We start from the raw sequence: 72089 nt of genomic DNA, 5'->3' as shown, positions 1-72089 counted from the left end.
GTTCTTTGCATCTCTATGTTATGTTCTGTGTTGCCCCCAGGCGTCATTCGATACGTCCATCTCATGATTCTTCCCCGTTGTGGTAAGCTCTATCGCTATCCACAAAGATACTAAATTATTTTATGCATAGCTCTAGAGACCTACATTGACACATTAACTCATGCACCAAAGAAACTGGTATAGGCATGCCTATTCAAATTGAAGATACAGGGTGTTTCAAAAATGACCGGTATATTTGAAACGGCAATAAAAACTAAACGGGCAGCGATAGAAATACATCGTTTGTTGCAATATGCTTGGGATAACAGTACATTTTCAGGCAGACAAACTTTCGAAATCACAGTAGTTACAATTTTCAACAACAGATGGCGCTGCGGTCTGGGAAACTCTGTAGTACGATATTTTCCACATATCCACCATGCGTAGCAATAATATGGCGTAGTCTCTGAATGAAATTACCCGAAACCTTTGACAACGTGTCTGGCGGAATGGCTTCACATGCAGCTGAGATGTACTGCTTCAGCTGTTCAATTGTTTCTGGATTCTGGCGGTACACCTGGTCTTTCAAGTGTCCCCACAGAAAGAAGTCACAGGGGTTCATGTCTGGCGAATAGGGAGGCCAATCCACGCCGCCTCCGCCTCCTGTATGTTTCGGATAGCCCAAAGCAATCACACGATCATCTAAATATTCATTCAGGAAATTAAAGACGTCGGCCGTGCGATGTGGCCAGGCACCATCTTGCATAAACCACGAGGTGTTCGCAGTGTCGTCTAAGGCAGTTTGTACCGCCACAAATTCACGAAGAATGTCCAGATAGCGTGATGCAGTAATCGTTTCGGATCTGAAAAATGGGCCAATGATTCCTTTGGAAGAAATGGCGGCCCAGACCAGTACTTTTTGAGGATGCAGGGACGATGGGACTGCAACATGGGGCTTTTCGGTTCCCCATATGCGCCAGTTCTGTTTATTGACGAAGCCGTCCAGGTAAAAATAAGCTTCGTCAGTAAACCAAATGCTGCCCACATGCATATCGCCGTCATCAATCCTGTGCACTATATCGTTAGCGAATGTCTCTCGTGCAGCAATGGTAGCGGCGCTGAGGGGTTGCCGTGTTTGAATTTTGTATGGATAGAGGTGTAAACTCTGGCGCATGAGACGATACGTGGACGTTGGCGTCATTTGGACCGCAGCTGCAACACGGCGAACGGAAACCCGAGGCCGCTGTTGGATCACCTGCTGCACTAGCTGCGCGTTGCCCTCTGTGGTTGCCGTACACGGTCGCCCTACCTTTCCTGTGTTCTAGGCGGTGGAATTCCAACACCAGGAAAATCCTCTGTTCTAAGGAATAAACCATGTTGTCTACAGCACACTTGCACGTTGTGAACAGCACACGCTTACAGCAGAAAGACAACGTACAGAATGGCGCACCCACAGACTGCATTGTCTTCTATATTTTTCACATCACTTGCAGCGCCATCTGTTGTTGAAAATTGTAACTACTGTAATTTCGAAAGTTTGTCTGCCTGAAAATGTACTGTTGTCCCAAGCATATTGCAAAAAACGGTGTATTTCTATCGCTGCTCGTTTAGGTTTTATTGCCGTTTCAAATATACCGGTCATTTTTGAAACACCCTGTATGTAAACAGGTAGAATACGGCACTGCGGTCGGCAACGCCTGTATAAGACAACAAGTGTCTGAAGCAGTTGCTACATCGGTTACTATTGCTACAATTGCAAGTTATCAAGATTTAAGAGAGCTTGAGCGCCGTATTATAGTCGTCGCACGAGCGATGGCACACAGCATCTACGAGGTAGCGATGAAATGGGAATTTTCCCGTACGACCATCTAACGAGTGTTCCGTGAATATCAAGAATACGGTAAAACATCAAATCTCCGACTGCACTGCTTCCTGTAAAAGATCCTGCAAGAACTGGACCAACGACGACTGAAGAGAATCGTTGAACGTGACGGAAGTGCAAACCTGCTGCAAATTTCTGCAGATTTTAATTCTGGTTCATCAACAAGTGCCAGCGTGCGAACCATTTAACGAAACATCATCGATAAGGACTTTCGGTGCCGAAGGCCCACTCGTGTGCTCTTGATGACTGCATGCCACAAAGCTTTAAGCCTCTCCTGGGCCCATCAACACCGACATTGGACTGTTGATGACAGGAAATATGTTGCCTGGTCAGTAGAGTCTCGTTTCAAATTTTATCGATTGGATGGACTTGTACGATATGGGAAGAATCTCATCAGCCCATGGACCCTGCATGCCAGCAGGGGACTGTTCAAGCTAGTGGAGCCTCTGTAATAGTGCGGCGCGTGTGCAGATGGAGTGATATGGTACCGCTGATACGTCTAGATATGACTTTCACAGGTGACACTTACGTAAGCATCCTGTCTGATCCCCTGCATCCATTCATGTTCACAGTGCGACACCCCCCACGTCCAGAATTGCTACAGAGTGGTTCCAGAAAGACTCTTCTTAGCTACACTTGAACTGGCCACCAACGTCCCCAGACATGAACATTATTGAGTATATCTGGGATGCCTTGCGACGTGCTATCCTGAAGATACCTCCACCCCCTCGTACTCTTCCGGATTTATGGGCAGCCCTCCAGAATTTATGGTGTCAGCTCTCTCCAGCACTACTTCAGACATTAGTCGAGTCGATGTCACGTCGTGTAGCGGCACTTCTGGGTGCTCTCGGTTGCCTTACACGATATTACGCAGGTGTACCAGTTGCTTTGGCTCTTCTTTCGATAAAGACTATCTGTGGAATCAATAAGATGTAGAGACGAAGTAGTTGCCAATTGTATTGAGTAAGTGCACCAGCTAAGCTCAGATAGCGCAGTTGGTTGCGCACTGCATGCAAAAAGCAGTTCGAGTCCTGGTCAGATACGTACACAATTTTCGTCGTTTTAACTACAGTTTATGTTCTTTTGATTCCAACATCGGTATGATCTTCATCTATAAGAGGATATTTCATTTATCAATATTTTTTCTTTTTCCTTTTATTTTATTTTATAAAGTCATAATCAAGCAGAGTATAGCGATTTTTTTCTGAGAATCAGTTTTCTAATTCGGTGTCGTTATTCCCAAACACAGAACAAATAAAATACGTGCCCCGTTCAAAAGCAGTACTGTATTGTACATATTAGTGTCTACAACGTAAATTAAACCTGCAGTGTAGACACACAAGAGGGAAAAAGAGATTAATATTTCAGCTCCTGTCACTCACTTGTGAGAGTATTTCCGTTTTTGGAAATACAGTGGAATAAAGTTTTCTTACACCCTTTTTTGGTACAATGAAAATTCTGTTTACTGTTACAAGGAAAAGGGAACCACACAAGACTGGGACTGAAAACCCCAGAGTTCTTTCCCGGATGACTGAACGATAACAGCATTCAGTCCTGATAAAGTTAATCTGGGAGAAATGTGCTGTTCTTGAAATAGCTTGCCGAGAACTGCGTAGCAGAACGTGGTTCCTTTGGCGCAGATGCTGAAACAAGCGTAGCCATTAATTGTGGTGCTTCTGAAAGCTTTTGTTGTGATTTTAATGGGTAATTCAGGTGTAGAACAGGACAGAAAATCAAAACTCCTCGTTTGGCCCACATTCTATCCATGCAACCCAGAGATACTGTAAACCTGGACGATCGATGAAGTATACGTTAATGCAATTGAAGAATAATTAGGTATGATCCTATCGAACTCGTATAGTAAGGTACATATGTGATTTGACTTGCGGAACTCGGCTGGAAAGTCGTTTACGAACGAGAAGTCAAGAAGACAATTTTCTGCATTGAAACACAGGAAATTAGAAGAATGGACACTGTAAATGTCGTGTTACCCTTGATTTACTCAGTAGAAGGAGGAAGTTGTTTAAGTCCTTTCGACATTTCATGAATCTCTAAAAATGGAGTCTATTATACTTTAGATATAAATTGAAGGAATTAAAGACGGCATAATTACACAAAGTCTGCCAGATTTAGTGTATTAAACTTTATGTATTCGTTAGATTTCTGTATTATCTAGAATAACAGTGAATTTGGCCAAAGCAGAGACATAGTTCGTAAGGGAAATAAATCAGTTTCACTTCCTTTCCGTATAGTCTCGTGCGAAATATGTACAGGAAGGCATCCCAACGGTGTGCAGTCATCGTGTACGCTGTAATTCACAGGTATCTTTTCTGTCACAATAACTCAATCCATAGAACTCAACGATTTCAAACGATGTATGATTGAAGCAGGTAACTACTATGAACATCCCATCGAACTGATTTACTAAGAATTTGTGACCACAAAGTCTACGAGAAGCGATGTTGTTTTACACAAGAAACGTGAGGTGCGCTAAAGATAGTCATCTGCTCTTTGTTAATAAATTTGCTGATTTTGAAGGCCCATTCATGATATATAGGAAAACGTCGGGTAAGCTGACGCGATTCAGTTGTACAACGATTTTTTTGGTCCTTAATTTGAAATCAGTTCATTTACGGAAATATTATTACCTCATTTATCTCCTTTAGATTCAAGGTTTCTTTAGGAAGACCATTTTTTTCTCAGAGATAGTATCACTCGTCAACTTACTCTACAGTGAGGGTAGGATGACTTTGCTGTATGAGTAAGATACTGGAATAGAAGTTTTATTTAAAAAACAAAGACATTTTATTTGAATTCTATCTGTTTATCACAAAAGTCACATATGACATTTCTCCTTGCTTTTCTGTAATTTAAGCCCGTACACTGAGCATGCGTCCACCCTTGGCATCGAGAACACCGATTCAATGAATTTTGGTAAGTAGGAGACGAGGTAGTTCTTGGCTACCTCAGTTGGTAGAGCACTGGCTGGCGAAAGGAAAAAGCTCCTGGCTCGAGTCTCGGTCCGGCACTCAGCTTTAATCTGCCAAGAAGTTTCACTGATACCACCGCATTTCGGTCTTTCCAACTCCACCACAAAGTATGCAGTCTCTTTCACCGAAATCAGCAGAATAACTGTCGCCTTACTCACATTCGATGGATGAGTTTGAAGATGAGTTGCAGAAGTCTGATCTAGGATTCTTTCTTCGTTTTCCGAAACCCCCGCCGAAGGCAAGTTTACATTTAGGGCCTTTGGTCAGGTTTTGCCTTTGCGTTCGCATTTCCTTTTAATTTTTTTGATCTGTCTTCATTTTTCATTCTTGTCTCTACTTCCCATTGTCCTCTTTTTATTCTTGAGCTATTTTCATGGGTGTGCTGCAGTTGCAGCTTGAGGTAATACACGTTAAGCAGAAGTAGCTGTGAATTTAGAGGTAGGTAAGGCCACTGATAATGCACCAAGTTCTGTTGGGTAATCGGAAAAATTAGAAGTACGTGTAGGGCTAGATGAAGGCTCTAGTAGAGGTTCTGCTTGGGGTAACGGAGGTCGAACAGAGATGTTGTTGATTTAGGTGAGGGCACTGGTAGTGCATCAAATTGTGCACTTGTGTCTGCTGATTTTACAGGTAGAATGGACGGAATTTCGTTGATGGCGTTGTGCATTCTTGGTGGTGGCATGAAGTCTTCATCACTAAATATTTGTTAATTTAATAGGCCAACTATTATGTCTATAAAACCCTTGATCATATTATTTAAAGATGCAGCTTTTTAAAGGCAATGTTGTACGATCTTGTAATGACTTGTTTTGTTATCGCTTGGCCTGGATGATTAGCAAGATAGTCAGTACAAGCTTTGCTACAGGCAGTCTTCAGAAGTCCGTAAAATGGCACACCCGAATGTTGCAACCTGTGGCTTGTGTGGCGTGGGGAAACCCAGAAGAGTTGTGAAGTTGTTTCTGCAGAAATTAACGGCTTCCAAACCGAGATGTGAACCGTGATTATCCGCAAACAAAAGGATTGGATTTCTTCTTGATAGTTTTGCAGTATTTGACAGGATTTCCATTTTTTACTTGCTGCAGTGCCTCTTTCCCTGATTCCCTGCTTCATTTCTGTCGATCTGTCTTCATCGTATACACTTTCCCAATGTTTATTGCGTAGACTAAAATCAAATTGGCACGACTATACAATAACAAAGGAATTAGGAGCATGGTAACAGAACGAGGAGGGTCAGAGGATGAATTCGACGTCTCATAGTGCTTTTAAAATTAGTTGTGACTTTTGATGGAAGGGGACGAGACGCCATTGCCCAGGCAACACCGATGATGAGTCGGCTATCTCTACACGCCGCCAGCGGTTGGCTGGTAAAGCGCCCCTGCTGCCACACCATGAGTAAGTACCATGTGGTGACACGCATTAGACGCATTAAGGTTTGTCAGCTCTCTTTATGAAGTCGTTTTTTCTGACGTTGAAATGTTATGTAGTTACCAGTATTGTGAACAAGTGTTATGTGTTGACGTTGCATTAATAACAATAGTGCGGTACATTTGACTACGAGATTTGTAATAAAAGTGTCGTCACTGTGTGCGGATTTGGAGGGCCATTTGGTCAGCACACCGCTCTCCCGGTCGTATGTCAGTTTCCGAGGCCGGAGCCGCTACTTCTCAATCAAGCAGCTCCTCAGGGTGAGTGCGACCCGCTTGCCAACAGCGCTCGGCAGACCGGATGGTCACCCATCCAAGTGCTAGCCCAGCCCGACAGCCCATGTGATCTGACGTGAACCGGTGCTACCACTGCGGCAAGGCCGTTGGCAAAACTCCACGCTACCACGACGACGAAATGGCTAACGGTAAAGGGCATAGTTTAATCAGGATTCCTCCGATCCGACTGAGGGTATATGGGTGTAGGTGAAAAGTAATGTGGCAAAAACAGCAAGAAATTTACGCTCACTGAGGTTGAAATGCTGATAAAAGAAGGCACTTCAAATGTTATACGATAGGACTGGTCTTGAGTTATCAAAAATGGCTCTGAGCACTATGGGACTTAACTTCCGAGGTCATCAGTCCCCTAGAACTTAGAACTACGTAAACCTAACTAACCTAAGGACAGCAGACACATTCATGCTCGAGGCAGGATTCGAACCTGCGACCGTAGCAGCAGCGCGGTTCCTGAATGAAGCGTCTAGAACCGCTCGGCCACAGCGGCCGGCTGCAGACTTGAACATGCAAAAAGTCTTACAGGGTAATTTCATTAAACCATTATTAAATCGTCATTAAATCTATGAGAGTTAACAGAAATGAACTACCATAAAAGTATTACTTACATGAAACTTTCTTAAACCGCTACAAATATTGTTATAGAAACGGCGACCGGTTCCAAGTCTCTGTTCTCAATAAAACAAAATGATCAAACGAGTCTAATTCAACAGACGTGCCTGCAGAGTACGCTAAGGAAGTAATGTCATTTAAAGTTGTCGGAGCAATTCAAAATTCATCTTAGACGTCTCGTCAACTTCGCCGACCTTTCCTTGCATAGATAATCTCCGCAGCAACTCAGCAGAGCTCCATAATGTAGACAACAGCATCTTCCAGAAACACCCCCACGGATCTTTTGATATTATCTGTTAGATAGATTAGATGTTATATAGATTATGAACAGGATGTCCACACATTACCTCTAAGGCTAAAGACTTAAATAACTTTAAAATTGTACTATATACTAACAAATTGTTTTCAACATGTGATGAAATTACTCATAATTACTTCCAGGTGACGCAGTTTTGACACAGAACTGAGCTTGAAAATCTGATAAAATGTGGACTCTACAGAAAAAAGCTCAGCGCTTAACCTGGTTCATACAAACGACGTCCGATACCCAGGTGTAACGAAACTTTCGAACACGGTATGAAAGGCAACCCCATCCCAACCAACTATTCGGACTTGACATACGTCTTTTATAGAAAGATTTGTTTCAGACGTCAACGTGGACAAGATACGGGAGGCGTTTACAAGGAGTCTGACAAAATCAGTGCTTTCGGTGGCCAGAGAGTTGGAAATGAAACGATCAACAGTGCACAATGCCCTAAGAAGTTACGGTTATATATCTCTACAAGGTGCAGCTGCTTCAGGCGTTAAGGGGGGTAGGACGTCAGACGGGCCGACTTGGAGCAGGAGAGTCACCACAGGACATTTTAATTTCTACTGTCTATACTTTTACAAATAAATTCATAAAACTTTGTCACTCTGACCAGGAAGGATTGAGGACTCACACTCATCGCAGTGGAAGTTCAAAAACGTAGCAAAATACCTTTTTTTACATGTGAAATTTCATCGTTTTTTCACTTATTACTGGCTGAATTTGTTGCTATAGGTACACTTTTCTTCCTACGTACGAGAGAGTCTTCGCTGAAGTTTTCATAGCATACAAACAGTAGTTACAGGTGTATGATGCTCTATAATTTTCCTAATCTATTAAAAAACAATGGAAAAACTGAGATAATTAACTATAAAACTTGAATTTTTTCTAAACATGAAGTTTAAAATGTAACAGTTCATTCATTTTTCATAAATTAAATAACTTCTAGAGTTTCATACACCTGTAACTATGATTTGTATGCTGTGCAAAAGTCATTGAAGAATCTCTTACTTCGGAAGAAAAGTGTACCTATAGCAACAAATGCAGCCAGTAGTAAGTGAAGAAATGTTGAAATGTCACATGTAAAAAAAAGTGTTTTGTTACGTTTTCGAGCTTTCACTGCTATGAGTATGAAACCTGAATCCTTCCTGGTCATGCTGTTAAAGTTTTGTGAATTTATTTGTAAAAGTATAGACAGTGGAAATTAAAATGTCCTGTGGTGCCTCTCCTGCTCCAAGTCGGCCCGTTTGACGTCCTACCCCCTTAAAGCCTACTGACGAACTTCGAAGCGAACGGTTTACAGTGGGTGTACTAGGCAAGACTGACGCAAACAACATCTTTTTGGAAAAGATTTGTTTCTCCGATGACGCAACGTTTCATGTACTCAGCAAAGGGAGTCGTCATGACGTTCGTATATGGGGCTCGCAGCATCGTCATGTTACACATGAAATGGATATAGACAGCCCAAGGTCAATGTTTGGTGCTGTCTGACGCATAGTTGCATCATTCGTCCGTTCTTTTTCATCGAGTCTGTCGTCAACGTTGATGTTTACCTAGACATTCTACAGGGGTTTGCTGTATCACAATTGAAACACCTGCAACCCTATGCCGTATTCCAACACTATGGGGCACTAACCTGCTGGTCCCTAAATGTCCGGATAGATTTATTGGACGGGATGGTCCAATTCGATGGCCAGCACGATCCTCTGACCCCATTCCACTATTCTTCTTCCTGTGGGGTTTTGTAAAGGATCTGGTGTACCGAACCAAGGTTGGAGACCCACAGGATTTGAAGGTATGGGTTCGCGTTGCATATGACCGGGTCGCATTTTGAATCGTACTCGGAGACAAATTGAATTCCGACTAGACGTTATCCGAGACATTAAGGGTGCATAAATTGATGTATATGAATGAGGTAAGCAAACTTCATGAGTTATCTTACCACATATTGAACACTATTTGTTAATATCTAGTATAGTTTTAAAGGTATTAAAGTCTTAAATTTTAAAGTACGCGTATACTGGAAAGAGTAACGGTCGTCCATCGAGGCCCTTCCAAAATTACTACCACGTCTCTCTATTTTGTCCCGTTAAGAGCGACGTGTCTTTCTCACCCCTGGAAACCTTACTCCGTAGATACATGTCTGTCACGTAATAAACAATACTACTAACTTTGTGAAGTGATACTCACCATCTTCCACCCTCAGAAATAAATGTTCGGTGTTAATTGATCTTGATATCTATTATATGTTTTCTGTCGTACGTGACAAGCAAATTTATTTTCCTGCATTTTTCTTCACTGTTTTTAACACCTGCAGTCATTGGTGCTACAATGATCTTGTGATTAATGATTCCCATTCCTATAGGTATTGTATCGTTCTGGTCTGATAATTATTAGTAAATGTAAGACGTGGTACTCACAGCTGACTATCTACTTACTCCGGTTCCATAGGAGACGTTTAGAATAATTTCACACGAATCCCTCGCCCAGGATTTATAGATGAGAGATCCTACCCTTATTCTTCCATGCACGGTTTTATTTACGTTATATACGTTTATTGGTATAACGGGTCAATGGCATATAGTTCCAGTGCTTCAAATAGCATGGATAGTTGGACGTTGTCATACGCTTTCTCGAGGTCGATGAACGCTAAATGTGTTTCCAAATTTCTTTCAGATATTTTTTCTATCAACTGTGTTTGGGAGAATATATCTTTGTTACATGATCTGCCTGCTCTTAACTCACTCTGCCTACCGATGTCTACAATTTCTGCTTCGGCTCCCTTTCTCAGAATCCGACTACATAGCCTTCCTTCCGTGCTTGTTACACTGATGCCACTGTAATTGTTACAGTCGTGCCAATTTTCTGTTTTGTAAATGGAACGCATGACAAATATATTAAAATCCTCTGATAACTCGTCACCATTCGTTATCAGTTTATTAAAGAAACATGCCAACACTTCGCAAGAATTGCTCTGTATATACTTCACTAAACCAATAAGAATGTCTGCCGGTCCAGACGATTTGTTATGTTTCATCTAATTGAAAGTCTTTTTTACTTAATTTTGAGTAATTGTTTCCAATTTCAAATTATCTGCATTTTTCAGATGATGTACTACCTATTTGCACTCATTTCTATTCTCACTCAAGAGCTTCTTGTAATCCTCCTCCCACTTCTGAACACTAATTATTGCGATATTAGCTTTTTATCGTCTGTCTGATCTTAGGCGTTTTGTAGCTTTCCAGGCATCTCTTACTTTAGTACCTTCCATATAACAATTGATTTTCTCACATTTTTCCCCACATCGCCTGCTTTGCTCATAAAGTTTGTTTTTTAACCTCCCTGTTGCAGCTTGCATAGCATTTTCCATCCCCCTCGTCCTGTCTTAACCAGTTGTAGTATAGCTGTTCCTTTTTTAAAAAAAAAAATTGTGGAAAGTTTCTATGGAACCAAACTGCTGAGGTCATCAGTCCTTAGGCTTACACACTTAGGCTTACACACTTAAACTAACTTACGCTAAGGACAACACACACGCCCATGCCCGAGGTAGGACTCGAACCTCCGACGGGGTGCAGCCGACCGAAACGTGGCAAGTCGGCTCACCTCAGATCGCACGGCTACCCCGCGCGGAAGTTGTTTCTTCTCTTTCATCAGTTCCTCAACATATTTTTCCCACCAATCTGGATTCATATTCTTAGAACTATTCTTTACTTCCAAGGCCTCTCGTGGTGTGAATTCACTCTTTCATCTGACTGTTTAGTGTTGCTGCCGTCGATGCATTGACGCCCCTAATATTATTTAATTTGCGGGCCGATCTCGTGTTGCATAGGAATTTCATAATTATATCTTGGTGCTTCAGCGATTTTTGTGTTCTCTTTTATTCTCACGGTAAGCATAATTTCCTTTGGTAAGTGAGTCAAATTCTGGGTCCTTTCCATGGTTGCTGCTGGAGTTAATTAACACCATATTACCATTTTTTCTGATCTGCAAGGAAACTATTTTGTCATTAAAGTGACTGCTCTGCTCTCGCTGCTGTAGCACCCAACTCACCCTCGTGGCCTTGGAGGGTATCCTCTAAAAAAGAAAACAGAGACATGTGCACGCCACACCTACTCTGTATCGAAGTAGCTGTCTCTCCGTACTGCACGCCTGATCTATTGTGGGGATATCTACACTTTTCCATCCGATAGTGGGTGTCAGGAAATCCACATCCAAGGTCGTCGCACATTCGACTCTGCTTGTAGGTCTTCACTTTTCACTTTTTGTTCGGATGCTAGATGATTAGAAGGATCCCTTAAAGAACTTCCTATATCCTATCAAATACGACACTTCTCAGTTTGAGAAATGTTCGTGTCGTGTGGCAGACACTGTGCGTAACTGTGTGACAGAATTTCTCCCTCTAGAACGATAGAAACTGACCCAGCTGAACATCCTCAAGATATTTCAAACTGGTACATCCGTAATCGAAGTTTTCCACCACCAGTATCCGTTAATTTAAGAACACAGGTAATATGGGTGAACGTTCTCTGCGACACTGGTAAAATTTATTCCACGTCGAGTTTTGGCACCAGGAGATATTAAATAAGAACCTCAGTAAACGATTCACTTCAATCCGCTTTGCTACTGAGAAAAGTCTAACCGTCTAGGAAGGTTTAGTGGGTGGTTGAGGGAGGGATGGGAGATATTAAAAACAGCCGTTTGTCTCATCATTCTGGTAAACAGCCAGTTGTAGACAAAGAATATCATGGCTGACATACGCGCATCCACTTCCGCTACGGTTTCCCGACCCAACACACGCTTCCTGCTACTGCCGATAACGCAAACTCAAGCAGCGCGAAACAGTATCTGGAGAAAAGAGTGTACTGCGTACCTCTATTCACACTTTCATATGTCTTTCTGTTGTTATGTAAATCAATAAAGCAACAAATTAATAGCTGAAGAAAGACAAACACGATGATGTGTAGCACGACATATACCTCTCTCTACCTCATATCCTATCGTCTTTGCGGTCTTTGGACTCTTTCCTCCTCGCAAAGATTAAAAACAAAAATTAACTTTATTGTGTAGCACACAAAAAAGAAGTTATTATCAGCGTAACTCTAATTTAAAAAACTGTGAATTTCCTTTTTTTTTAAGGTTATGCAGTAAGCTACAAGTGAAAACATGTTCCATTGTAGGCTACATATTAATGTTCTTTATTTAATGTATGTGATTAGCTAATTTAGATTTTGCGTTATTTTCAATCTACTGAAATTAAGATCTTCTTCTGACTCATGATAAACGGATATGAAAAACTAAACTTGCGTTCAGAATTTTAAAATATTGTTTTGTATATTTTACATTTCGGGATTTTTTTAAATTCGTGCGGCCTTGTAGACTTTGGTTCAAGCCTTTCATTGTTACTGATATTCAGTTTTATTTTTCAACGCCATCTTTTCTCGGTATTTTAGACTTAAACTGAAAGGACCCCTAATGTTTTACAAGGATGTATTATATTATGACAACATAGTATACATTTGTGTCATGAAGTACATGGTGGAACCAGTGTTGTTTTCCCACACTTCTTATTGCTGGCGCCCTTTGTTTGCTGTCTGCTTTATGTTTTATATCGTCTGACAGATGAAAAATGTTTTACAGAATATTGTAGCCATATACTTTAAAGAAACAATGTTTGTTTCTTGATACCTTCTATTTTAAATAAATAGTTGTTGGATGTTGCCTTAATTGACGTCTTGTTTCCCTCAAGTTGTGTGTGTTAGCTCATACTTCCACTCAATGCTTGTTATGGATTAATTTTTACAAGCGGTTTCCTAACTATTCTACTTGGTTACCATTAGTTGTTCCTTGAAGTAAGTTTCTGCGTTACCATGTAACTTGCACTACATGACTTGAGAGGAACGTTGTGGCATCTTTGTGTGTTCAATAGCGTATTCTACAATGGCTATTGATTATGTATAGTTGCAGACATTCTCTTTCTTTCTATCCTTCTGTTTCACATAATTTGGTACTTACAATCTCAGTTGAACATTTTTTGGAGAAATACAAGGGAAACATATAGCGCATATTTTTTTGTTATAGAATGTCTTCTGTAAGAAAATATTGCTTATTCTGCGTGGATAATATAATTTTAGATTTATTATAATTTCAGGCTTGGAATCATTGTGAAATTATCATATGTTTCAATATATAACAAACTTGTTTCTCAAATAAAATGTGGTGCACATACTTTTATTGTAACTAATAACTAACAAATATGTTGGATCATGCTGACATGAATTATAATGTGTAGGTTTTTTAACCTTAAAATACTTCACGAAATTCAATATATATATAAAGTCCGGTGAGCCACTAAATAATGGAATGTATCTCTTTGAATGAAATTTTAAGTTACTTTATAAATTACTTCCAATGTACTAAACAAAAGTTTTAAAACGTTTGTTTATATGTCCATTCGTTGCTGATTACTTAGTAAGAAAGGCAGTAGGGATAATTCAATAAATTACAGGCCCATGTCATTTAAGTCGATATGCAGCAAGATTTTGGGAGCATATATTGTGTTCGGACATTATGAGTTACCTCGAAAAGAATGGGTCACTGACATACAGCCAACACGGATTCAGAAGACATCGTACTCGTGCAACACAACTATCTCTTTAATGACACGCTGTGATGAGTGGTACTGACAAGAGATTTCAAATTGATTCCGTATTTCTAGATATCCAGAAGGCTTTTGACACTGTACGTCACAAGAAGCTTTTGTTCATATTCCAGGATTATGGAATATCGTACTAGTTATGTGACTGGATTTGTACTTTCTTGTCAGAGAGGTCACTGTTCGTAGTAATTGACGGAAACACTCCGAGTAAAACAGAAGTGATATCTGACATTCCCTAAGGTAGTGTTGTAGACCCTCTACTATTCCTTACCTATATAAATGATTTAGGAGGCAATCTGAGCAGCCGTCCTAGGCTGCTTGAAGATGATGCTGTCAATTATCGTGTAGGAAAGTCATCGGAAGATCAAAATAAATTGCAAAATGGTTTAGAAAAGATATCTGTATGGTACGAAAATTGGCAATTGATCCTAAATAATGAAAGGTGTGAGGTCATCCACATGAGTGCTTATAGGAATCCGTTAAACTTCGGTTACACAATAGATCAGTCAAATCTAAAGGCCATAAATTCAACTAATTACCTAGGAATTAAAATACAGACAACTTAAATCGGAAAGAACACATAGAAAATGTTTTGGGGAAGGCGAATCAAAGACTGTGTTTAACTGGCAGAGTACTTACATGATCCTACAGATCTATTAAAAAGGCTGTCTACATTACGCTTGTCCTCTTTTGGAGTACTGCGGCACGGTGTGGGATCGTTGCCTGTTATGATTAACGAAGTACATCGAGAAAGTTCAAAGAAGAGCAGCACGTTCTGTATTATAGAGAAATAGGGAAAGAGTGTTACTGGCATGACACAGGATTTGGGGTGGAAATTATTAAAACAAAGGCGTTTTTCGTTGCTGCGGAATCTTCTCACGAAATTTATGTCACCAGCTTTCTTCTCCGTATGCGAAAACATTTTATTGACGCCGACATGCATAGGGAGAAACGATCGTTATTAGAAAAATAAGGGAAATCAGAGCTCGCACGGAAAGATATAGCTGTCACTCGCTGTTCGAGATTGGGATAATAGAGAATAATTGTGAATGTGGTTCGATGAACCTCTGCCAGGCACTTAAGTGTGATTTGCAGAGTATCGATGTAGATGTAGATGTAGAAGTGTACAGTACATGACATAAATCTGCTACATCAGCAAATAATGTAATGTACATCTTCCACATTGCTATCGACAATTTTGTTGTTACGGCATAAAGTCATCGCCGGCATACCAGTCAGGAACGACAGAGAAGAGAAGGCTGTGGGAAGAAGTCAGTGAATCGCATGCTGACGGACCTCCCTCCAGGATGAAATTTGGAAATTTGTGTTAAGGTCTTATGACACCAAACTGCTGAAGTCATCAATCCGTAAGCTTGCACACTACTTAATCTGTCTTAAACTAACTTACACCAAGGACGATACACACGCCCATGCCCGAGGGAGGACTCGAACCTCCGACGGGGGAGCCGCGCGGACCGTGACAAGACGTCCTAGACGGCGCAGCTACCCTCGCGCGGCTTCGAGGATGACAACGCGACAGCAGCAGCCCCTAGATGGCGACATAAACGCCGCGTCCGACTGGCTGCAGCCTCTTCGATAGCAGCTTCAACATTAGCCACATTGTTAGCCGACGCATCATTGCCTCTCCATTAGAAATCTCTACGTAGCTCAGTTAGAGATCAAAAAATGTTCCAATGTGTGTGAAATCTTATGGGACTTAACTGATAAGGTCATCAGTCCCTAGGCTTTCACCCCACTTAACCCAAATTATCCTAAGGACAAACACACACACACCCATGCGCGAGGGAGGACACGAACCTCCACCGGGACCAGCCGCACAGTCCATGACTGCAGCGCCCCAGACCACTCGGCTAATCCCGCGCGGCAGTTAGAGATCAGCAGTCACTACAGTTCAGTTGACAGACATTTGTTAGTAGCTGTCGCTAGGACCAGAAGTGTCACTTGTATTTGTTTATTCTGAAGAAGACTGATTATTTTGTACGTCGCCCTTTGCTTGCGGCACATCTGTGTAATTCCACTTGTGGATACTCATGCATAAAAGACTACAAGAATTCTCGGATCAAAGTTAAGTATTTGTATTTGTCTTATTCTAACAAAACTAATTAATACGAATTGTTTGATTGTTTGTCTCGAGAACCAAATATGCAGGAATAGATACAATATTTGCTATTTTAGCTATAAGTGTATCTTTGATAATATCATAAAAGCTGTTTGTAGTTTTCAGGTTACATTACTCACAGTTACAACTAATATTGTGTGGCATGTGATGGTGTAGTATCATGATCTGTATTCTGTACGCAAGTATTGATGATTTATGGCTTGTGGCTAGATACGTGTAAGATAAATCCGATAGTTACATGATGTAGAAAGTGATGTGCATAAGTTGATGTAAGTACAGCTATCACATTATATTGTGGTTACGTTAATGCAATATGTGTAATGTTTTATATCTGCACAGCATACAATGTTATTCTCTTCCATGTTGGTATATTTCAATTTCAGATGTTTGAAAACGACTCAGAGTAGAAATTAACTAATCGCACAAATTAATAAAAGACATTAGCAAACAACCTAGAAAGGACAATGTTTTCATTTGTAAAATATTTCGAAGCTGTGGACCAAGGCAGAAACAAAATTTATATTGTAAGCGTTTTGGTGTCAGTAAATGCGGTGGTGTATTATCTATGTGTCACTGCTCTATTACACAAAAATTTGCTGTCTGGCAATCGACTTTTGTTACAAACATCCACCGATGGGTAAACTGAACCTCAGGAATTTGGATCTGGTGAAACATAAGCACCTTATTTCTCCATTTTTCGATATTTAATTTCTAGTTCAGAACACCCGTCATTGAGCAGGGTGCAATTTGGCTAAGAAATCTTTGCAGATACTCATTTCAGATAGCAACTTGCCAGTTGCAACTGAAGAAGCAAAATCTTGATTTAAACACTGACACGTGGGAATCAAACCTAGGGAACAATCAGAACCATAGTCTTGGCTAGCAAACGCTGTACAAAATTGCACGGGTTCGTGCGGACGCCATGCCCATACAAATGTACTTTTGAGATAAGTGTTAGGGTTAAGCGTTCCGTTACCACTGATGTTGTTGAATGCAAAATGTTATCTGCACGTGTAAATAACAATAGAATAAATAAAGGATGTACCAGCAGGGTTTAGCATTGTTGCCAAGTTCTTGAATGCATTCAACCTCCCACCAATGAATTCCCAAATCGTTTCTTTGTCGTATACAGTAACTCTCCACCCAATGACTGACCAGTTAAAACCGACACCGGTATTTTAATTCTAAATAAACGGTATTTTTCGGCATTTGTTTGGTCTCGGTCATAGGGAGCGTTTTTTATTTTCGCTAATAAACGAGTAAAAAAGCGAAATATCAATTTGACATTGAAGTGCTACTAAAATTTTTCGTTTGCAAATAACCTTTTTTTAAATAATTTTTATATGTAAAATTTGCATTGGTTTAAAATACTGCATTATGTAGTACATGGGAAAAGTGATCCGTGCTATTTGAATAACAATGCTGACAGAAACGGGCAACAAACGCATGACGTAAGAATTGGTACAGCATTGTTGTGACAGTAATGCCCGTGCTGTCGTGTGTCGTGGCTTAAGGAGCACGTGCACGTGCACGTACAGTGTGCAAGACTTGCCCCCACCTGGTCTACACGGTAGTTTCTCTTTGTAGTCGTCGGACATCCGTTGTATTGTAGATGGGCACAAACCCCAGCCTGGAAGTGACGTAGCAGTGAAGAACAATGCTTCATTTGCTTTGAAAGATTAAAGATCTGTCTGACATTTCTATGAAGTAGTAAAAGAGGAAAGAATTTAAGGGAACAGTAACAAATTAAAAAGTGGGCTATAGTTCATTCATAGTATACAATAAAAGTAGCAAGTATCTGACCTGCTTCTGTGCCTACAAAATGTGGCTTTGTCTGATTGTAGCTCCTGAAAACGGACAAAATAACACGAAAAATAGTCTTCAGTATTAACCCTTTGACACTGATTATTCGGAGTGCCCAAATACTGGTATGATCCCCGACTGCTACAAGATTTTTGAGCATAGTTTCAAAAAGTTGAGATCAGTAGGGGAATACTGGTGACTTTTTGAAGTATTCGAGCAGTTTCGACTTTTCGACAAAACAGCGAACACTGAACGGAATAACTTTTCTTTTATTTGGCTATTTAATTTAATATTTTGATTCTAAACGTCTTGAAATTTGAGTGAGCGAAAATTTTACAGTCTGTGCTCCATTTCTACGTTTATTAATAGAAATAATAGGCATAAGAAAAAGAAAATCGCTTATTTCAGAAACCGCTTATTTTGAACGGCTTTCTCATTTTAAAGAGCCGTGGGAAAAAAAAAACTGATGTAAATGAGAACCAGTTGCTTCAGTGATTACTACTGCCCATACCCGAGGGCAAGGAGGGGCAGTGCAATTCTATCCCCCCCCCCCCCTTCCGCTCTTATGATGACGGGTAATTTTCCTTTCAAGGAAATGGTTTCAAATCGGTATTACGTAGGTTTTTAACGGGGTCGGAATTGGAATATTTTCATGGCCACTTACAAGTCGGCATTCGTCTTCCAAAATATTAAAAATACTCCAAACTCCCAATTCTCCCCCCTTCTTTCCGTCCTACAAACTATGGTATGTGCGCCTTTGAGGACTTAAAGACATATGGGACGCGAGAATTGCTCTTTCATGTCTTTTCACCAGCACGTTTACAGACACTTCGGCGCAGATCTGACCGCTACAGTCAAAAGAGGGACTGTGCATCTTCATGTTTTCGCGACGCAGTGATTATTCCATGAAATTTACGGCGTGCAGGCGCATAAATTTCACGTCTCCCGATCTTTCGGCTGTATATCGTCCATCCATCTTCAGAGTAAGGCGAGTGACTAACGCACCAGCACCCGCGGAACGCGCAACTATGCTTGCGGCCACGGATGCACATGGCGCCATAGACGTCGATAGGAGGCAGAGAGCTACAACATAAGCATGAAATTAGATGTAGGGCTGCACGGTCGATACAAAGGCTGAAATCGATGTATCACCCGGGCTGCACCGTTACAACGTCTTTGTTAGTTTATACTAGAAAGTGCCGCTTTCCGTGATTTGTCCAATAGATGGTGGGTCTAGCTTGACAAATTATGGAATCCGGCACTTCCTGTAATAAACTCACAAAGACGTCGCAACAACGCAGCACGCAGTGCTACATTGATTTCACCATGTGGATCGACCGGGCAGCCATAGATCTTATTTCATGCATATGTTGTTGCTCCTTGTTTGCTGATCAACGTCTCTGTAGTCTTGTGTATCTAAAGCCGCATGCGCTCTGGCGCGGTCCGCAGGTTTAAAAGGGCGGAATAAGTGTTGAAGCGTCAGTCACCCGGCTTACGAGAGAGATAGCTGCGCGGTACACAGCCGAAATATGAGAAGAAGGAGAAGTGAAATTTACACGGCTGCATCACATCCTGGAACAAAAGAGAGACTCATCGCCCAGCATCACAGAATTCTATTCAATGTCCCAGTCCATCCTGCCGTGAGATCGCGATGTCTGTTGTTGCCTGTAGTATTGTATCAGTGGTTAGAGACACACTGCAACTTCAGAGCTCTATCCAGACTCTAAAAATGACTTCCCGGCGGTTTGTGGTGATACTTTGCCTATAACCTCTGTCCAGATTCTTGCTGTTGTCATTCGTGTAAACGTCAGAGCGACGCGCACAATCCCACAATCCACGCGAAATGTATTCGCAGTTGCGAAAACTAACAACTGTCAGCTGTCTAAAGGAATGACGACAGTGAAAATCTTTGACGGAGCGGGACTCGAGCTCGTATTTCCCGCTTAAGGGGCTCCGGAACGTCCTATACTTGCAATGTTAAAATAACGCTTATAAATTACATCTTTCCTCACAAAGTATTTGAGGTAGGAAGTTGAACTTTTTACAGATTATTTATTGGAATATGGGCTACAACTTAACACAGGGATTTTACAAAATTTTTGTTCAGTTATTAAAGATGATTTTTTTTCAATTGTAATGAAAATTCACAACATTTTTTGCAATTTTTTATTTATATATTCAAAAATATACAGTTTTTTGGAAAAAGGCTGTGTTAAATTATGCAGAAGGTACTGTGTAACATTTACTGAAAGTTAGAAAAAAAATGTTTGGAAGATCCTTAGAAAACATGTAATTAGTATGAGAAAATAAAAGTTTTGGTAATCGAGCGACAAAGATTGGATTAACTTTTTAGTGCATTCCAGGTCCATAGGATGGATTGTCTTCATCCTCTGCAAACTCCTCCTCCAGCTTCCTCTTGTTCCTCCTCCTGTTTACTCTTGCTTGTATTTCTAGACTCTTTACAGCCCTGTCTGCAGCCCGAAGGTGTTCCTTGTCTAAAGCAAGCATCGCTCGTTGTTGTGTTCGTAGATTTTGCTACCATTTTCTTCAGTTGCAGTTACTGCAACACTGTTCCAAAAGGTGGTCATGTATGAACACTTATCACATTTCAGTTGTATTTCACTAGCAAGTCCTACGTGCTTTATTATGGAGAGTTCCAGACCAACTTCACTACAATGAATACATTTTACACAGTTTGAAAAAATTCCTTTGAGAACCGACATATCAAATATTTCATTCACATCCGATTCGCCCATAAAACATTCATAGTTTCCACTCATTGAACCAAGCTTCTTCTGTGAAGTATTTTCTTTCCCACTTTGACTGCTATGGGCAGGTGTACTTGAGAGGTTAGGTTCACTCACTTGGTTATCGTCTTTATTGTTTACAGTAATAACACATACCTTTGGCTTTCCAACATTTCTCCTTTTCTTAAAAGCCTTCAGAGGATTTCTAATAACTTTACTTTTACTCATTATTACACTTCAACAAAACAGAGACTCAAGAAACAGAATTAATTACGAATATTTTCGAGATAACGACAGAGTAAATAAACATGAAACAATCGACAATCACACCAGCGATATATATTGAACCATCACAGGTTAGCCACAACACATACTTTATCTCACATCACTAAAATGTACCTGATGAACACGGACGTTAATAATAACACCATTTGACAGCAGTTTAACAGCGCCACAGTGGGTCACGCCCATGTAGAACACATTTCAAAAAAAATTTAAAAATTGTTGTAGTCTTCGGAATTGAATAAATTATATATCTATTAAAAGGTAATAGTCTGCAGATTCAGAAAACGCAAAAAAGTAAAAATTGAACTTTTCATGATTTTGAGCCTTTCCGGAGCCCCTTAACGGGAGCGGTGGCCTTAATCGCCATGGCTATCCGAGCATGAATCCCAGCCACAGCCCGACTTCCATACGTCGTCAGTCCTGCATCACAATCTCTACACGTAGACACATATAATTCCCCTACGGGGAAGGATACTTTTAATTGAAAGTGACTGCCTAGCATGGGCAGATAACTTCGATATAGCGGTGCTTTTGTTGTTAAGAAATCGATGCAATGCTGCTTCGGGCATGCGTGCATATAATTTATCCACCCTTACAAGGCAGCGACTTTCAATTAAAAGTGTCCTCCCCCAGACGGGAGTTACATAATGTGTGTACGAGTACTGGTTGTGACGTAGGAACGACGACGTACGGAAGTCTGGGTCTGGATGTGAGTCGTGCACGGATAGCCAAATCGATTGAGGCGGCTTCCAGCGTAAAGCTGTGAATCCTAGTTCGAGTTCCGGTCCGGCACAAAATTTCGGTTTCGTCGATCCCTTATGCAGCTGATGGTTCTTTGTATTGGCAACTGTGAATACATTTCATGTGTTAACGTATTTGATACCGACCGTATTCACCGTAAAGCACATAGCATTGTTCTTGTTAACAACAGAGGCAACATAGCATAGTATCCTAATATATCTAACCGCGATGCAGACATTCTGTAACGATCCGTGCCTACTATTCTGGAGACAAAACAGTCGTTGTGTTGTCATTCCACAACAGTGAACTGCGTATTCTGCGTATTCTGTCGTCAATGGTACTTCCGTGTAACTTATGCCAATCATTCGACCTTAATCAGTGCCCGAAATATGGCTATAAGCTCTGGTTCACGTCGACTGGGGGTGTGTTGCGATCTCCTCTTGAGAATTTTCAGTGACGTTAGACACATTACAGCCATCATCGACACGTGCTGTTCTTCATCTATAGGAATAGGTGTTTCGTCTCATGAAAATACTGAAAATAAGCTTGTATAAAGTTGAAATTCTTACTAACATACCACACAGGCATAAACACTGTTATAGTATCTGGTTGCGTTCGGTCAAGATGTACATAGTGTGACAGTTTCCTTTTCAGTTAGCGTAAGTGTAAAATACAGAGAAAGAAGGTAATATACAATATGTACAAGAACCAATTGAGAATAGTAATAATGTAAGATCAAGAGAGATGTTTCCTGATTAAAAGAGGCGTAAGATGAGGTTGCAGTCGTCCTTTCCTTCGATTCAGCTTGTAGGTCGAAGAAGCAATGGCGAAAATAAAATAAAGGTTTAGTAACAGGCTTAAAACTGAAGATGAAAAGATATCGATGATAAGATTCGATTATGACATTGCTGTCCTCGGTGAAAGTGAGAAAGAATAACAAGACCTGGTTCAAATGGCTCTGAGGACTATGGGACTTAACAGCTGAGGTCATCAGTCCCCTAGAACTTAGAACTACTTAAACCTAACTAACCTAAGGACATCACACACATCCATGCCCGAGGCAGGATTCGAACCTGCGACCGTAGCGGTCGCGCGTTTCCAGACTGTAGCGCCTAGAACCGCTCTGCCACACCGGCCGGCAATAACAAGACCGGATTCATGGAATGAGCAGTCTGATGAACACAGAAAATGGGCCGGCCGAAGTGGCCGTGCGGTTACAGCTGCTGCAGTCTGGAACCGCAAGACCGCTACGGTCGCAGGTTCGAATCCTGCCTCGGGCATGGATGTTTGTGATGTCCTTAGGTTAGTTCGGTTTAACTAGTTCTAAGTTCTAGGGGACTAATGACCTCAGAAGTTTAGTCCCATAGTGCTCAGAGCCATTTGAATAGAATATGGACTGCGAGGAAACCACAGAAAGACGAAAGTAACGAAGTGTAGCAGAAATAAGATAAGCAACTAATTTAACATCAATATTTGGGACCATATGGCAGAAGAAGAGAATGGGTTGTTATCTTGGAAGGAAGAGGTTAGGAGGATATAAGAAGCAGAATAGAGGAGGAAAATAGGGCATTCCTAAGAGAAGACTACTTGCGTCAGAGGTAGGACTTAATTTGTGGAAAAAATTTCTAAGAATGTATGTTTGGACACAGCAATGTATAGAAGTGAATAATGGACTGTGAGAAATCGGGAGAAGAGAATCGAAGTATTGAGATTTGGTGTTACAGAAGAATGTCAGTAATTAAATGCTTTGACATTATAAGAAATGAATAGGCCCTCTACAGAATCAGCGAGGAAAGGAATATGTAGAAACCAGCTGAAGGAAGAGGTTGAGAGGACACGTGTTATGATTTCAGGGAATAAATGTCATGTTGTTGGAGAGATACCGAGGGCAGAAACTCTAGGCAAAACAGAGATTCGAATATATCCAACAGATAACTGAGGAAATTGGATGTAAATGATACTCCGAGATGAACTGGTTAACACAGAAGAAGAAGTTTAGTTGGGTCGTATTGAACTAGTTAGAAGATCAATGACCGTTACATGTATGCGAAGCAACCATCCACATGAAATTTTCGTGGAAGATTAAAACTGTGTGCCGGACCGAAACTCAAAAGCAGGACATTTGTCTTTCGCAGGAAAGTGCTCCACCAACCGAGCTACCCAAACACAACTCACGGCCCTTCCTCACAGATTTACTTCCGCCAGTATGTCGTCTGCTACCTTCAACGCTCTTCTCAAAAAGAGCACTTGCCAGCGAAAGAAAAAGACTCCGAGATGGAATCTCGGTCTGGCACACAGTTTTAATCTGCCAGGAAGTTTAATAACAGAGCACACTTCACTGCAGGTGAAAATCTCATTCTGGAACCAGCCACATACGCGTTGCCGACCACTTGTTATCGCAGCAGATAAGTTTGCAGTCATATTGCCATAATTTCCTCTGACTGCAAATTAATAAAGGATCTTCTTGTTCACAGATAATGCTCAGGTTAACTTCAAATATTATCAGCAATCACATACTGGCCTGGCGAGAAGTTGTTCGTGTTATTATCCATTGCACATTAGTACCTCCGTGTGAACAATTGTTATGCGGAAGCACAATCCTCCAAGAACTGTGACTGGGCAGATCTGCAGCGGATTCATCATCTTGTCATTATAATAGTTCGTGATTTCATAGTATAAGAACTCAACATTCTACCACAAATATTTTTAACGCTCTGATTTCCCTACCGCCCCAATCTAAGTACTGTAGATGGTATCTGTAATGTTGCTGCTCGCGATCTACCATAACATCCCGCGATGACTGCAGCTTTGCAATAAAAATGTATTCACTACCGGCGGATCTTACAGACGCATTACTTTTTGCTGTAAATTATCGTATATTCCAACTCTGATAGTCACACACTGTACTGGAACTAGAGGAACCGACACAATTAAATCGTGCACTTCAAACGTCCAATTCCGAGCGAAATTGTTTGACTGGAAGGAGACCTCAAAATACAGTTTACACTAACATAATTTCTTCAGTGAGTTCAAAGTGCTTTCCTGTACAAATTGCATGTGGGAATAAGTCCGAAACGCAAATTTAATAAAACAGGACATTTTCCAAATATTCTTAGTTCTAATTCCTCAATGCTCTAACAATGAAAACATGTGAATTGGAAATACAAATAACCACAACCAGTCAGGTCTATTGAATACAGAAATAGTCTTCATTCAGCAGTCAGTGAAAAATACATAAAGGATAAGCAGGCCCAAAAGCTATTTTTTTAATCAGGAAGAATAATGTCTTTCCCTAATGAAACCTCTGACCCTAGATCTGTGAGCAAATGAACTAGACATTGTTTCTGTTAGTGCATAGTCAGTAACCCCCTTTTTTGATTCCTGGTTCCTCTTTAACGTGAAGTGACATCTCGCCCTCAGTAACAAATGCACTCAAAAAATCGCAAGAGTACCATTACATTACCGAACTATCAGTTTAATAAGTCACAGCTGCAAAATACTAACACGAATTCTTTACAGACGAATGGAAAAACTAGTAGAAGCCAACCTCGGGGAAGATCAGTTTGGATTCCGTAGAAACTCTGGAACACGTGAGGCAATACTGACCTTACGACTTATCTTAGAAGAAAGATTAAGGAAAGGCAAACCTACATTTCTAGCATTTGTAGACTTAGAGAAAGCTTTTGACAATGTTGACTGGAATACTCTCTTTCAAATTCTAAAGGTGGCAGGGGTAAAATGCAGGGAGCGAAAGGCTATTTACAATTTGTACAGAAACCAGATGGCAGTTATAAGAGTCGAGGGACATGAAAGGGAAGCAGTGGTTGGGAAGGGAGTAAGACAGGGTTGTAGCCTCTCCCCGATGTTGTTCAATCTGTATATTGAGCAAGCAGTAAAGGAAACAAAAGAAAAATTCGGAGTAGGTATTAAAATTCATGGAGAAGAAATAAAAACTTTGAGGTTCGCCGATGACATTGTAATTCTGTCAGAGACAGCAAAGGACTTGGAAAAGCAGTTGAATGGAACATCAACAAAAGCAAAACAAGGATAATGGAATGTAGTCTAATTAAGTCGGGTGATGCTGAGGGAATTAGATTAGGAAATGAGGCACTTAAAGTTGTAAAGGAGTTTTGCTATTCGGGGAGCAAAATAACTGATGATGGTCGAAGTAGAGAGGATATAAAATGAAGGCTGGCAATGGCAAGGAAAGCGTTTCTGAAGAAGAGAAATTTGTTAACATCCAGTATTGATTTAAGTGTCAGGAAGTCATTTCTGAAAGTATTCGTATGGAGTGTAGCCATGTATGGAAGTGAAACATGGACGATAAATAGTTTGGACGAGAAGAGAATAGAAGCTTTCGAAATGTGGTGCTACAGAAGAATGCTGAAGATTAGATGGGTAGATCACATAACTAATGAGGAAGTATTGAATAGGACTGTGGAGAAGAGAAGTTTGTGGCACAACTTGACCAGAAGAAGGGATCGGTTGGTAGGACATGTTCTGAGGCTTCAAGGGATCACCAATTTAGTATTGGAGGGCAGCGTGGAGGGTAAAAATCATAGAGGGAGACCAAGAGATGAATACACTAAGCAGATTCAGAAGGATGTAGGTTGCAGTAGGTACTGGGAGATGAAAAAGCTTGCACAGGATAGAGTAGCATGGAGAGCTGCATCAAACCAGTCTCAGGACTGAAGACCACAACAACAACAACCATTACATCTTACCAAAACATAGCTGAAAAATGCATTTTAACTTCTGTGTGTGGTCACTGACCAACAAAAGCGACGCCATGCTTATACTAAATTCCTTTGAGTCCTCAAGCAAATTGTAGCACACTCTCCCTTCTGATGTGCCTACGATACAAACTATTTCTTTCATCTTCATTCACTGATTGTACAACGGAATATCGCTCACTTTACCTATGATTTCATTTGTGGTTGTAGCTTTGAACCCCTTTCCCTTACATACTCTTGAGTGAAGATTGACCCACATAACACTTTGCAACTTTCTGCGACTGAAGGAGCACAGCAACTTTACACAACCATAGAGCACAAATCACTTTATGGTAGCCTGGTATTCCGTTTATTTATTTTAAGAAAGCACAAATGATTGATTTTAAAAAATCCTATGAACAAACTAGTCCATGGAATGAACTGCACATTACAACATGCAACTGTCAACCTAAAGTTTCATTGAAATCAGCACAGCTCTGTGCTAAGCTGAAAATTTTGTTACTTTCGCTTTGCAAAATTCAGCGTCGAGACTTGTCGGAAAAGGAAGCTAATCTTCACATTGAGAAAGTCGGTAATTTCCTTTGGAATGGAGGACCGTTCCTGAAACCGGAATGCAAGTAACTATTACGGGAGAGGTATCCTGTCTGTCTGGAGTTTCATGAATCTTTCTTCTGAGTGAACACGTAGCTCGCTTGGAATCTGGAATAGTATGTATAGAAGGTTTGCGCTTGGAGGCATTGAGATGACTGCGGAAGGAAATTTAAAAGACAGAAAGTAAACTTCATGAATAACAGTATTCAGCTACTTTATTAATAGCTTCATCTCACTGGAGCAATAAATAAAATTTGAAGAAATTAATGGCTCCAGCGCGACGTTTAAGGACGTGAGGACTTGAGACGCATCCTGAAACTCATTATGAAAGAACAATAACAAAAACGTGACTTGCATTAAATCTATCAAAATCAGACATGCTAAAATATATCTTCGTAGTCTAATAAAGAGTGGTATTTGGACAAATATGGAAACTTCACCTGCAGAAAGAACAGACGACTGATAAGAAGAAATTCCTGTTATACCTATTTTCCCCGGAAGGCGGTTAGCCCATAATTAACACAGATTTTTGGTCATCTCAGAAGCCTTCAGAAACTTCCTATGCCGGAACATCCAAGTGAGGATGCCATAAATAACAGTCATTCTAGAGTTTTCTTGGTTCATGAAACTTCCTGGTAGAGTAAAACTGTGTTCTGCTCCGGGAATCGACATTGGGACCTTATCAGTTCACGGGCAAGTGCGTTACCTGAAAGGTGTACATAGTAGGAGAAATGGTTATAAAGGGTACTTATTAGGAAAAATAGTTATGAAAGATTAAATATTAGGGGAAATGGTTATGGGAGATGTGTATATCATGAAAAACGTCCTGTTTTTTTTGTTTTTTTTGGTACATTTGACAGTTTTGATTTGATGTGGTTGTATAGAGAGACGACTCATTTGAGAGAAAAGTTAATTTGCATTGAGTTTATTTTGCTGCAAGCGCTGGTTGAATAATTATTGCAGAATAAAGATTTCATTTTGTTTAACAATATCTACGTGTTGGTATACTGCGAAAATTATCATCTGTTATGTTCAGTATTCGAATTAGCTTTCTCTCACCATGAGTAGTTAAAAGGTATTTTTTGAGGAATGTAAGGAGTAAATCTTACATAATCTAAATATTGTGTAGAAGCAAAATTTGTGGTATATGACGATGCTGAGGAGGACAAAGTTGAGAAAGAATAATTGTTCATGTTAGTTGGAGTTTTGTTTTGAGTCATTAAAAGGGCTGAAAATAATTTTGGAATATTTTCCTGTTCATTTATAAATATTTCCTCGCTTTTTAAATGAAAAATGTATTTGTTAAAAAGTCCCACCCTCAGGCCTTGCACTACCATGTGAAAAGTGATGGGTATTTTTGAAAGAGGACAAATAAGTCATTTGCTACAGAAGCTTAATTAACAATATGTGAAGGCAAATTGCTGGAAGTTATTTATTAGTTCCCATCATCCAATTCATGATTTTTTTAATGTAGCCGAGTATTCATTGCATGGTAAGAATCTGTTGCAGGGCCTAAGCGAACCTTTGAGAGAAAACTGTGATGGGCTTGCATTACCAAAATGCCATGTAAACTCAATAGATGCGTTTTTCTAAAAGGGCGTATTATCGCTACGCAACAGTTAGCCTATGTGTGTGATTGTTTTATAACAAAGCAATTCTGAGTGCTATTGATAACTATCCATCATTTTCAGTTTCATTTATAGACAGTCAGACACGTTTCAGATTAATTAAAATCACATACATAGGAAGTAATTAACATAAATATGCCCGTGCTCAAAAGAAGGGGAGCAAAGGTGATCCTGGATCAGACACTGTAATCGGAATTTAAAAGTACTTGCTTTCACAACGTTAGCGAAACATTTTGGCACAAAAACCTACCTTCTTAAAGTATAAATTTTAGTAAGTTTTATACCTACTGAGCTAGCCAAAGATAACTAACGACCCGCCCTCACAGCTCTATTCCCGCCAGTATCTCATTTCGTATCATACAAACGCCACCCAAGTTCACCCACATACTTTGCGGGATTATCACTTTTCAGTCTGCAATGGAGTGTGCACTGATGTGAAAATTGGTTCGTATTGACAATACACGGCGGAAATGTGCGAGGAAAACTGTGTCATATTCGCTAGACGTCAGTACTCAAGCAGAGCGCCCAACCAGATGGAAGTACCGTATTTTTAAAATTACGACTCTCTTTTTTTGTTTCTTTCACACCTGAAACCTGCTCTTTAGATTTCTTACCATAGTTTAACACACGGCACGCTACCTTGAAGTGAGCTAGACCACTCACAGATATTGGTGGTCTAGTACACGAGCCTGGATGAGCGTCAGTTTAGGCGATTTTCCATGTTTGTTCAGGCAAATGTTGTGCTGGTCCCTAACCTCCGCACCAGAAACTACCCAGCTGGTTCTTCATACCCTTGACACTTCCCTATATTATACAAGAAAGTTAACAAGATTGCACACACGACTTACTGTCTTATCTTAACTGGCGACTGGGGTGAAAGACAGGGCATCGGGCCACAAAATTAAAATAAAATAAATGTGTCATATCATGAAAGTATCGGACACCGTACGACAGGGCTCACGGTAAGAGACTACTGAATTGAAACTTTACACGCATTTTGCGGCAGACGTGCTCCGTTAGAACGAATCAACTCCACGATCACGTGATCATTTTACCTACGAATTAGTTTCAGATTCTTATGACTTGTTTGTTGGCTACGAACAAGTATCGATAGATCAGTAAATTTTCGTTTGGGTGAAAAATAGAGCAGAAATTTTCGATTCCTTTTAGCACCCTTAGCATATAATTTGGTTTTCCATACAAATCGGAATCTCAAACTGTCATTAAACATTACTGAGGAATAATTCCTCTCAAAGCAACACCAACTTCTGCACTATGTTCCTTCTTATCTGAGTGTGGTCGCAGGTTTCTACTTACTGCTGGGTTCGGTATTCCACAGCTATTTCATTACTTTTCAGCTTGGCAGTTTTCATTTGGCAGTTCTTGGCAGTAGGTTCATAGAACCACTCTCAGGGCGTTGCTTTTCCGAACCACTCTTTAATGGCGCTTCCGAAAAGTGAACACATAAATGTGGCAGCGCGAGCTCAGGTTTCTTTCATTTTATTACGGTAGTCATTTCTTCTTATGTAAGTGGGAGTCAACAAAATGTTTGGTAATCGGAGGAGAAAATTGGTAATTGAATACCGGCCCAATTTGGTTATCATATTCAAGACACTTCCCTGTTCAGCGATAATACAAGACAAGCTGCCTTTCTCTGAACGTTTCCGTTCTCCTTGGTCACTCCCATCTCATACGGACACCACACCCAAACAGCAGTACCCCCAAGGAGAGGATGGACAAGTGTAATGTAGGCAGTGATTTTAATAGATTTGCAGCATCTTCTAAATGTTCTATCGATAAATCTCAGCTCTGATTCATCTTCTGCACGACGTTTTCTGTTTAATGGTTTCACTTGAAGTTGTTCGTAATTTCAATCTCTTGTTATTTCTTTTACCACCAATATATTAGTGCGGCTTACTATGTAACAGAAATTTAATGGATCTTTTTTATATTCTCATGTTGTGTCGTATCGCATACGAACTGAATGTAAGAGGGCATGTTCGCAGCTCTGTAGATGCTACCTGTCAGAATGGATGTGAGTCGGTGACCCCTAGGGCCGATAGCGGCAGGAAGTGGACTGGGAAGGATTGCCGCTACGGCACTAAAGGCAGGGTAAGTTCCGAAGCTCCGGGCAGTGTCACCCAGGGTGGAACACTAACGATGCCATTGAATACATCGGCTTGTAACAGGCTCTTACACAGCCATGTTTTGCAGTCAGAGCTGACAGTTTGTCATATTGGTCAGCGTTTTCATTAAACCTCTTAGTACGAGGGGCGTTCTATAAGTAATGCAACACAGTTTCTTTCTCTGCCAGCTCGGATTGAAATATTGCGAAATTTGTTGTACGACATGGTGTAATATTCCGGCTTCATCCTCTATAGTTTCATGAAGTACCGTAGATGGCGGCGCTATGTGTACCTTTCAAAATGGCGTCTGTAGCGGAGGTGTATTCCAAGCAGAGAGCTCTCACTGAGTTTCTTTTGGCGGAAAACCAGCGCATCGCAGATATTCATGGGCGCTTGCAGAATTTCTACGGAGATCTGGAAGTGAACAAAAGCAAGATGATTCGTTGGGCGAAGCGTCTCTCATCATCGCAACAAGGTCGCTGAAGCCTAGCCGACCGCCCACGTACAGACCGCCCGCACACAGTTGTGACTCTTGCAGTGTAGGGAGCGTGCGGATTCTCTCATTCCTGGTAAACGACGGATCACAATCAAACACCTCGCTGCTCGAGTGGACGTCCCTGTTGGTAGTGCTGACACATTCGTCCACCAGTTGGGGTACTCAGAGGTATGTGTCCGCTGGGTTCCTCGCCACCTGACTCAAGACCATAAAGAGGAACGAAGGACCAACTGTGCCGAACTGCTTGCGCGTTGCGAGGCTGATCGTGACCATATTTTGTCGAACAGCGTCACAGGCGATGCTACGTCAGTCGATTACTTCGATGCGGAAACAAAACTGCAATCCATGCAGTGCCGCCACACAACCTCTCCTCCGAAGAAAACGTTCAAAACTGCACCATCAGCCAGTACGCTCATGGCGACTGCCCTTTGGCACTCATGATGCAACGATCAACTCTGAAGTGTATGTGCCACAATAAGGAAACTGAGGAAACAACTTCAGCGTGTTCGTCGCCACAAAAATGCAAACGAACTTCTCCTTCGTCAGGTTACCTTCCACTGGGAAGGTGGGTGCACTCAGCGACTGTGATGTGATTTATAGATTACAGAGCCCATCAATCAGTCGTTCTTTTTTTTTTTTTTGTATGTTGTTTCTCCACGAAAACGTAAGACCACACACTAGTCCGAGCACCCGAGAGGCACTCACGAAACTTCGCTGGACTGTTCTTCCTTACCCACGCTACAGCCTGGATCTCGCACCCTCCAGCTTCCACCTGTTTGGCTCAATGAAGGATGCAGTCCGCGGGAAGCAGTACGAGGATGGCGAGGATATTGATGCAGCAAGACGTTGGCTCCGACGTCAACCAGTCGAGTGCGACCATGCGGGCAAACAGATACTCCCAGATCGGTGGCATAAGGCCGTCGCGTTGAGCTGAGATTATGTTGAAAAATAGGGTTCTCTAGCCAAAAAAGCGAGGAATAATACTGTGTATTGGAATCCTGAATAAAACCAGCCTAATGTGGGAAAAGTGTGTTGCATTACTTATTGAACGCCAATAGTATACTAACAGATATCACGTTAGTTCGTGTTTTCAGTTTATGAACGTATTTACAGTTTGGCACCTGAATCGTTAATCTAAGATTATAAAGGACAACGCATTTTGCGAAAAAATCGAAATATAGTAACAAAATGTAGGAACAAGCAATGATAATATAGTCTGCTGTCGACCAAAGCAAAACTGGTTGGCATATACTTTTCGAAGGTAGTATGGTAAGTTCTCTACACTCCTGAGACCTGAAATACTAGGAAAAGCGTCGCCCAAACATTTCAGAACTTATGCATTTCTTTGCTCGAGGAAATATATTCTTGCAAACACATAAAAAAATCATTTTGTGGTAGAAGCTCTTTCCTTACCCCCGTTTGCTTCCTAGTATGTAACAAAGACATTTATTTGTCTTGAGCAAACACATTTTTTCTTGTTGTACTACCGATATATGTTTCAGAGACGTTTCTCCATTTCTCCATCTTCAGTAGCTTTTATTTATTATTGGCTGAACACTGTACAAAGGTTTTATGCACAATGAACATTTGTGGGTAGTAAAACAAGAAAAAATGTGTATGCTCAAGGGAGAACCACATTTCCCTATTGCACATCAAACAATATTTAGAAAGCAGTAAATAGCGTCTTTTTATTTAATACTCCGTATCTTGTTTTCTTGCTAAGGGCCAAAGACATTGAAAATTATTTTTCTCGTCAACTTATTCAGGTCTTCTTATTGTTGAAATAATTTTAATTAAATCGTGGTCTTATTTAAATTCTTATTTATAGATAGTGTAGCCTTTTACTTTCCAGGTATTATAAAACGTAAATATCTTTTCGAGTTCAGATACCCCGCCTCCCTTGTAGGAGACATCCAGGAGGAAACATTATCAGGACGTCGAAAAACCTTTTCAAGGCGTCACGAAAACAAGGCAAACAACAGAATAAAAATTAAGACACGACAGCGCAATCGATAAAATAAGTAACCCCCGAGAATAGATTAACTTCTGATGTTAGCAGAGGACGTCACACGTGATGTCAAAACTCAAATTATACTTTATGTAACTATCAATGACAATCTTTAAACAGAACGGTAGTTTTCTGAAATATAATTAGAGAGTTAAACTCGATGAATCAATTTTATGCACCTTTTGTCTAGTGCAGAACATTAGAACTCTTACAGAACAATCGTTCTTCTTATGTTGTCAGTCCTTAGAATTAGACTGTATCACGCAGCTCTGAATTATTTCGTATTGTAACTTGTATACGGCCAAAGCGAATATGCCAAATTCAAAAGTCTATTTAGAGGGAGTGGTGAAGCTCAATTTTTGAGTTATTCACTTGTAACAAGCAGTATACTTATTTCACTGCTAAATAATATCTTTCTGTTCAAGTGTAATTGATTAAGCTGTGGTATCTCGCGATCCAATGCATTATGGATCTGCGAGAATGAACCGGCAACATATAGAGCTGGGTGTTTTTATCACTCGCAGACTGCATTGTTGGAATCGTAAACGTGCCTACAACACTGTACTATCTTCAATTACTTATAGCTTTAAAGTAAACTGAACAGCTTTAAATATATTTGCAACTGACTCACCTGATATTGACTATAGAATGTTTAAGATACTGACAGAAAAAAGTCATAACCCCCAAGGAGTTGTGCCATATAAACCAAAGTAGATAACGCTTCTATACATCTGACAGGTAATGTCCATTCAAATTTCTAGCCATTCGTGTAAGAGTGGCGCTAGCTGACGTCCGTCAAAAACGCCTCTAAAGCGACAAAGACGCCATTATCAGCACCTCTCAGCGTTTGAACGAAGTCGTGTAATAGAGTTACGAGGTGCTGGATGTTCCCTCTGCGATACCGCAGACAGACTTGGCAGGAATGTAACCACTGTACATGACTGCTGGCAGCGGTGGTGATGAGAATGTACGGTCGCAAGAAGACCAGGTCCCGGCCGGCCACCGCTGCTGACAAGGGAACCTCCCCAACGCACCCCCCTCAGATTTAGTTATAAGTTGGCACAGTGGATAGGCCTTGATAAACTGAACACAGACAATTGAGAAAACAGGAAGAAGTTGTGTGGAACTGTGAAAAAATAAACAAAATATACAAACTGAGTAGTCCATGTGCTATATAGGCAATATCAAGGAGATCGTGAGCTTAGCAGCGCCGTGGTCCCGTGGTAGCGTGAGCAGCTGCAGATGGATAGGTTCTTTGTTCAAGTCTTCCCACGAGTGAAAATTTTACTTTCTTTATTTTTGCGTAGTTATTATCTGTCCGTCCGTTCATTGACGTCTCTGTTCACTGTAATAAGTTTAGTGTCTGTGTTTTGCGACCGCATCGCAAAACCGTGCGATTAGTAGACGAAAGGACGTGCCTCTCCAATCGGAACCGAAAACATTTGATCGCAAGGTCATAGGTCAACCGATTCCTCCACAGGAAAACACATCTGATATATTCTATACGACACTGGTGACGGCATGTGCGTCACATGACAGGAATATGTTGTCGACCCACCTAACTTGTACACTTTGCGAATGGGTAGAAAGATTCTTCTACCTTGCCCGATTTAGGTTTTCTTGTGGATGTGATAATCACTCCCAAAAAAGTGATGAAAACATAAGAGTTTGTCACATAAACTGAAAATAAAAAATTAAAGTTTTTACTCGATGGAAGATTTGAACTAAGGACATTTCGTTCCGCAGCTGCTCACATTACCACGAGACCACGGCGCTCCTGCGGTCCCAGTGTCTTTGATGTTGCATATCTTCCCATGAACTACTCAGTTTGTATATTTTGCTTATTTCTTCACAGTACCACACAACTTCTTCCTGTTTTCTCAATTGATCTGTGTTCAGTTTTTCAAGGCCTATCCACTGTGTCAACTTATAACTAAATCTGAGGGGGGTGCGATGGTGAGGTTCCCTTGTGAGAGGGAAGTATGTCGTTTTCGGCGTATGCGTCTGGCGCATCGTACTGCGTCTGCAGCATCAGTTTGAGGAGCAGTTGACACCACCGTCACACCACGAACTGTTACAAATCGGTTACTTCAAGGACAGCTTCGAGGCAGCGGCCCTGTAGCGTGTATTCTTCTGACCACAAAGCGACCGCCATTTGGGACTTCCGTGGGGTCAAGTGCGAGGCCATTGGAGGGCAGGGTGGAGATCTGTTGTTTTGTAAAGGAAATTGGTTCAAGTGGTTCAAATGGCTCTGAGTACTATGAGACTCAACATCTGAGGTCATCAGTCCCCTAGTCTTGGAAGTACTTAAACCTAACTAACCTAAGGACATCACATACATCCATGCCCGAGGCAGGATTCGAACCTGCGGCCCTAGCAGAAGCGCTGTTCCGGGCTGAAGCGCTTAGAACCGCTCGGCCACAACGGCAGGCTAATGGAAATTGGTTCTACCTTCGTGCTAGTGATGGTAATGTGTTGGTTAGAAGGGCGCCAGTTGAGGGTGTGGAATCAACCGGTCTACGTGTTTGACACACTGGACCTACACTTGGAATTACGTGATTTCGTATGACAATAGGAGCTCTCTCGTCGTTACGTCAATCTGTTGATTCGATCTATTGTACTGCCATTCTTGTACAGCATTCCAGCCGGTGTTTTACACCAGGATAACACTCGCTCATATACAGTTGTTCTGACGCAATAAGCTCTACAGAGTGTCGAGTTGTTGCCTTGGACTGCTCGATCACCATATCTGTCTCCAATCAAGCACATGCGGGACATCATCGAACGACAATTCGAGCGTTATCCACAAACAGCGTTAACCGTCCCTTTACTGACCGACTAATTGCAACAGGTATAGTACTCCATCCCACTAACTGACATCCAGTCCTTATACAATACAATGCATCAACGTTTGCATGCTTGCATCCAACATTCTGCCGGGTACAACGGTTACTAAAGTACCAACAGTTCACATTTGCAATGACTTATCTATAGCATACATTAACATGTGATCTTACAATGTTAATCACTTAACTGTATTAGCTACACTAATGTATTCCCGAAATTTTATTACTCCCCATTAATTATGTTTTGGTGCTGCGATCCTTTTTCGTCCGTGCATTTTTCCGAAGACGTTTAACAGATTTACATGAAAATTAATTATCGAAATTTTTCTTTAATCCGGGACGTTAGACAAGGTCTCTTGTTTCTGTGCATTCATAGTTTGCAACCTACTGAAGATTTTAGAAGTCTACACTTGTCACAGTCAATTGATAATTGCCGTCACTGATCCAGTCACGATGTGGTTGGCATCTGATTTACGGGCACGCTTGTCGTGCACCCACGACTAGTCGATTCTGACCAAAAAGTAGCTACTCAGATTGACTTCTAAATAGTATATATGAGGGGCGTTCAAGAAGTAGTGCAACACTTTTTTTGTGAAAACAGGTTCATTTTCTACATCTACATACACATCTACATGGTAACTCTGCAATTCACACTTAAGTGCCTGGCAAAGGGTTCATCGAACCATTCTCATAGTACTTTTCTACCATTCCACTCTCGAATGGCACGTGGAAAAAACGAACATCTAAATCTTTCCGTTCGAGCTCTGATTTCTCTTATTTTATTATGATGATCTTTTCTCCCTAAGTAGGTGAATTTCAACAAAATATTTACGCATTCAGAAGAGAAAGTTGGTGATTGAAATTTCGTAAATAGATCTCGCCGCAAAGAAAACCGCCTTTGTTTCAGCGACTACCATCCCAACTCACGTATCATATCAGTGACACTCTTACCCCTATTACGCGATAACACGAAACGAGCTGTCCTTCTTTGCACGTTTTCGATGTCCTCCGTCAATCCTACCTGGTAAGGATCCCATACCGCGCAGCAATATTCCAGCTGAGGACGGACAAGTGTAATGTACGCGGTCTCTTTAGAGGGTTTGTCACATCTTCTAAGTGGTCTGCCAACAAAGCGCAGTCTTGGTTTCGCCATCACCACAATATTATCTATATGGTCTTTCCAATTTAAGTCGGTCGTAATTGTAATTGTAATTGTAATTGTAATTGTAATTCAAATCGACAACCCTTAAATTTGTGCGATTTATCGTATACCCAGAATTTACCGGATTTCTTTTAGTACCCATGTGGATGACCTCGCACTTTTCTTTGTTTAGTGCTAATTGCCACTTTTCGCACCATACAGAAATTCTCTTTAGATTATTTTGTAATTGGAACTGATCGTCTGATGATATTACTGGACCGTAAATTACAGCGTCATCTGGAAACAACCTAAGGGGGATGCTCAGATTATCATCTACATCATTTATATAAATCAGGAACATCAGAGGGCCTATGACACTACCTTGCGGAACGCCAGATATCACTTCTGTTCTACTCGATGATGTACCGTCTGTCACTAAGAACTGTGACCTCTATGAGAGGAAATCACGAATCCAGTCACACAACTGAGACGATACTCCATATGCGCGCAATTTGATTAATAGTCGCTTATCAAGAACGGTATCAAAAGCCTTCTGGAAATCTAGGAATATGAAATCGATCTGAGATCCCTTGTCGACAGCACTCATTACTTCATGGGAATGAAGAGCTATCTGTGTTGCACAAGAACGATATTTTCTGAATCCGTTTTGGTTATGTATCAATAAGTCATTTTCTTCAAGGTGTTTCATAATGTTCGTGTACAGTATGTACACCAAAATCCTACAGCAAATTGAGGTCAGTGATATGGGGCTGTAATTCAGTGGGTTACTCCTATTTGCTTTCTTGAATATTGGTGTGACCTGTGCTAGTTTCCATTCTTTAGGAACAGACATTTCGTCAAGTGGGCGGTTGAATATGATTGCTAAGAAAGGCGCTATTGTATCTGCATAGTCTGAAAGGAACCCGATTGGTATACCATCTGGACCGGAAAACTTGCCTTTCTTAAGTGATCTGAGTTGTTTCGCAACACCTAAGATACCTAATTTTATGTCACTCATGCTAACAGCTGTTCTGGTTTCGAATTCTGGAATATTTACTTCGTCTTCTTTCGTGAAGGAATTACGGAAAACTGTATTTAGTAACTTCGCTTTAGTGGCACCATCATCGGTAACATTTCCATCGCTATCGCGCAGTGACGGTATTGACTGTTTTTTGCCACTGGTGTACTTTAAATACGACCAGAATCTCTTTGCGTTTTCTACTATTTCTTGAGACAATATTTCATTGTTCATATTCAGGATTCCAGTACACCGTATTATTCCACACGCTTTTGACTACAAAATCAAGTTTCTCCACATAACCTCCGTTCAATGCGACGGCCTTCCACCACGTTACTGGGAGGGCCTGCATGGCCCCACCGTACCACTCCACTGGTCGACGTCGGAGCCAACGTCTCGCGCATCAGTAACCTCATTTTCATCCTGGTACTGCTTTCCACCGAGTGCATGATTCATTGGGCCAAACAGATGGAAGTCGGAAGGTGTGAGATCCGGGCTGTAGGGTAGATGAGGAAGAGCAGTCCAATGAAGATCTGTGAACTATCTCGGGTGCGCAGACTTGCTTGGGGCCTTGCGTTGTCGTGAGGAAAAAGAAGATTGTTGCGTTTCTGTGGAGACGAACACGCCGACGTTCTTCAATCTGCTGAGGGTCTCACAGTACACTTCAATGTTGATCGTTGCACCAAGAGGGAGGACATCAAATACAGTAACCCTTTTAGAGCCCCAGAAGACCGTCCCCATGCGTTTACCGGCTGAAGGTGCGGCGCCACTCCATGAACTACCACTTTGTGATAAACCCATGTTCCATCGCTGGTGACGATTTCCGACAAGAGTTATCACGATTAGCCTCGTAACGCACAAGGAATTTAGCAAGTATGGCCCTTCGTTGCTTTTTATGGGCTTCTGTTAGGCGGTGACCAACCCAGCGGGCACAGGGCTTTGAGTACCCCAACTCGTGTCCCAATGTGCCACTGCTACCAACAGAGGCGTCCGGTTTTGCAACAACGTGTTTGATTGTGATCCGTTGATCACTTCAAATAGCGCAGGAGTTGCAACAGTGTGCGGCCTGCTGGCAGGCGGGAGACTGGACACGTTTGCGTGGCCTTGTTGCGATGACGACAGACACCTCGCCCAACGACTCTTCGTGCTTTTGTTCACTGCCGTGCTGGATCTCCGTAGACACTCTAAAAGCGCATATGAATATCTGCGATGCTCTGTTTCCCCGCCGAAAGAAATTCTATGGCAGCTTTCTGTTAGGAACGCAGCTCCGATACAGAAGCCATTTTGATGGCTCCGTATAGCTCCACGCCCTATCTGAATTTCATGAAACTATTGTGGCGGAAGTAGGAGCGTTCCACGATGCTCCAATACAAATTCTGCAATATTTCAGCTAGATTGGCCGAGGAAAAAAATGTGTTGCGTTACTTATTGAGCGCTCCTCGTACAGATTAAGAAGAGTAGAGGATATTTGGTGTTTTCCTACCACCAATTTCGTTCCTGTGACATACCGCTGATACAAATATGCTGCCATCTTGCAAGAGCTGAAGGAACTGGATAGCGCGAGGCAGCAAGGCGCGGCAGATGCGGTGGGTGGACGCCAGCGCCTGTGAGAGACCAGCGATTGCCCTCGATGGGCGCTGTCGCGACCGCTTAGCTGCCGGCGGGCGCGCTCCCTGCTAATGCCTGATGAAGTCGCGCGAGGGAGCCGCCGGGACGCCAGCCGCCGCGTCGCATCTCCTCACCGCCACCGTCCGACCAGACGAAGGGCTAATCCGGCGTCGTCGCGCCGAGCCGCAGCTGCTCGACGTCGTGTTGCAAGAGGCGCTGGAGGGGCTGCTTCCGATAGACAGTGACGGCACACCAGACTGCTCACCATTACAGCTGCAACACCACGAGGGCGGCATGCAACAAAATTAAACTGGCATGAATTATACCAGACGCTTGGATAGCATGCGATTAGCGTTTCAGTGTAACCACAGAATGTTAGCTGGAGTAACGACATCTCATATCTCTATAAAAGAAACAATCCGCAAAATAACATACGAATATCCTTAACATCGGTTTGATACAGAATTCTTGAGCATGTTCTAGTTTCAATACAGCAAGTTTCCTCGAGACAGAAAAGCTTTTGTTCACAGATCATCACGAATTTAGAAAGTACCGCGCGTGCAAAACTCAGCTTACTGTTTTCTCACAAGATATTTGGTGAAGTATGGATGAAGGGCAGTAGACGGAAACCATATTCCAAGGCTTCCTGAGAGCGGTTGACACTATGCCCCATCCCAGACGGTTAACTAAGGTCCGAGAGTACGGGCTGCCTTCCGAGACATGTGAATGACTCGAAGAATTCTTAAGTAAGGGAATCCAATATGTTGTTCTCGACGGCTAATGTTCATAAGAGACAGGGTTGGCCCACGAGAGTGTGACAGGACTGCTCTTCTTATCTGTATACATACCTGATATAACGAACCGGGTGAGTAGCAATCTGCGACTGTTTGCTGATAACATAGAAGTGTACGGGAAAGTGTCGTCGTTGGTCGACTGCCAGAGGATAAGGCTGACGTAGGCAGAATTCCTACTAGTTGTATGAATTGCAGCTCGGTCTAAAATTAAAGAAATCTAACGTATTGCAGATAAGGAGGAAAAACAATCCTGTAATGTTGGAATATGCTTGACACCATCACATCGGTTAAATATCTGGGCTTAACGTTTCATAACAAAAGAACAAACTCTTAAGGTCGTTATAAGATAGCCGAATGGTCGATTTGCGATCAGGAAGGTCTTGCAGAAGTGTAGCTCATGTATCGAGTGTCTCTTCTAAGCATCGTGAGGCACATTTGCTCCGGTGTTTCGCCAGATATTTGTGATTTCGTTTTCGCACTGTGTAGCTGGAGTTAGCCCAAACAATTCCTGCACGTCACGTCTTTCACGCTACGCCCAGTGACAACACAAAGCGTCCGTTCGTTTGCTACTAAAAACAAAATGATTTTTAAATCTGGATTTACGGGCCCATTGGATGGAGATCTTCCACAATAGTCTAGTCCGATAATACTGATCTACAAAGAAAAAAAATTGTTACCAGGTATATTTGAACGTGTACTGGGTGTATTTGGTATGCTGAATATGAACCTCAAAAGCTATTTCCCCAACTGGTTCTAGTTTCCTATATGCAGTCTATCTGTCACGTGTAGCGTTCAATCGTTAAATTATCAGTAAATCGGTATGCCTGTTCATTTTATATTTTGTGACTGCGCATGTACAAACGTAATGTCTTATATGTTACACGTTATAGAGGAGAAGGTGAGATTATGAGACCTCTCAGTAATTTGAGACACCCTCTTGTATCTCACAATTTCAGGTAGACTCAGTTGGTCACAGTGCTGCATTGATGGTCGGGGCCTCCTCCCCCTTGTTTGTGCTCAGAGTGCAGTCGAGCGAGGAACGAGCGCTTGAGAGGACGCGATTTTTGTAACAGCTGTTAAAAGTTTTTGTTAGTGAAGAATTTCTCGTTCACTGCAGCAAGAAAAAAGTATGTTATGATTATTTATTACATCACTGTTGTTTAAATGTAAGCTACAGATCACACTGTAATATAAATGGTCTTATTAATTCCACCTTACCACATTTATAATAATATATTTTTGCAAATATCATTTTTATTTTATTCTTTTCATAGATAATCATGAGTTCTTCGTGTAGAGATTGTTTCAACTGTTCTAATGTGTTCTGCTATATTTGTGGAGAATACGCTCTGGAGGAACAACGGAAGAACATCAGTGACTCTGTGAAACAGGTCTATCTTGCGTGTTTTGGGATTAAACTGGGAGACCAGGTTAAACATTGGGCGCCTCATAAAGTTTGCAGAAGCTGTGTCGAGTCTTTACGACTGTGGACAAATGGTAAACGGAGGAGTTTAAACTTGGGAATGCCAATGGTGTGGCGAGTGCCAAAAATCACCATAATGATTGTTATTTTTGCAATGTCAATGTAAAAGGTTTCAGTCGCTACAAGAAGCATAAGTGGGAATATCCCCATTTCGAATCAGCAAGGCACCCTGGACCACATAGCGATGACATTTTGTATCGGTGTTCACCATTCTCCCAAAACTATTTCCTTCAGATGATGATGGTTTGCAGGGCTTGAACGCTAGTAGTAGTGAATCTGAATACGAGAGAACTTTCACAAAACATCCGCTCTTCAGTCAGCAAGATCTTAAGAGATCTCTGTCTTTCTAAATAGTCTTTTGAACTCTTGACATCTAGACTAAACAAGAAAAATTGTCTACAACCAGGAACTAAAATCACAGCTTACCAGACAAGAGAAGAAGATCTATTTGCGTACGTCAGTTAAGATGATGCACTTGTTTACTACAGTGACATCCCTGGTTTTTACCAAAATGGGAACTACCAAAATGTCAACCTCAAGACTGAAGGTTTTTTATCGATTGCTCAACCAGAAGCCTAAAATGTGTGTTGCTGCATAATGGTAACAGCTATACATTCGTTCCAATTGCCCACTGGAAGGAACTTCATGAGCAATACGAAAATATCAAGGTGATTCTCCAGAAACATCGTTATAGTCAACACGGATGGTCTATCTGTGTTGATTTAAAAATCTTTAACTTTTTGTTTGGACAGCAGAGTGCCTACACAAAATTCCTTTCCTTTATTTCAATGTGGGTAAGCGGAGTGATGCATGATCACTGGGAAAAAGTCTCACGGCCATTAAGAGATAGCTTTACTGTAGGAGCAGCTAAAATTCTACAGGAACCATTACTTGTTAGGAACAAAATCATTCTTCCATCACTTCATATAAATTTGCGAAAGCATTGGAAAAAAATAGTGACTGTTTCAAATGTATGTGCAAATCATTCCCTGGACTCAATAATGAAAAATCAAAAGCTGGTACATTTGATGGTCCCCCAATTCAGAAGCTTATATGTGATTTGAAATTCATCAAAGTTATGAATTGTGTTGAAGCATCTGTATTGAGCAGTTTTATCACCGTTGTCAAGAATTTCTTGGGTAACCAGAAGGCACATAATTATGAGGAACTGGTGCAAAACATGCTCAGAAACTTCAAAGCCTGGAGGCTAATATGAGCAATAAGATTCCCTACCTCCAAAGCCATCTTGATAGATTTCCGGACAATCTTGGCGACTACAGCGAGGAACAAGGTGAAAGATTCCATCAAGATTTTCAGGTGATGAAAGAACGATATCAAGGTAGTTCGGGAAAGCGCTTGATGACAGACTACTGCTGGAATCTTCAGCGCGGCCGTCCTAAGGATCAGCACAAGAGAAAATCACACGGGCGGAGTTTTTTCATATGCTAATTGTAATGTTTTTAAAGCACTGTCTGCGCGGCCGGGGTGGCCAAGCGGTTCTAGGCGCTACAGTCCTGCCTCGGGAATGGATGTGTGTGATGTCCTTAGGTTAGTTAGGTTCTAAGTTCTAGGGCACTGATGACCTCAGAAGTTAGGTCCCATAGTGCTCAGAGCCATTTGAACCATTTTCTAAAACACTATCTGTTTTTTTTCCTTTCTTCTCCTATTACATGCTGAATCAACAATAAAATTGCATTTTTGTGATCCTCTTCAGATGTTTTTATGATTTTCATTTGACTGTTTACATAATGTATCTCAATTAATATTTTGAATTTTGGTTTGTTTATCTACATATTGTACGTTACCACAGTAAATAGAGTCAATCTAGCAAGACGAGTGACGTATTCGAATTCAGAGCCATAAAGTTACCCTAAATTCACCTTCAATTAATTGTCAACAAAATGACTGTTGACCAGTGTAATCGTTTTATCGATATGTATTAACGGGGACAGAAAATACGAGGAGTAAAGAGCAATCCATCAGCGAGTCAGTCGCATTGCTTGTTTGACGTAGCAGTCAGCGCGGGCCGCGGCAGTGCTCTCGCAGCTGGAGTACAGGCTATTCTTTGAGTTTTGATGTCAACATCAATAAATATACCGATAAAACAAGTGCTGCACTAGCGTAATCTGGGACCCTTTATATTGAAGCACACGTAAAATTCCGCTTTAAAAACCATTGCGCTGGTAACGTAAAACAAACACACGCTTTTCGTCGACACTGAGTCTCGGATGAAAGACTTGATGAGCACTATTTGTCTGGGCCCACTCCAGCTACAGAGAGCGGAAAAGAAATTTCAAATATCTGCCGTAACACCAGAGAAAATAAAACCGACGACTCTTAGGAGACACACCATGTATAAAGGAGACCACGTACAGACCAGTAGCGCGCCCAGTTCTTAAGTGATTGAGATCCCCGCCATCTCGGACAAAGGAAGGACAAAGAGGTAATTCAAAGGCATGCTGTTAGGTTTGTTACCAGTAGATTCTGTCAACAAGGGAGTATAACGGAAATGCTCCGTGAACTCAAATGAGAGTACCTCTAAGAAAGACAACGTCGTTTTCCAGCAGAACGGATCTTCTGCCGCCAACGTATGTTTCCCCTAAGAACCGCGGAGACAACGTAAGAGTAATTAGGGCTCGTACTGTGACATATACACAGTTGTTTCACCATCCCTCCATTTGCAAGTGGAATAGGAAAGGAAATGATTAGAAGTGGTAGAAGCTACCCTCCACCATACAGCATGTAGTGGCATGCAGAGTACCTACGCAGATGATGATATGTATAACGGAAGACTATGCTTTTCCCGTAATGACGGCAACATCAAGACAGGACGCTTCAATCTGCAACTCTTGTATCAGTAGGAAAGATATATGTAGTTCAACGGACAATTAAAGAGATATTTGAAGACAAGAGATGTACCAGTATCAATATAAATAGATCAGACGATAACCCACGAACTCGGAAAAGACTGGAAGCTAAAGAGGTGAAAGGAATACATGGCAGGGCTACATAACGAAACCAAATTCAGTGCAAGAAGATAAAAAAGGAATTGTAATTAGATAAAGATAAACCGTATCGTAGGTTGGGAGGCCAGACAAAGGTGTAGTTCCTGAAGAGGGGCAGCAGCTTTTTCAGTAGTTGTAGGGACAACAATCTGAATGATTGACCGATCTGGCCTTGTAACATTAAGCAAAAAATCAAGATAGCCGGACGCGGGATTGAACCGTCGTCCTTCCGAATGCAAGTCCAGTGTGCTAACTACTGCGATACCTCGCTCGGTGGTGGCAGGAGAAGCAAGACTTCAGGTCAGGTGAATACAGGATTATAAATACAATATCAGATAGCAGTATTGTAGAAGTAGGTTTAATAATGAATAAAAAAAATAGGAGCGTGGGTAAGCTACTGCGAACAGCATAGTGAACGCAAAATTATACACAGGATAAACTTGGAGCCTATGCCTACCACAGTAGTACAAGTTTGTGTACCAAATAGCTCCGCAGATGACGAAGATATTGAAGAAATGTGTGATGAGATAAAACAAATTATTCAGATAGGGATGGGGAACGAAAATTTAATGGTCATGGGTAACTGGAATTCGATAGCAGGAAAAGGAAGAGAAGCAAAGTAGTAGGTGAATATGGAATGGGGGTAAGGAATGAAAGAGGAAGCGCCTGGTAGAATTTTGCACAGAGCGTAACTTAATCATAGGTAACACTTGGTTTAAGAATCATGAAAAAGATGGTTTAAGTGGAAGAGGCATGGAGACACAGGAAGGTAAGACAGAGATTTAGGAACCAGGTTTGAAACTGTAAGACGTTTCCATGGGCTGGTGTGGACTCTGACCACAATAAAGTGATCATGAACGGTAGACTAAAACTGAAAAAAAGACTGCAAAAAGGTTGGGAATATAAGGAGATGGTACCTGGATAAACTGAAACAATCAGAGGTAGTAGAGAGTTTCATAGAGAGCACTAGGGAACAAATGACAAGAACGGGGGAAAGAAATACAGTAGAAGAAGAATGGGTAGCTTTGGGAGATGAAATAGTGAAGGCAGCAGGGGATCAAGTAGATAAAAAGACGAGGGCTAGTAGAAATCCTTGGGTAACAGGAAAGATGAAAGGAGAAAACATAAAAATTCAGTAAATGAAGCAAGCAAAAAGGAATACAAACGCCTCAAAAATGAGATCGACAGGAAGCGCAATGTGGCTACACAGGGATGACTAGAGGACGAATATAAAGATATAGAGGCATATATCACTAGGGTTAAGGTCGATACCGTCTACAGGAAAATTAAAGAGACCTTTGGAGAAAAGGGAACCACTTGTATGAATATCAAGAGCTCAGATGGAAAACCAGTTCCAAGCAAATGAGGGAAAGTAGAAAGGATTGGGTTGTTTTGGGAAAGGAGACCAGACAGCGAGGTCATCGGTGTCATTGGATTATGGAAGGATGGGGAAGCAAGTCGGCCGTGCCCTTTCAAAGGAATCTTTCCGGCATTTGCTTGAAGGGATTTAGGGAAATCTCGGGAAACCTAAATCAGGATGGCCGGACGAGGGATTGAACCGTCGTCCTCCCGAATGCGAGTACAGTGTGCTAACCACTGCGCCACCTCACTCGGTAATGTAGAAAGGTGGTAGGAGTATATAGATGGTCTACACAGGGGAGATGTACTTGACGGCAATCTTATGGAAGGGGAAGAGGACGTAGATGAATATGAAATGGGAGATACGGTACTGTGTGAAGAATTTGACAGAGCACTGAAAGACCTAAGTCGAAACAAAGCCCCGAGAGTAGACACCATTGCATTAGGACCATTGATAGCCTTCGGAGAGCCAGTCCTGACAAAACTCTACCATCTCGTGAGCAAGATGGATGAGACAGGTGAAATACCCTCAGACTTCAAGGGGAATATAATAATTCCAATTCCAAAGAAAGGAGGTGTTGACAGGTGTGAAAATTACCGAACTATCAGTTTAATAAGTCACGTCTGCAAAATACTAACACGAATTCTTTACTGACTAGTGGACAAACTGGTAGAAGCCGACCTCGGGGAAGAACAGTTTGTATTCCGTAGAAGGCAATACTGACCCTACGACTTATCTTAGAAGATCGATTAAGGAAAGGCAAACCTACGTTTATAGCATTTGTAGGCTTCGCGAAAGCTTTTGACTATGTTGACTGGAATACTCCCTTTCAAATTCAGAATGTGGCGGGGGTCAAATACAAGGAGTGAAAGGCTGTTTACAATTTGTACAGAAACCAGCTGGCATTTATAAGAGTCGAGGGTCATGAAAGGGAAGCAGTGGTTGGGAAGGGAGTGAGACAGGGTTGTAGCCTATCCCCGATGTTATTCAATCTGTATAATGAGCAAACAGTAAAGGAAACAAAAGAAAAATTTGGAGAATCCATGAAGAAGAAATAAAAACTTTGAGGTTTGCCGATGACATTGTAATTCTGTCAGAGGCAGCAGAGGAACTGGAAGAGCAGTTGAACAGAATGGACGGTGTCTTGAAAGGACGAAATGAGATGAACATCAACAAAAGCAAACCGAGGATAATGTAATGTAGTCGAATTAAATGAGTTGATGCTGATGGTCGAAGCAGAGATTATATAAAATGTAGACTGGCATTGGCAAGGAAAGCGTTTCGTATGGAGTGTAGCTATGTATGGAAATGAAACATGGACAATAAATAGTTTGGACAAGAAGAGCTTAGGAGCTTTCGAAATGTGGTGCTAAAAAAGAATGCTGAAGATTAGATGGGTACATCATGTAATGACTAGAATTGGCAAGCAGATGAATTTGGGGCACAACTTGACTAGAAAAAGGGATCGGTTGGCAGAAAATGTTTCGTGACATCAAGGGATCACCAATTTAGTATTGCAGGGCAGCTTGGAGAGTAAAAATCGTAGAGGAAGACCAAGACACGAATACACTAAGCAAATTCAGGTTGCAGTAGTTACTTGGAGATGAAGAAGCATGTACAGCATAGAGCAGAATGGAGAGCCGCATTAAACCAGTCACTGGACTGACGACCACAACAACAACACAAGATGAGAAAGATGATACTAGGAAGTAACTGGACCTTTGCCAAAACAAGTCTTCTGTAGTAGACAACATTCCCATAGAATTACTGAGATCTATAAGTGGGCCAGCTATGACAAAATTATTCCAGCTTATCGGCAAGGTGTATTAGACAGGTGAAATATCCTCAGAGTTCAAGAAGAATGTAATAATTTCAATACCAAACGGATTAACCGGCACCGGGTGTGAATGACAACAAGCCATCAGTTTAATAAAATATACATCCTTGACAGTGTTGACGGGAATACGATCTTTTAAATTCTGAGGGTGGTAGGGATAAAATACGTGGACTGAAAATTGTTGTAAAATTTGTACAGAAATCAGGCGTCATACTTTGTTGAAGGACATGACATGTAAGCGCTAGTTAAATAGTAAATTAGACGAGATTGTAGCCTACCCCTAGTATTACTCAGTACTAGCTGTGAAGGACATCAGTGGGAAATTTATTAAAGGATTTTAAAGTACGTGAAGAAGAAACACCAGCTTTGACGTCTTGTGATGACAATGAAATTCTGTGAGAGGCAGCAGAGGACTAGAAAGGTGAGTTCGTCGCAATGGAAAGTGGCTTCAAAAGAGATTATAAGATGAATAACAAAACTAAAAAAAGGATAACTGAATGTAGTCCAATCAAATCAGGACATTAGATTATTAAAGAAGACATTAAAAGCAGTAGATGACTTCTGTTATTCGAGCAGCAAAATGACGATGGTCGGTGTACATAGGTTATCAAGTGCGGACCGGTGACGTAGAGAAATGTTCCTGGAAACGAGAAATTTTGTAACATCAAATACTGAACGTTAGGGTATCTTCTCTGAATGTATTTGTTAACAAGTGCAACGTGACCGACAAACAGTTCGGGCAAGTTGAGATTATAATTAGTTTTTAAATGTGGTACTACAGCACGATGTTGGAAAATAAGACGAGCAAATGAGGTGACTAATGAAGAGGCTGTTACTGTTGATTTGATGCAGCTCTACACACTAGTCAACCCTGTGCAAACCTGTTGATCTCCGTATTATTACTCCATCCTACAAACATCAAAAACAACTTCGGTTCGGATAGTTCTGGGACCTGTACAGAAAATTGGAACAGAGACCAACATAAACATCATTTCCGCCCTTATTATTGCTCATGAAAACTACACATTGCATGTTGTGCCACCATACAGCGAGACCGTCAGAGGTGGTGGTCCAGTTTGCTGTACACACTGGTACCTCTAACACCCAGTAACACGTCCTCTTGCATTGATGCGCGCCTGTATTCGTCGTGCAATACTATCCACAAGTTCATCAAGGCCTTGTTGGTCCAGACTGTCCTACTGCTCAACGGCGATTCTGCTTAGATCCCTCAGAGTGGTTGGTGCGTCACGTCGTCCATAAACAGCCCTTTTCTATCCATCCCGGGCATGTGCGATAGGGCTCATGTCTGGAGAACAGGCTGACCACTCTAGTCGAGCGACTTCGTTGTCCTGACGGAAGTCATTCACAAGATGTGCACGATGGGGGCGCGAATTTTCGTCCATGATGAAGAATGCCTCGGCAATATGCTGCCGATATGGTTCAATTATTGGTCGGAGGATGGCATTCAAGTATTGTACAGCCGTTACGGCGCCATCCATCACCACCAGCAGCATACGTCGGACCCGCATAATACCACCCCAATACATGAGGGAACCTCCATCTTGCTGCACTCGCTGGACAGTGTGCCTAAGGCTTACCGGATTGCCTCCAAACACGTCTCCGACGATTGTCTAGGTGAAGGCATGTGCGACACTCATCTGTGAAGAGAACGTTATGCCAATCCTGAGAGGTCCATTCACATGTTGTTGGGCCCATCTGTACCGCATTGCGTGGTGTCGTGGTTGCAGAGACGGACCTCGCCATGGAAGTCGGGAGTGAAGTTGCTCATCATGCAGCCTATTGCTTACAGTTTGAGTCATATCACGACGTCCTATGGCTGCACGAAAAGCATTATTCGACATGGTGGCGTTGCTGTCAGGGTTGCTCCGATCCATAATCCGTAGGCAGAGGTCATCCACTGCAGTAGTAGCCCTTTGGCGGCCTGAGTGAGGCATGTCATCTACCGTTCCTGTCTCTCTGTATCTCCTCCATGTCCGAACAACACGCTTTGGTTCACTCCGAGACGCGTGGACACTTCCCTTGGTGAGAGCCCTTACTAGCACAAAATGACCATGTGGAAGCGATCGATCTGCGGTAGTGACTGTCAATTGATAGTTCAATTTTTCATATGATTCTTCCTTTTTTATTGTTTGTTCTGTTAAACAGAAACTTAATTCGTGATGTGTAAGACAAACATCTTGAACAATGTGAACATGACACTAAAATGCTTTAAATTACATACTCTTAACATGGTAGCTAAAGTAAAACCCAGCATCGATAGTTCATGTGTAGCCAAAAACTAATGTAGTATTGCTGCACCATACCCAGAGCATTCCACAACGGTATCTCAAGGCGTGAACATCATTCCAGACACTCAGGTTTTCTATCATGATGAGTGTAGACAGTTCATATTTACTTAAGTTGCATTCATAGCTTACACAGAAGACATTGGAATAATAGAGACATTCTCAACAAACATTGCATCACCGAGGCCTTGCAAGGGTGTGAAGTGTGCTAAAACACGGAAGAGTGCACAGTGATTAACACATTTCCACCATGAATTCAGCGGGATGATCCTGGCATATCTTATAAAGATATGTTGACCTCGCTTCGATTATTCGGCCACACGAATAACATCATCAACATGAAGGGGAAGGAAAAGATAGCGTCACCTCCCTCATGCTTCAAACTAGTACTTCGTGCATCTTGCACAGCCTTTATATACATTTGTGAAGGTAGTGATATGTGAAATAAGAACAGAAACGTTTGGCAAAGAATTCATTTTTATTCAAAAATGTGAAACATTTTACGCAGTTGTTTTGGTTCACATCACAACTGTTTGAAATATTTTATAGACAGAGCTATTTTTGTACAAATCAAAGATTCAAAGCATCAATGATTGAAATATTTTGACTAGCATTGCAGATTCAAAGTGGTACTGTTGGAAATATCTTGGATCACATCACAGACACAAAGGTCTGTAACTAAGGCAAAGGGACTTTTTGCTCTTACACTAATACCAATGCCTCAGAAATTTCACTCAAACATACGAAATAATTTACAATAAACTGGATGGATCTATATACATCTTGACTTAAAAACTAATCGGACTGGACAGCTACTGGCAGGTATATATATATATATATATATATATATATATATATATATATATATATATATATATATATATATATTCCCCCTGTTTATGCTTTCTTCACATGTGGTATTTACATACACACACACACTAAATTATTTATACTATGGTAAAAGGGCCATATTATTTTGCGAATACATGCACACAAACACCCTCTCTCTCTCCCTCTCTCACTCATTCTCTCCCTCTCACTCAAAGTCCCCCACCAATTATCCCATTACAAATGAGTAGTGTTAGTAAAGGAGAATTTTCAGGCCCGTCATTATAAATGACCCTTTTATTGTCATGAGGTAACAGGCCAATTTTAGACTGCAGCATGGTGTATACCTTGCGTCCTCTCGGTAGAATACTTGTTAGTAGTACCATATGCGGCCGCTGTGGTGGAGCATCGTGAGCAACATTGTACAGGCATGGCAAAAAGTCTTCGACACAGAAGGCTCTCGAAGCTATGCGACGCACATCTTTCGCCCCCCTCTGCGTGGCATCTTCCAATGTGTGATACGCATATATTTTTGATTGCATACCCACAAACTCATCAATTGGCAATCCATTTGCCTCGTCTTTCATAAGGCCGATAACATAATACAATAAGGTGTACCGACCATGTATGAGGACATGTCAAATTTATTACCGTGGTACCTCATTACTTTGTGTGAATTGTGCTTCTTCAGGCCCATAAGACGCATTCCATTCAGTTCTAATCACAATTTCACGTCGTTCCCTAAAATTATCCATTGTTTTGACGAAAATTGAATTATTAATTAATTCGTACAAATCTTTCTCAGTCTCACACACCACAGAAACCCCATCTCATATTCAAATCAATATACTCCTTGAGCCAGGGGGACTGCTTGAAGAAGATAGCTTGGGTTATTCTAACAAGCTCCATACCCAAGTTGAGACACAGTTGGAGATTACGATAGTGAGTAATATATCTCCACTTATTCCCAAGCGTTGTCACCAGTTTTGAAGTGAAGACTCTTCGCAGAACCAGTTGTTCTGGACACAGCAGACAATCGGAGTGCACCTCATGCAGCTAATAGGGATGAGAGTTCTGCCATCGCCACATACCCCACCTTAGAATCAGCCACTGTACCCCCTCGATTTTTTCACCTAAGCCCTTGCATTCGTCTTCAGGCACCCATCGAAACTCACCAATCGGCAGTGACTGTTGCATAGCGTGCCCGTGTAAGTTATTTACATCCAGGTACGTGATGTAACTCCAATCAAGGGATGTGTTGAACCTGTCACCCATCCGTGGTTTATTTGACTTGGCATGCCAAAGGACACATTCACAAAGTCCCCCATGGCTACCTCTCTTAAATAAAAGAAGCATGTCAGCATTAGTCAATAACTTAGCGCTGCACTTCGTTTTCTAGAGCATTCCATACCAAGACAACTCAGGTGCCATGTAAAAGGCGGGACCCAGAGAATATTTGGTCATGCATAGGCTTCGGAATTTCCCGAAAACGCCCACAAAGAAGTGCACGTCTGTGTCCGTTTATAGCTGTGTGTTCTCTCCTTGAGTGGTGCTGTTGAATTCCTGCCAGACATTTACAACGCGCTCATATTCAGCATCCATTATGCTGTCACTTGTAACGTTGCTGGAGAATGCAGTTACGCCAGTTAGCCTGTTTCGTAGAATTTTGCCATGCTATCGAATTACTCGCATGGGAAAACGCCCTTCCTGGTCACATGTTAAAGCTTTTCCTTGTCGGGAAATGCAGCTCATGCGATGTGCATATCCTCCCGAGGTAGAGTTTCAATGAGCATTTGGAGAGGTGCCTGTGTAAGACGTAGCAAATCAAGGAAGCGGGGCGTAATTCTTGGCGTTATTCATCTGGAGAATGAAATATATTTCTCAACGTTCTCAGGCAGGACACTAACCTGATCTTTCTCCATACCGAAATCAGGCAGGTTCTCAACTAGAAAGTGAGCATCATATCTGCTTAAAGTATGAAAGAAAACTGATATGTGCCTTTGTAGCTGGTACTTCAAATTGTTTTTGTTGTGAGGTGCGCCACGGAATTTCACGGTAAGACGACAGTAGTCCCTACGAGGAGTTTACACTTTTCTATCTAATGGCAGCTCGCAAATATGACAGTCAACCACGTTATTGTATAAATCTTCACTCTCTTTCGATTTGGTCATTGGAACGTTGTCGCTGTAAAGCTTATCAACCTCCCGTGGATGTTTTGCGAGCTCAGTGAGAAGCCAAACTGCTGGATTATCTCTAACATAATATCTTTAGCGATTAAGATTTGAATTAGAGGACGATACAATTTGGTAACTTACCGTATGTGGTACGTGTTTTTGTGTGAAGGTCATGCATAAGGCTGTGGGGTTACCTTCACAGTGGGTCACAGGAGTGAGTAGAAATTCAAAGTCCGCGTACACTACAAGCGGTCATCGCTCCTGATGGTGAGCGTTTTTAAACATTATGAATTTGTTTTCCTTGATAGCTATATCACACGTACCAGGTCCTCGGAAGTGTAATCTTCTAGATGCTTTACTAATAACTTGTCTGAGGAAAAATAATTCAGGCATCTTAAGCAAATGTGCTTTCACAACAATCTGTTGACAGTTGGGAGAAAAGGAGTCGGAACATGTATTTGGTTCAAACATAGTGACAACTGGCTTCCTCCTCATTTTCTCCATCAGAGAATAAGAGCATGTTTACGTGCATCTTATGCGCACCATGAAATTTTGAGAAATGGGGGAGGCCAACTATTGTATGCTTGTCGCTCTCATCTGACTTACATTTCTCCACTCCATAAACATGAACCGATATTCCGGTTCTCTGTAGTCTCAAATTTAGGTATGTCCTGCATCTTGGCGGAGAACTCGAGACCGTCGATGTTATGTCACTTACGAACATTAATACCTATGCCATATTGAGATGTGTGCTCTGTATGTACCCTACAATTTCTCTCACAAGCCAAGATTGACCATGCAAAACAAGCTTGATCCTCTTTATTTCTGATGTTAACGCATGCTTCTTATCAGCTGTATCCTTACGGAACTTAATATGGCTGGACCCTCGTTTGCTGGGTCATGGACGTGTGTGTGTGTGTGTGTGGATGTTCAGGCGTAGTGTTCGGCTGAGTGCTTTAGCTGACCTTCTAACTCCCCACTCGGAAAACTGGAACAGTTCAACTCTCAAGGTGGAATCATGAAACCACTCGGCGATTGATGTGCTCCATGTCATCACGCCGTTTTCCCCCAAAGATAATGAAGACTTGTCTCTTCAACGCCAGAGACGACTTTAGAGGGGGGGCAGGGGGGGGGGGGGGGAAGGCAAGTGACAGTTCGATGGCTGGATACCGCGGATCATTAGCTTCAGGAGCTCCGTTTTCATGACAGGAAGGCACACTTTTAGGAACCAAACAGGTTCGCGGAACCTTCCTGCCGGATTCTCGATCGTAATGAAGGAGATTCGCTCCTCAAAGGTGTCCGCAATCACCTAGTATTCTAATTGCGGCACGGTGTCACTGATCTGTTGTCCTTCGCTAAAAGGACAGTAGAGGGAGCTTCTGATAACCACAGGATAATCTCTATTACTAATACCGCTACTACTAGGGGGTGATCAAGTTCACCATGATGTTGATGGAGTCAGTGAGATACACAGAGCGCCGAGGCAGACCTACCTTGAGAGATCGGCGATTGCAACGGGGATGATGCAGCGGTACCGTATCAGACTTGTGGGAACTGCCTGGCTGCAGTGATATCTCCCGGTGCTGCTGCTGTAGGCTTGACCAGCTAACCTGAGGGGTGGCAGTCGTTGCTCGATCCACAGACGGCCGTGTTGTGTTGGGGCGCCGGCGTCGGCGGCCGCGGCCTCTCGCACTACAAGTAGCGGCGCTTTTTCGTGAGGTACGTTTAACTCCACTGGTATCCGCGCCAAGGCTTGCTACGTCTGTGGAGACGTGACCGCTGTGGAATAGCGAAAAAATTAAGTACATTGCCTGTTGCTGCAAGGAAACAATAATACAGACGATCACATTGTCGCTATATATAAGCAGAGTGATAATTACCTTTCTTGCTCTGGGTCCGTGGCGTGAGCATTTCATCGGTGTTGTTGGGTATCTCAACCACCGCTTCAGGAATGTCTCCCTTCTCTAAAAATGCCAAGTAATGCTGCCTTTGTTGCTTTCTAAAGCCATCTCCCTAAGCCACTCAGACATCTCACCCGCATTAGAATTTATGGGGTGCCACCGGTCCATTTCGCCTACAGCAAAGACAAAATGATACGTATAAAGATTTCTTGGAGAAGAAGAATAAAATAAATCACAATTCCTTTTTTTCCACTTACAGGGCTGCTCGGCTGTCTCATTGGGTGCTGGAGAGAGTCGCAGTTGGTGAACAGTCTCCAGCTGTCTGTCTGTTGTGTCTAGTGCCTCTAGAATATTGGTAAACTGCAGGAGTATCCAGGGCAAGGTTCCTGAATTAGTATCTCTTATTGAAGGAAATAGTGCGCATATAGTATTAGGAACGGAAAGTTGGTTAAAACCGGAAGTGAACAGTAACGAAATCCTAGACACAGAATGGAATATATACCGCAAGGATAGGATAAACGCCAATGGTGGAGGAGTATTTATAGCAGTAAAGAATTCAATAATATCCAGTGAAGTTATTAGCGAATGGGAATGTGAAATAATCTGGGTTAAGTTAAGTATCAAAGGTGGGTCAGATATGATAGTCGGATGCTTCTATAGACCACCTGCATCAGCAACCGTAGTAGTTGAGCGCCTCAGAGAGAACCTGCAGAACGTCGTGAAGATGTTTCGTGATCATACTATTGTAATAGGGGGAGACTTCAATCTACCAGGTATAGAATGGGATAGTCACACAATCAGAACTGGAGCCAGGGACAGAGACTCTTGTGACATTATCCTGACTGCCTTGTCCGAGAATTACTTCGAGCAGATAGTTAGAGAACCAACTCGTGAAGCTAACGTTTTAGACCTCATAGCAACAAATAGACCGGAACTTTTCGACTCCGTGAATGTAGAAGAGGGTATCAGTGATCATAAGTCAGTGGTTGCATCAATGACTACAAGTGTAATAAGAAATGCCAAGAAAGGAAGGAAAATATATTTGCTTAACAAGAGTGATAGGGCACAAATCGCAGAATATCTGAGTGACCACCATCAAACGTTCATTTCTGAGGAAGAGGATGTGGAACAAAAATGGAAAAAATTCAGAAACATCGTCCAGTACGCCTTAGCTAAGTTCGTACCGACTAAGGTCCAAAGCGAGGGGAAAGATCCACCGTGGTATAACAATCATGTACGAAAGGTACTACGGAAACAAAGAAAGCTTCATCATAGGTTTAAGAGTAGTCGAATCATAGCTGATAAGGAAAAGCTGAACGAAGCGAAAAAGAGCGTAAAGAGAGCAATGAGAGAAGCATTCAACGAATTCGAACATAAAACATTGGCAAACAATCTAAACAAGAACCCTAAAAAGTTTTGGTCATATGTAAAATCGGTAAGCGGATCTAAATCCCCTATTCAGTCACTCGTTGACCACGATGGCACCGAAACAGATGACGACCGAAGAAAGGCAGAAATACTGAATTCAGTGTTCCGAAACTGTTTCACTGCGGAAAATCGTAACACGGTCCCTGACTTCAGCCGTCGCACGGACGCCAAAATGTAAAATATTGAAATAAACGATATCGGAATTGAAAAACAACTGCTATCACTTAGTAGCGGAAAAGCATCCGGACCAGAGGAGATACCTTTAAGATTCTACAGTGATTATGCTAAAGAACTTGCCCCCTTTCTATCAGCAATTTATCGTAGATCGCTGGAAGAACGTAAAGTACCTAGCGACTGGAAGAAAGCGCAGGTCGTTCCCATTTTCAAGAAGGGTCATAAATCAGATGCGAATAATTATAGGCCTATTTCGCTTACGTCAATCTGTTGTAGAATAATGGAACATGTTTTGTGTTCTCGTATTATGACGTTCTTAGATAATACAAATCTCCTTCATCATAACCAACATGGATTCCGCAAACAGAGATCATGTGAAATTCAGCTCGCCCTATTTGCCCAAGAAATTCACAGTGCCGTAGACACTGGCGAGCAGATTGATGCCGTATTCCTGGACTTCAGGAAGGCATTTGATACGGTTCCGCACTTACGTTTAGTGAAAAAAATACGAGCTTACGGAATATCGGACCAGGTTTGTGATTGGATTCAGGATTTCCTAGAAGAAAGAACACGACATGTCATTCTTAACGGTTCAAAATCTGCAGATGTAGAGGTAATTTCGGGAGTACCGCAAGGAAGCGTGATAGGACCTTTATTGTTTACAATATACATAAATGACTTAGTTGACAACATCGGTAGCTCCGTGAGGCTATTTGCAGATGACACGGTTGTCTACAAGAAAGTAGCAACATCAGAAGACTCGTACGTACTCCAGGAAGACCTGCTGAGGATTAATGCATGGTGCGACAGCTGGCAGCTTTCCCTAAACGTAGATAAATGTAATATAATGCGCATACATAGGGGCAGAAATCCATTCCAGTACGATTATGCCATAGGTGGTAAATAATTGGAAGCGGTAACGACCGTAAAATACTTAGGAGTTACTATCCGGAGCGATCTGAAGTGGAATGATCACATAAAACAAATAGTGGGAAAAGCAGGCGCCAGGTTGAGATTCATAGGAAGAATTCTAAGAAAATGTGACTCATCGACGAAAGAAGTAGCTTACAAAACGCTTGTTCGTCCGATTCTTGAGTATTGCTCATCAGTATGGGACCCTTACCAGGTTGGATTAATAGAAGAGATAGACATGATCCAGCGAAAAGCAGCGCGATTCGTCATGGGGACATTTAGTCAGCGCGAGAGCGTTACGGAGATGCTGAACAAGCTCCAGTGGCGGACACTTCAAGAAATGCGTTACGCAATACGGAGAGGTTTATTATCGAAATTACGAGAGAGCACATTCCGGGAAGAGATGGGCAACATATTACTACCGCCCACATATATCTCGCGTAATGATCACAACGAAAAGATCCGAGAAATTAGAGCAAATACGGAGACTTACAAGCAGTCGTTCTTCCCACGCACAATTCGTGAATGGAACAGGGAAGGGGGGATCAGATAGTGGTACAATAAGTACCCTCCGCTTTGGTAAGAGGAAACAAGTTTTTTAATTAAACATCTACTACTATTATATAGACTTTTTTCTATACTTACAAGACAGTTACTGCGTGTTTTCTCTGCTGGAGGCTGTTCCATAGCGTGTGTCTGGTGTAGTTTTTCAACCGCAGTACTGGATACAATTCCAACTACGTAAGCTATAACAAGAACTTGAAATAAACCAACGATACAATACAAGAACAAATTACAGTACTACCATAAAGATTTTACTTATACTCACATGTCAGTTCTGATTGTGGTCTTTCCACAGGAAGAGGTCACTCCTCCTGCTCCTGTCTTTCCTTGCCTCCTGGGATAAAATCCTGGAGTTGTGCTGTAACAAGGGAAAAGAAACAGAATAACTGAAGATAATTTTTTTAACACAAGAAATTTTTTCACGATTTCTACACCATAACTACATATTTAGAAAAACAAAATCTTATTTACTTACATGGTAGTTCGTACTCTTCAATGCCATGTCGCTTGTCACTGATGCTGATGCCACTATTGGTGCGCTTCATTTTTCCCGAAAATTGATGCGAATACAGACAAACAAGACAGCGACGAACTGATGATGGCCGAATGACAGCGACACTGCATTACGATTAGAGTTTGTATAACTTTAACCCTCTCCCTCCCCCCCTTCCATCATTTCAGCAAGGGAGCCAATAGGAGTGCGGTATTCCTCCCCACCTGCTGACAAATGCTGGTCTGAGCACAGAGGACATGTTCGTGCTAGTTTGCCTGTCTTGGATTTCGTGTGCTTTTGTATGTTCGTTCTGGCGCACTCTGAAAATACCCACGAAATATTGCCTATCCCATAGTGTTGTACAGGATTTTCACAAGACGTAACGATACTTTAGCGATGTGAAAAGGCGTGTATCGTCCAATTTCTTCCGTCTTCTTTTCTTGCAATTCCCCAACAGAGGCGGGCGGGTAGTAGCATAGGTGCTGCTCTTCAGCCTAGAGATCTTACAATTGTACAGGAGGACATTTAAAACAACAAAACGGAGAAATATGGTTGAACACAGATGTAAACAATGGTGAACATAATGGAAGAAAGTATGCAACAAAGGGATGACTGTAAAATGGAGATAAAAAACAAAAATGAGTATTTTGCAAGGTAAAAGGTGACAGGAAAAACACAGTAAGTTTGTTATAGAAACGATCGGTATTGTAGTTGTAAATTGTCGTAGCTGTATTGGCAAAGAACCAGAGCTCCAAGCCCTATTAGAAAGCACTGAAGTTCAAATACTTATAGGTGCAGAAAGCTGGCTAAAGCCGGAAATAAGTTCAGCCGAAATTTTTTCAAACGATCTAACAGGGTTCAGAATGAATAGATTAAATACAGCTGGTGACAGAGCATTTATTGAGTCAGAAGTAGTTTGCCTTGTAGTTAAATCGAAGTAGATAGTTCCTGCGAAATATTATGGGTAGAGATTATGCTTGACAATCGGACTAAACTATTAATTGGATCGTTTTACTGACCTCCCCCCCCCCCCCCACCCCCGACTCAGAAGATATAATTGCTGAACAGTTCAAAGAAAAATTGAGTCTCATTTAAAATAGGTACCCCACTCATACAGTGGCGACTTCAATCTACCCTCGATATGCTGGAAAAATTATGCGTTTAAAGCCGGCGGCAGGCATAAAACGTCATCCGAAATTGCACTGAATGCTTTCTCAGAAAACTGTTTTGAACAATTATTTCATGAGCCCACTCGAAGCGTAAGTGGTTGCGAAAGTATACTTGACCTCTTAGCAATAAATAATCCTGGACAACTAATGAGTACCGTGACGAATGTGGGATTAGCGACCACAAGGCAGTTGCCGCTGCTAGGCTGAATGCCGTAACACCCTCAACCACCAAAAAGAAACGCAAAGTATATCTATTTAGAAAAGCTGATAAAAATGCTCTTAACGCCGTTATAAGAGACAGTCTTCACTCCTTCCGATCTGGTCATGTGAGCATAGAAAAGTTGTGGAATGATTTCAGTTGACAGATATATACCACAGAAATTAATAAGTGATGATACTGACCCGCCATGGTACACAAAACGGACCAGATCGCTGTTGCGAAAAAAGCATGCCAAATTTAAAAGAATGCAAAATCCTCAAGACTGGCAAATTTTTACAGAAGTTCGAAATATAGCGCCTACTTAAATGCTAGATACTTTTAATAATTTGCATAACGAAACTCTGTCTCGAAATCTGGCAGAAAATCGAAAGAGATTCTGGTCATACATAAAGCACACCAGTGGCAAGACGCAATCATTACCTCCACGGCGCGATAACAACGGTAAAGTCACTGATGACAGTGCCACTAAAGCAGAGTTATTTAACACGGTTTTCCACACTCCTTCACCAAAGAAGATGAAGTAAATATTCCTGAATTCCAATCAAGAACAACTGCCAAGATGAGAAACATGGAAGTAGATATCCTCGGTGTCGGAAAGCAGCTTAAATCACTTAATAAAGGAAAGGCTTCTGGTCCAGATTGTATACCAGTCAGGTTCCTCTCAGAGTACGCTTATACAATAGCCGCATATATAGCAATTATATAAGACTGCTCGCTCACAGAAAGATCCGTACCTAAAGACTGAAAAATTGCTCAAGTCACAGCAATACCCAAAAAGGGAAGTAGGAATAATCCGTTGGATTACAGGCCCATATCACTAACGTCGATTCGCAGTGGGGTTTTGGAACATATACTGTATTCCAACATTATCAGGTACCTCGAAGAAAACTATTTATTGACACATAGCACGGATTCAGAAAATATCGTTCTTGTGAAACACAAATAGCTCTTTATACTCATGAAGTAGTGAGTGCTATCGACAGGGGATGCCAAATTTATTCCACATTTTTTGATTTCCAGAAGGCTTTCGACACCATTTCTCACTAGCGCCTTCCAACCAAACTGCATGCCTATGGAATATCGCCTCAGTTGTGCGACTGGATTCGTGATTTCCTGTCGGAAAGATCACAGTTCGTAGTAATAGAAGGAAAGTCATCGAGGAAAACAGAAGTAATATCCGGCGTTCTCCACGGAAGTGCTGTAGGCCCTCTATTGTTCCTGATCTGTATTAACGATGTAGGAGACAATCTTAGTAGCCGTCTTAGATTGCTTGTAAATGATGCTGTCATATACCGTCTTGTAAAGTCATCAGATGGCCAAAACGAATTACAAAGTTATGTAGATAAGATATTTGTATGGTGCGAAAAGTGGAAATTGACCCTGAATAAAGAAAAGTGTGAAGTTATTCATATGAGTAGTAAAAGAAATCCACTAAATTTCGATCACGCGATAAGTCACACAAATCTGAAAGCTGTAAATTCAACTAAATACTTAGGGATTACAATTAAAAATAACCTAAATTGGAAAGATCACATTGATAATGTTGTAGGTAGAGCAAACTAAAGACTGAGATTCATTGGCAGAACACTTAGAAGGTGCAACACGTCTACTAAAGAGACTGCTTACACCACGCTTGTCGGTCCTATTGTGGATTACTGCTGTGCGGTGTGGGATCCGCATCAAGTGGGACTGACGAATGACGTCGAAACAGTACAAAGAAGCGCAGCTTGTTTTGTATTATCGCGAAATAGAGGAGATAGTGCCACAGACATGATACGTGAATTGGAGTGGCAATCATTAAAACAAAGGCGTTTTTCGTTGTGACGGGATCTTCTCATGAAATTTCAGTCATCGATTGCGAAAACATTCTGTTGGCACCGACCTACACAGGGAGAAATGATCATGACGATAAAATAAGGAAAATCAGGGCTCGCACAGAAGAATTTAAGTGTCTGTTTTTCCCCCGCGCCGTTCGAGAGTGGAACAGTAGAGAGACAAGTTGAAGGTGTTTCATTGAACCCTCTGCCACGCCCTTTATTGTGAATAGCAGAAAAATGTAGATGTAGATGCACACAAAAACTAGATACTGTGAAAATTAAAAGACACAAGCCCAATTATGGCAGGAGCATAAAAGGTCTGAGAACGATTGAAACAGCCACGTGATGGGCAGCACAACATGGAAGAAACACATACAGCAAAACTATGTACAAATCAAGCATACAATTAAAAACCACACCACTTGATGACACTGTAGAACTGCACAGAATAGGACATTGACGCAGCACACTTTGTGATGAATGAAATCTGGATGGATCTGTCAGGGGTGGGGATACGAAGGAGAATGGAATAGTGGGAAGGGCAATGCTTGAAGGGGGGAGAAAAGGACAATGGGGTATGAGGTAGGTGGCGCACCAAAGGGGTTGTGGAGAGTAAGAATGGGAGAGGAAAACAGCTGAAGAGAGGGTGCAGACAGTCAGGGGGGGGGGAGGAAAAACCGCTCAGGGAGAAAGAGAGGTAGGGAAAGTGTGGGCCCTGGGGATGGAGGAATACAAGGACGGGCTACAGTTAGTAAGAAGGGTAGATGTCACAGCGAAGTTCATCATCTGCGAGAGCGAGGTGCTGGAAATTGCCCTGAAGAAGGATATGGATGATGTGAAGGTGGAGAGAGGGTAGGGTAGAGTGTCAGAGGTGCGGCACTAAGTGGGGGAGGTGGTGGAGAGGAAGAGGCCACTAGGTGGTGGGGATGATAAAGACTGCGAACAGTGTAAAAGAAGCAAATAGGATGGAGGAAAAGGAGGACATGGGGGAAGGGGATTAGTTCATACTGGATCTGTGTGGGGGACGGAAGCCGGAGATGCAAGGCAAGGCAGAGTGCATGGTGTTTGAGGATTTGGATGGTCTTATAAAAGGAGGGCCGTTGGAGATCCAAGCAACATTAGCATAACAAAGGACAGAATGGATTAGGGATTTGTAGGTGTGGAGGATGGTGAAAGGAAGCAATCCCTAAGTCTGGCCGGACAGGAGTTTCAGGAGGCGGAGGCAGGTATGGGCTTTCTGCTGGATGGCGAGATAAGGGGTCCAGGTGAGGTGACAGTCGAGGGTGAGGCCAAGGGTGAGCTAGATTGGATGACCATGAATGGTGAGGTAGAAATCATGGAGACAGAATGAGTAGGTGGTGTGGCCTACGACGATTGCCTGGGTGTTGGAGGGGTTGATAGGAAGGAACCACTGGTTGCACCAGGTGGTGAACTGGTCAAGGTGGGTTTGGATGGTTCTTTGGGACTGTTGAAGGGTAGGATAGAGAGACAGGAAGGTGGTGTAATCAGCATATTGGAAGAGGTGTACAGGTGGGGGTGGCTTGGGTATATCGCCAGTGTCCAGGAGATAGAGGACACAGGAGAGGATGGAGCCTTGGGGGCTGCTGGCGATGGGGGGATAAAAGATACGGGAGTTGGTATTAGAAGTTCATATAGGATGGACGGCGTGAGAGGTAGGAAGCGACCAGAGAGACAAAACTGAGTTTAAAGAGGATACTGGGATGCCATACGCAGTCGAAAGCATTTTTCAGGTCAAGGGAAACAAAAGTGGTGTAGTGACAGTAGTTAAATTGGAAGGAGAGAAGATGGATGAGGTTAAGTAGTTGGTCTTCCACGGAGAAGGTGGGTTGGAAGCCAAACTAGGTAAGGGGGAGGAGGTGGTGTTGGGTAAGGTGGTGATGGATATGACAGGAGAGGATGGATTGGAAGACCTTACTCAAGAAGGAGTTGAGGCAAATGGGATGATAGGAAGAGGTGGTGAAATGGGGTTCATTGGGTTTGAGGAACAAGTGGATGCAGTCTTCCACTGGTCAGGGTAAAATATGGCGGAGAGTATGACGTTGTATAAAGTGGTAAGGACAGTCTGGAAGGAGAAGAGCCATTCTTTGAGGTGGTGGTAGGTGACATAGAAGCGACCAGAGGCCATATTGCATTTTGACAGGAGGATAAGTTTAATGTCTTGTACTGTGATTAGAGTGTTGATGTTGGAAGAGGGGGGAAGTGTAACGGCCCCAAGTACAGGAAACTAGGGGCGAGTAGAGCTACCAAGGTATTGGTGTTTTCCATGACGGTGGGAAAAGGGAATAATCAAAGTGAGGGTCATCAGGGATAGAGAAGATCTCTGAAAGATGAGAAGCGAGGTGTTTGGCCTTACTGGGGATGTGGGGAAGGGGGTGGTCGTTATGGAGAAGGGGGTAATGGGGTGTGGAGTGGGAACCTGTAATGCGATTGAAGGCATACCAGTACTTTCTGAGTTTACAGGTGGGGTGGCGTTGATTTGTGTACAGTTCTAGCGCCAGTCCTGGCGTCTCTTTGCTGTAATAAGCTTCCAAACTTGTCGCTATAGTTGCCAGTGGCAGTGGTGTGTATCCCTGTCACGAGTGTGCAAGAAGAAGCGATAGCGGCGGCGGGATTCGCAGAGGAGTAGGACAGTCCATGGAGGGAGAGTGGGATGGTGGGGGTGGATGGTCTTATTAGGGACATGGTCTTCTGGAGGGAGGACGAGACATTGGTGGTGATGTCAAGATGGTGATAGGCAGGAGGGTGGCTTTCGGCCTAGGTGGGGATGGATTCCTAGTAGGCATCCCAGTTGACACAACGTTAGTCATGGACTACCTTGGGAGGGGGTGCAGGGCAGGGTGCCAGTGGTGAGCAGAGGTGATAGTGAGAAGGAGAGGAAGGTGGTCGCAACCTGTGGGGTCTAGAATATCTATCGCGATATGCCCAAGGAGGTTGGCAGAGGCTATGACAACATCAGGAGTAGTGTTGCTTTTGGGGTGGGTGTGCTGAGGAGGAGGAACGAGGTCACCTTGGATCGTGGGGAGGAACTGATGCCACCGCCAAAGGGCAGCAGGGGAGCGGCTGTGGATGTTGATGTCGGCAGCAATCACATAGATGGAGAAGGTGCAGTCAACATGGGAGATGAAGTCATAGGGAATAGCAGAGACATATGGAAAGCAGGCAGCGACGGACGGACAGCAGGAAGACAACAGATGGTGACAGACGAAACAGCGGGCAATGACAGACAGCAGGCTGCAGCCGACAAAAGGGAGGGGCTTGGAAGTTGAGGGGTCCCAACCCAGGAAACTTTCTTATGTCTTCGAAAATAACTCGTGTAAAAGGAGGAATCTACATTTCATGTGAGCTGTTCGAAGTGCATTGACAAAACAATGTGCCCGCTACAGATTTTTTTTAAACTGAGGAGTCTATGTCAGTGGTGGAGTTGCAGTTAGTCCGAGATGCAGTACAGTATTCTGTGGCCAGCAGTGGGAGTGGTCACGAGGATATTGGGCAGCAGGAAGTCGAGGCTTACGGCTGTTGTGGCTCATGGCTTACCTGGCAGCCCAGCTCTTCCTCCTGGACTGCTCTGTCTCCACTCACCCTGTCTCATGCCCTTTGGCGTGCTGCTGGCTCCCCCTCATTCCATCCCTTCCTGTCTACCCTCCTCTGCCGACCCATTTTCTCTCTTTCCCTCCTCGCTGACCTCCACTACCTTCTTAGGTCCTTTCTATTTTAATCCAGTCATCGTCCCATGTGGCTCTCATTACTGTGAACGCTGTTTTTAATTGTGCTCTTTGTGCCACCAGCGTTTATGTGCTACATCTTTGTCGAGTGTCATTTTAATTCTGTGTGCTTATTATGTAAAATTGCCTCAAGAAACCACCACTTCTTGTGTATTTTAACTCCCATTGTTTCCCTTTCTTATGAGTAAACTTCATCTTTTATCCCCACATTTTGTGTGTGTACCGTTCTCCTGTGTTGTATTATGAAGTCTCTTGGCTGAAGAGTGGCGAATTGTGCCACCACTGCCAGCCCATTCCTGCCCACTTGGGGCAGGGGTATGAAATAACAATAAAGGAAACAAAATGCAAGTGCAGTAGGACAGAGGGTCGCTGTTCCAATATTATTATTACCCATCCTTATGTTCCTTCGAATGGTAGCTATTCTCTCGAAGATCGGCGCAAGTCTACTCCGCTGTAGTTCAGTGATAGTCTGCTGATATGTCTTCATTTCCCATGTAGTGCTATTGGCTATACTGGTTGGAGTAACTCTCTAGCGCTAGACTAATAGCTAAAACATATTCTCCACATCCAGCAATTATTCACTTGTTGACCGGCAGAAGACTATTCCCCTGTACAATGATAGGTTGCTGTCCTATTGTTATTATTATTGTTACTACCCATACTTCCCATATAGCGCTATTGGATAGGCTGGCTGGAGCAACTCTACAGTGCTAAAACTCAACCAATGGCAACTCATATCCCTTAAAGAAGTAATATACCGCACTGCACACAAAATAAAAGACATCCATCCTATCTGGCAGCCGAGGACAGACTGGGTCCTTTTCCCACTAATTTCTAGAGTGGAGAGTGGAGAATGAGGTGTGGAGAGCGGTCAGTAACGCCCTCTGGTCGTGGTGTCGTGAACCAGGCCAGTTGGTCTCCGAATCTCAAGGTGAACACACAGAATTTGATATTTTCGCCAATAAATCTGAATTTCCCGCCATTCTTTGAATTTCCCTCCAAAATTTCAAATTCCCCCCATTTCCAAGTGTAGAGGGAGGAGGAGAGGGAGGTGTAGGGGGTGGGAGTGGGAGCTGGAGGGAATCCACATGGTAGCTGGGGAAAACCCATGATGTCACCAGAGGTGGGGGTAATTAATTGTTAAATTAATTACTTTACATAATTAATTTGGTATCATAAGTGTCCTGAACATAGTTTGTCCCACTGCTGACAATAATTTTAATTTCATGAAGGTGGCTAGGGCATCATGCATGTCCTAATAGCATACGCATTATTGAGCTCGATTGCTGTGTACTCATTATGACTGCGTCAAAACGGTTTCCAGGGCTGTTCTGACGGAATAAGGGCTTAATATCTTCCTCTGTTATGACACCTCGCTGTTCCGTTCTTTCTCTGGGTGTTGTATTTTCTACATAAAGTAACTACTTTAGAGTTAACTTTCTAGGAAAATACCTTGAGCAATACTACCGCGTCATGTGGTGCGGTTGTTAGTATACAGGATTTGCATGTGGGAGGTCTGCTTATAAAATCAGTGTACGAGGCTCCAGACATAGATTTTCCGCGATATTCCGAAATCGTTCGAGGCAAATTCTGGAATGGTTCCTTTGAAAAGAGCACGGCCGGTATACTCTCCTATCCTTTCGTAATCCGATTCTGTGCTCCATCTTTGATAATCTAGCCGTTGGCGGGACGTTAAACTTCAATGTTCTTTCTTTCCTTTTTTAATGACATTTCTGTTTATTATTTGATTTCCAATGAAGAGTGAATGTCCATGATAAACGTGAGGTTTACGTAACTATCAGCTGTTCTTGCAGTATGTATCAATCTCAGTATAACGTGTATATAATCAGGTCCGGTCACATCCCGTTATCGTCTTTCTATCCCCTGCACCGTACTTTTTAGGGTCCCGTGCCTCAGTCGGCCACATCGGAACCCTATAAGATCGCTTTGTTGTCCGATTGTTAATAACCCTTTGTCTCCGGAACTGGTAGACGTATCAGATTAAAATATCACAACTGAGGCCTACGGTCACTTGGCGGAATAGGTAAACATTGAAGCTTGTAAGTCAGTGCAGCCTAAAGATACTACAACTTATGTCACATAACCTATAGAGCACTTCCAGTTGATCTACTATAATGACGAAATTTGGAAGAAAGAAAGGTTTCACAGTAAAATCAAAGGAAAATACCCGAAAACTATTAATCTATAATTACATCACAAGAAAAAAATTATTTCTTTTGTCGTTTGTTATTCGACTTCAAACATGAAACTGAAACAATCTGTAGTTCTGCAGTTAGGTTATCTAGATCGCAGTGATAAAAGTGAAACATCAGGCAAGAAATGACTTTACTGCCCACATGACGCGTTTCGTAATTTATCCATTGGCAGATATCCAGGATCGATTCAGATACAATTTGAAACGCCATATCTACGTAGAGTAATCGTTCCTGGATGTCTGATGATGGATGAATTCCAAAACGCGTCAGATGGGCAATAAAATCATTCGTTGCCTGATGTTCCGCCTTTACCATGGCGGTCCAGCCAACCTCAACACAGAACTGCTGATTTTTATTATAATAATGGTCTCTTGCACCCTGCCTGATCTTATGTCACCTGTGTATTACTGAAATTAAGAAATCATCGAAAACCTTGTAAGCAATAGGACCGATACCTCGCAAGTATCAGTGTCGATACAAGGCAAAAATGGTCGAGATTATCGATTGTCATAATGGATGAACTATTTGTATACATACACTACTGGCCATTAAAATTGCTACACCACGAAGATGACGTGTCATAGACGCCGGTGGCGACACCTACAACGTGCTGACATGAGGAAAGTTTCCAACCGATTTCTCAACACAAACAGCGGTTCACCGGCGTTGCCTGGTGAAACGTTGTTGTGATGCCTCGTGTAAGGAGGAGAAATTTGTACCATCACGTTTTCGACTTTTATAAAGGTCGGATTGTAGCCTATCGCGATTGCGGTTTATCGTATCGCGACATTGCTGCTCGCGTTGGTCGATATCCAATGACTGTTAGCAGAATATGGAATCGGTGGGTTCAGGAGGGTAATACGGAACGCCGTACTGGATCCCAACGGCCTCGTATGACTAGCAGTCGAGATGACAGGCATCTTATCCGCATGGCTGTAACGGATCGTGCAGCCACGTCTCGATCCCTGAGTCAGCAGATGGGGACGTTTGCTAGACAACAACCATCTGCACTAACATTTCGAAGACGTTTGTAGCAGCATAACTTTCAGCTCGGAGACCATGGCTGCGGTTACCCTTGACGCTGCATCACAGACAGGAGTGCCTGCGATGGTATACTTAACGACGAACCTGGGTGCACGAATGGCAAAACGTCATTTTTTCGGATGAATCCAGGTTCTGTTTACAGCATCATGATGGTCGCAACCGTGTTTGGCGACATCGCGGTGAACGCACATTGGAAGCGTGTATTCGTCATCGCCATGCTGGCGTATCACGCGGCGTGATGGTATGGGGTGCCATTGGTTACACGTCTCGGTCACCTCTTGTTCACATTGACGGCACTTTGAACAGTGGACGTTACACTTCAGATGTGTTACGACCCGTGGCTCTACCCTTCATTCGATCCCTACATTTCATCAGGATAATGCACGACCGCAGGTTGCAGGTCCTGCACGGGCCTTTCTGGATACAGAAAATGTTCGACTGCTGCCCTGCCAGCACATTCTCCAGATCTATCACGAACTGAAAACGTCTCATCAATGGTGGCCGAGCAACTGGTCACAATACGCCAGTCACTACTCCTGATGAACTGTGGTATCGTGTCGAAGCTGCATGGGCAGCCGTACCTGTACACCCTATCCAAGGTCTGTTTGACTCAATGCCCAGGCGTATCAAGGCCGTTATTACGGCCAGAGGTGGTTGTTCTGGGTACTTATTTCTCAGGATCTATGCACCCAAATTGCGTGAAAATGTGATCACATGTCAATTCTAGTATAAAATATTTGTCCAATGAATACCAGTTTATCATCTGGATTTCTTCTTGGTGTAGCAATTTTAATGGCCAGTAGTGTAATTTATTTTGTGACTAGAGCAGTATCGAATATTTTCGTTTTTACCCTTCAGAAAATTTCATTTTACCGCTCGGGAGGTAATTACCCCCAGGTTGGGAACCATTACCCTAGCAGAACCACATGACAGAAGATGGGGGCCGCACTCTGTCGTGTGGTAGCGCGCCGCGCGGACACCGCCCTGCCCTCTCGCGTCTGCCAGTGGTCCCGCTGCAGGCTGCGCGCCGTTATCCCGCGCAGAGTGGGCCGGCCCCACCGGTGCTCACCGCTTGCTCACTTGAGGCCTTTGTGCCGGCACGTTCTGTGCGATAAGCATCTCGCGTCGGGTTTCGCGCGCCCCTCTCATCCCCACCCTGCGGCGCGGGCAGATGCTGCACCGCGCATCATCCCTTTCACGACACGCCAGATAATCGCACGGCAAATTACGCTGCGTTTGAAAAAAAAAAGGGGGGGAGGGGGCAGCGCGAGTGGGGCGAGGCGCTGGTGCAAAAAAAATAACGTGCACCAACTGCGGGAACGTTTCGGGCGGTGCAAGTACAGCCGCTGAGGGGACCGGACGCCCTCCGGCCGCTGATGGATCAGACCGGCCGCTTGTATCAGATTGTACGCTTTCAATGGCGGTCCGTGTTTGTGAGCCTGAGTGACAGTTCTGAAGCCGCAGGCCCATTTGTCACGGTTGTCATCGACGTGAAGAACTCTTTTGACGGCCGCTGTAATCCATTAACGTGCTGCTCCAGCCTGAGAGGTGCTCACTCTGTCTCTCTTTTTTGTTGTTATTATTATTTATTCCCCCAACTTCTCTTTCATCTACCATCCCTGTCGATGCTGCGAGGGGAATAACCACTAGCGTATTTACTGGGCTTTCAGCAGTCTCCTTGCGTGCCGCAAGTAGAGGCGTGAACGACAGCTGAGCAAATCTATAATGACGCGGCCGCTTCCCTTGAGGGAATGCGGTAACTGCTTGCTTCGGTCGCTCTCTCCTGTCGCTCTCCACAGCATTCCGCTGTCAGAACGTTGCTCAGCAGGACTGCATACGACTCATACTGGACGAAGAAATTCAAATCCCTATTGCCAATATCTAACAGGATAGTTCAATAGAAGTACTTGTAGGTAGCCCGAATAAAAGGTCGCTATGTGTAGGAAGCGTGAACCACACTTTGAATGTATCCTGATGGCTAAAAGAGCCACGCGCACTTGGAATAAGAAAATTCTATCTGACTTTGAAATCAACGTAAAAGATTGGGTCGCCACCAACTCTAGCCCCAAGACGAATAAGAGGTTGCGCTGAGTCGAAAAATTACTTAGTTTATTCGTAAGAAAAACTCACAAAAGAACATTCATTATAAAGTCACTGATAAAGAATGGGATGTAATTATTACTATGATCCAGGCATTCTTCACGTGAATCAAATATTGAATAAAGTAAAGAGTATGTGAAAACTGCGCATAAGGGCAGCTTGCAGCAACATTCCTGAAAACAAGATCTATTCTAAAGCATTTGTCTTAAATAAAAAAGGGACACTAATTACTGGACCTGTGCGCATCGAAATGCTATGGATGGGCTAACAAGGAAAACAAGGCAAATGGCGTAGGTAACGGGCACGTGACATAGGTACACTGGATAAGATTGGAGGCAAAATTATGTAATCCTTAAAACATTGACGTAATGCATCTATAGAACTGCTGTTGCCTGGTAACTAAGTTCAAATGCTAGTGAAACGCTATACGTTTCACAACAGACTCGTGTGCCCAAGTGCTTCGCGGAGAC

The sequence above is a fragment of the Schistocerca piceifrons genome, chromosome 4 (genome assembly GCF_021461385.2).
Source record: "Schistocerca piceifrons isolate TAMUIC-IGC-003096 chromosome 4, iqSchPice1.1, whole genome shotgun sequence".
Taxonomy (NCBI): Eukaryota; Metazoa; Arthropoda; class Insecta; order Orthoptera; family Acrididae; genus Schistocerca; species Schistocerca piceifrons.
Note: the sequence above shows the minus strand (reverse complement) of the source record.